The 72,089-nt window shown below is 47.6% G+C and overlaps 1 long non-coding RNA gene across 1 annotated transcript; it reads right to left on the bottom strand.

Annotated features, from left to right (window-relative positions):
* Positions 1-13,093: 13,093 nt before the first annotated feature.
* Positions 13,094-22,472, bottom strand: LOC121828573 (uncharacterized). Its single transcript, XR_006070984.2, has 3 exons — positions 22,343-22,472; positions 19,383-19,487; positions 13,094-13,561 (listed from the first exon to the last, which is right to left on the bottom strand). It is a non-coding gene; the product is annotated as an uncharacterized LOC121828573 (long non-coding RNA).
* Positions 22,473-72,089: the final 49,617 nt, after the last annotated feature.

The raw sequence follows: 72,089 nt of genomic DNA, 5'->3' as shown, positions 1-72,089 counted from the left end.
AGTTTCCTCCCCAAGGTCTCAAAGGCTGGTGCAGGTAAAGGTCTCCAATTTAAAAGAGTCACTCACGTCAAACTTGGCAAACCTAGATGAAAGGGGCCATGACAGAAGGACTGTCATGCAGGAGTCACAGGATGACAGCAACGACCACAAGCCAGCTTTCCAAACCTCAGCTTACTATACAAGCCACAGAAGGCCATCTGGGAATGTAGGGACAGCTAGATGCTTCTGCATGGACATTCACCTGATGCTGTCAAACACCCAAGCCAACACCATAGCCCACAGGCTTTCTTGGCAGCTGCTGTCACTCAGTTATCAGTTTACCAGTTCCCAGAATCAATACCAAAACAACTTATGTAACTTTCTCTTTCCCAATAAAACCCCAGCATCTCTGATTTATCTGTTTGCTTGCCTGCTTATTCTGAGACATAGCCTCATGTAGCCCAGGCTGGCCTCAGACTCACAATGTAGCCCAGGCTAGCCTTGAACTCCTGATCCCTCCACCTCTATCTCCCAAATGCTGAGATAATAGACCTGAGCCACCATGCCCTGCTTCAATCCCAGCCTGTCCCTTTGTTCTTTGGACACACCAGCAGTTACCCTGGTCTGATATGTATGTCCAAGATGCACTATATTTTTTGTATATTCTCAAATAAATTCTTTGTTTGGGGACTTATGTATGATTTCATGTTGAAACCAGTCTTATTCCCATTTGAATTGTCCTTTTAAGTATTTTCTGTGCATTTTATACATAAAAGTATTATTTATCTTTCTCTTTCTTGTCCCTATCTATAAAGTGTGTGGCTGTGTGTGCACATGCACATTCAGGTTCACATGCACATGTGTGCTGTGTATGGAGCCCAGAGGTTGGTATTTTTCTCTATTGCACTTCACTTTCTATTTTTGAGGCAAGGTCTCTCACTGAAGCTGGTATTCACTGACAGGCTAGATTAGCCAGCCTGTCTCCACCCCTCACCCACCACCGAGGCTACAGGTAATCCCAGCATTTCCTGGCTGATGGCGACCCAAACTCAGGGCCTCACGTTTGCAGAGCAGGCACTTTTGGCCTCTGTTTACTTCCTGCCTTAACTGCCCAGCAGCCTCTCTTCATGAGAAGCTACAGGCTTGCCTCATTCTTTTAAATGGCTGCACAGGCCTATGGTTTATTTCATGAATCCCTCATCAGTGAACATTTAGTGTTTCACTCTCTTCTTCTTATTAATTACAAAAGAAATGTAAGGATATTTTATTTTTTAAAATAATGAGTGTGTCTGTGTGTGTAACATGTGTGTCTGTGTGTGTAGGTGCCCACAGAGGCCAGAAGAGGGCATTGGAACCCCGGGAACTGGAGTCACAGGCAGTTGTGAGCCACCTTATGTGAATGCTGGGAACCAACCAGGTCCTCTGGAACGGCAGCAAGATCACATGCCGCTGAGCTGCCTCTCCAGGGCCAGGTTTTCACTCTCATAGACAACACTGGAGAAAACACCCTCACACAGGCCCCACCCCAAATGCCTTCTCTGGGAGAAAAACTAGCAGGCAGATTTTTATTTAGTTAGTTTTTACTTATCTTTTGTCCTTTAAAGTTGTTGTAACAATTAGCATTTGAGGGTCATTTCCAGGCACCCTCATTAACATTGAATATCAGACTTTAATTTTTTAAACCAATCTGATGAGGAAAATATGGTTCATGGTCACTTAATGGTTTAGTCCCTTGATTGCTTGTGAAAATGAGCATTCTTCAAGTTTATTGGCCATTCCAACTTCCTTTTCTATAAATCGACTTTTTTTTAATCATTTGCTGAGTGTTCTATTGGGCCATTTGTCTTTTTCTTATTGATTTGTTAGAATTCTTTATATATTCTGGATGCTTATCCCTTATCTGCAATATAAATTGCAAATATTTTCTCCCTGGAGATAGCTGCTCCTAGCTTGTTTATGGCGTCTGTTGTCGTTTTGAAGTTTTACATTTTAACGGAGCACATCTGTCAATCGCTTCTTTTGCACTGCTCGCCTTGGGCCATTCTGTTTTCAGCTCACTCTGTGGGTCAGAGTAAAGCAGTCAGGAACACAAGCCTGGGGCTAGTGGAGCTTTCCTCACGCCCTCGGGAGGCATCGGTGGCCTTGGCTGATGGTGGCTGGGGAGTTCAGATTCAGCTTGAGGTGCAGTAGGGGCCAGGGGGAGAGCTAAGAGGGAGTAGGAAGGCATCTCTTTTCCTATGGGGAGAAGGGAGTTGTACTTTAATGCTGGGGAAGCCCAGCATACGACTTCCGTTCCTTCTGGTCCCTCTTCACTTATTGTCAACTGCTTCCTCATAATCTTCATGTCAGTTCCATTGAATTCTTTAAAACAAGATTTTTTATTGCATTACTTATTTATTTGTGTGTGTATGTGTGTGAGCATATACACCATGACGCATGTGTGGAGGTCGGAGGACAACTTAAGGGGTCAGTTCTCTTCTATCTGAACCCAGCTCCTCAGACTTGGCAGCAAGCACTTTACCTGCTGAGCCCCAGTCTCACTGAGTTCTTCACCAAACCAAACCAAATGCTCCTGGGTTTCTCTGTTTAGTATGGTTCTGTGGCTTTCAGAAGAAAGGAATGAAATAATTGTGGCATTATTCAGAGCCCGGCTCTGTGCTCAGCTGTTTGCGCACCCTCTTACCAGTCAGGATCAGCCAGGCTGAGCTGTAGGAACAAAGAACTCCAAAGTCCCAGGGCCTCACAATGGCCAATGTCTGTTTTCCTCTGTGCTGTGTGTTCAGAGCTGGCTGTGTTTGGCAGCTTAAGCTTTGTTTTTCTTCCAGGATCCATAGCAAAGCTTTTTTTTTTTTTTAAATCTGGAACATGTCGTTTCAATAGGAAAGGGGACGTGGAAAGCACAGCCTGGCCCTGACAGTGCCCACTTAGTGTGACATGCCACTTCCACTCACATTCCATTGGCCAAAAGTAAGTGTGGGTTTAACACTGACTTGACGGGACTGGGGCATGAGTGACTGAAGGCATCACCTAGGGAACCCTGTTCCTCTGGCCACTTCTACCTCCTACTTCCTACATGCAGATCATGCTCCTCTTTAGACAAGTCGGTGTGCCATTCAACTACTAGGTCAGCTTAACATCCATCACTCTGCATGATGAATGGAATGCCTTTACTAGAGAAGAGAGAATTTGATCTCTCTCTCTCACTCTCACTCTCTCAGAGCACCTGCACGCGCGTGTGCGTGTGTGTGTGTGTGTGTGTGTGTGTGTGTGTGTGTGTGTACATACATGTGGAGGGCAGCGGTCAGCCTCGGGTATTGTTCTTCTGGAGTGGTCTACATTTTTCATTTGCTGAAGGAGATATTTGAATTGTTCAAGTCCAGGCTTGGGAAATGGGCTAGAGACTGAAGAGCATTCCTCATTTTTAAAACATCAACCATCTCTGGGTTTTCTGGGGGCCATGGATGGAAGATCCCCACCTTTGGAGAAGTGTCCCCCGTGAGGAAGTTCTTTGGAGGATTTATAGGGCAAAGGCTTGATTTAAACAAACAAACAAAAATAACCTTCTCCTTCAAGTGACCCTACATTAACACAAGGAATATGGGTAACCCCACAGTACCTGTACCAGTACCGCTCCATCACAGATGACCACCTCACAGAAGCTGTACCATGGAGTCTCCTCAGTTCATCTTCCACTTCCTATTTACCCTAGCACCAACTAAGGTGGGGTCTCTTGTTGGACTTGGGGCTCATTTGTTAGCCTAGGCTGGCTAGCCAGTGAGCTTGGGAATCTGTCCCTACCTCAGTTCAAAGTTCTATAGAGCAAAGTGACCCAGCTGTCACCCACAGCCTGGTCAACTGTGGTTAAGTTAGCATAGTTAGACAGGAGAGACCCTGCACATCCCAACAGCTCCCTCTCCTGGGTAAAAGCAGCTTTCCCTGATTCAGCCCTCTCTACACTCTCCCCCCCCACCACCCCAACCCCCCAACCCGCCCTGAGGAGTGCGAGCCTAATATTTCGTATTGCTTTGTGTAAGGCTGAACCACGCATACATTCATCTGGGGGCCAAAAAGAATTGAATACTGGCAATTAACCATTGGAAAATATAGCCAATTTGGAAACAGAGCAGATTTCTCAGCCTTTTTTCTATCTATGAAAGACAGGAGGTCCCAGTCTGGAGACATGTCTCAGCCTTGCAAAAGACCCTGGTTCTGTTCCCAGTACCCACAGGGAAGCTCACAACCACCTGTAACTTCAGCTCCAGGGATCTGATGTCCTGTTCTGGTCCTCATGGGTGCCGCACGCATGTGGTACTCATACATAAAGCCAGCTCCATGCAATGCACATTAAATAAAGAAGACAGAGGCCCAAGGGTAGCCTTAAGTCTTGAGAAATTACAATATCTGTTGTATTAGTAAGGAGGATGTTGTGAATAGTGAAAAAGTCTACCGCATAATATGTTCAGTTCACACTTTTTAAAAATAGGCTCTCTTTCAAGGGTGAGGGAATCACACAGAGGTTGAGTATGCGATCCCCAAATCACAGAGTCAGATGATTTCGAGAATACAAATGTAGCCACTTCTGCTTCCTCCTCAAACAGGGATGGGCGTGGGGGTTATCACAGGCTATGGGTGTGCAGGGGTGGCTCTTTTGACTCCTGGTGCACAGCACTTGAACCTCTTAACAAGTCTTCCCATAGCTCACCAGTCCCAGGAGAGGCCATCTGACCGGCCTGCCAGGGGTCACAGGCTACTAGCCCCACTGTGATTGGTTCCAGTGGGGTCATAGACTCTCCCCTGGTCAAATGACTCAGGCGGGGTTACACAATAACGAGATGTGGCTTCAGGGGCAGGAGAGTGTCTGGGAAATGGCCTCATCCCCCATAAATAACTTAGTGTAGACATATTGAGTTCTAGCTCTGTGCAGGCATAATGTAGCACCAGGAGCTCTGTTACACATACTGGGTGCACTTGACCCTCACCACCCCCTGACATCATCTCTAGCCCCTCTGTGAAGCAGAGGCTCAGAGAGACCAAGAAAGCTGTCCTGTCTCACACCTTAAGCCCCTGCCTGGGGCTCCTGTATGAAAACTGTCTGTGAGATCCGGGGGTACCTTCTCCCAAAAGCCTTCAGGGATTTCTCTCCAGTAACTTCTCTTTGCTGGTCTCTCAGCCTCCTCCTGCTCCTTCTGGGGGTCACCAGCCACTCACTCGCACACGCACAGTGCCCACCGTGAGCCGCTCACTCCCACACGCACAGTGCCCACTGTGAGCCACTCACTCACTCCCACACGACCAGTGCCCACCGTGAGCCACTCACTCACTCCCACACGCACAGTGCCCACCGTGAGCCACTCACTCGCACACGCACAGTGCCCACCGTGAGCCACTCACTCGCACACGCACAGTGCCCACCGTGAGCCGCTCACTCGCACACGCACAGTGCCCACCGTGAGCCGCTCACCCGCACATGCACAGTGCCCACCGTGAGCCACTCACTCGCACATGCACAGTGCCCACCGTGAGCCACTCACTCGCACATGCACAGTGCCCACCGTGAGCCGCTCACTCGCACACGCACAGTGCCCACCGTGAGCCACTCACTCACTCCCACACGACCAGTGCCCACCGTGAGCCACTCACTCACTCCCACACGACCAGTGCCCACCGTGAGCCGCTCCCCCGCACACATACACGTGCCCACCTTCTTTCGTTTGCTGCGTATTTCTCGAGTGTCAGGTTCGACACACCACGGAGACCCCACTTCTGTGCGCTTTATTGTCCAGCAGGGAAGACAGACATTAAGCAGATAATGACACTAATAATTATTTCATTGCAATTGTTAGAAATGTTATGAAGAAGTCCAGGGGGGCTCTGAGCATTTACGCCCCGAGAAGTGACTCAGGAGGACTGGGACAATGCCACCATGAAAGCAGTATTTAGATGGAGCTCGGGAAGGACAGTGAGAATAGAAACTGACTGAAGGAATAAAAGATGGGGAGGGGGCGGGGGCTAAGACAGTGCTTAGAGCAATAACAAGATTCCAAGGCTCAAAGAACTTGATACGGTGAGCCTGGGCCGGGAGGATGGGCTAGGAGGGGTTCCACACATCTGGTTCTGTCCTCTAGGCAACTCTGCCCGCACCCACGCTTCCGGCCCAGGCTAAGTCTTGTGGAGGCATGGCAGGGGCTGGAGCAAGGGGTGATGGGTATCTGTCTCTGCAGAGCCAGCAGCTGCAAGCGGCTGCTATCCTCTGGCCATTCTCCGGCTCCTGGGTCAGGAGGAGGGAGGGAGGGAGGGAGGCAGTGGAGGACGCGCCTAGCACGATTTTTATATATGTGTGGCCATAATATTTAAGTGTCTTGGCTGTAAGCCTGAGACTAGGTCCCCCGACAGCCAGGCCTTGCTCTGCGCGCTCTAACAGCTGTCTGTAAAACCCGTTTATGGAGCCGCCATAAATTTCCCAGATGCTGCAAACCACAGGGCCGGGGACAAAGAGGCGTGCGGAGGGAGGCGTGGGAGAAAATGGTGGCCTCAGCATCTCTCCCAGCTTGTCCTCTGGGCCCCCTAGTCTGCCCCCTGCCCACCTGGGGCCATCTTACCCTAAATTCTTTTATTGGAGCTGATCTGAACACTGACCCCGTGGGGCCTGGCTGAGCAATCCAGCTCAGCACGGATGCAGGCGCTCTCAAGATTGCGGCAAAAGGCGCCGTAAATCAGAACTAAGTGTCATGATAGTGATTTGAACTGACACTGTTTTCACCTTGTCCATTTACTGGGAAATATATAACAGGAATAGATTGAGCCTGTCATATTGTACCTGAAAAATACAGCTGTTAGGGGAGGAGAGGCAGGTGGCACCAAGTCAGGGTCCCAGCAGGCAGTGGGGTGCTTAGCGATGTGTGTGTGGGGGACCTCGTCAGCATTCCACTGGACTGAAAGCTTGCGGTGGCTACAGAGGGCCAGACTCTGCTCTGCAGGGTCCTTTTAAGGCAGAATTGCCTGACCAGCCTCTCTGGCAGCCATGTCCCACCTGCTACAGGGACCCCTCCCTCTACTGCTGTAGGGCCCCACTTCCCCAGGCCACAGAGCAGTGTGTATTGTTTGGGATGGAATCCAGGGCCTAGAATATAGTAGGCAGTGTTCTCCTACCACTGGGGCATACCCTCTGCCCCAAAACAAGAAATCAAATAACAAAAAGCCTTTTAATTCAGTATATACATACAGAAAAGCACACGGGTCATAAATACATTGTTTGGTTAATCTTTCCAACCAGACAAAAAAAAATACCTGCTCTCAGACAGAAGCCATACCTCCATCCCCAGAAACTCCCAACTGCCCTCTCCCACAGCGGAGGGGACACTAGTCTGATGGCTGAAATCGGTTCAGTTTTGTACATGGCATCCGAGTGAGGTCGTTTTGAAATTCCCACCTGTTTTTTGGGTCCCCAGAGTAAAAGAGGAGCCTTTTGTCTTGAACATAATTTACAGCCGGGGTGGGCTGCTGCTCAGCAATGGCCACAGCTGGGCTCTGGGCAACCCGGGAAAACAATGAAGAGGAGGGCCCGGGGAGATCTCACCATGAGAACCAGTCCCCTGCATCTGCGTGTGGGGCTATGGCTGCACACCCCCGTAACCCTAGCACAGGAGGTCAGGGTAGAGTGTGCTGGAGACAGGAGACTCTTTGGGGCTCCCTGGCAAGCCAGCTCAGCCAAACTGAAATGCTCCAGGTTCAGTGAGAGATGCTGTCTCAAAAAACTAAGGTGAAGGGAACTGCAGATGCATGTCGTAGACGTCAGGCCTTCGCATACACATACACATGTGTGCACACACACTTGTCCACACACATGAATACATTCACAAAGAGAGGGAGAGAGAGAGAGGGAGGCAGAAAGAGGGAGAAGGAGGGACGGAGAGAAGGGGAATAAGGAGCATAAACCACAGATGCTGTCTCTCCCTTCTCCTCCTTTGGAGGATTCCAATAGGACTCCAGAGGAGAGATGGGCGGGAAGGATTTGGAGCAGGGTGTAGGATGGCAGGGTGAGACTAGAGTCAGAAAGAGTTCACCAAAGGGGTCTTCACAGCAATAGAACACTGACTAAGACAGCTGAGGCTCTGGACTTAAAAGGGATTAGGGACAGGGTAGTAATGAAGTATGATCCAAGTGGAGCCCTGAGCTGGAGTGGCAGAGTGGGAATGGAGGAGAGGTGCAATGGGTCCAAACCTTACAGTACCAGAAGGTCGAGGGCCCAAAGCCCTGTCAGGATGAGGAGGGAGGGAGAATTCTTTGGAGCCGGGGCAAGGCTGCTTTCTTTCCCACGTGGGTTGTTATAGAATATCATTTTAACTGGGCAAAGATGAGTCACATTTGTTTTTGCTGCAGAATATTACTTTATGTAAAGGTTGTTACATTTGTTTATGCTGTGTTTGTTTACTTATGTAAAGATGTGTGTTAATCATGTAAAGATGTGTTGCATCTGTTTTACCTTGCCTGCCTTTGGCACCTGATTGGTCTAATAAAAAGCTCAACAGCCAATAGCGAGGCAGGAGAGGGACAGGTGGGGCTGGCGGGAAGGGAATAAATAGGAGGTAAAATCTAGCTGGAGAGAAAGAGAAGAACAAGAGAAAAAAGAGAGAGAAGAAGAGAAGAAGCCAGACAGCCATCAGCCATCAGCCAGCCAGACATAGAGACAGCAAGAAAATAAGAAAAGGAAAAAGCCCCAAGGCAAAAGGTATATAAAGAGAAACAGGTTAGTTTAAGTTAAAAGAACTAGCCAGAAACGAGCCTGAGCTAGGACGAGCATTCAAAACTAGTAATAAGTCTCTATGTCATGATTTGGGAGCTGGTTGGTGGCCCAAAAGAAAAAGCCTGGTCCAGTGGGCAGAGCTCTGCCTGCCCAGATCCTCCCAGAGCCACAGACCAAGTAGAAAACAGGTGGGTGGCCACAACGCCACCTGCAGGCAACCTTCCGTCTCACTCTTGGAACCAGCTCTGGGTGGACTCTTATTGGTTCGTACTCCTGTCCATCTTTTGTTGGCCTGGAGGTCTTCCTGAACCCATCCTGCTGGCTGGACTCAAAGCTACTGCCACTGAGGGACGCCCTCATGAGCAGCTGCCCTCTCAGAAACAGATGACTGGCCCCACCCGTTCCTCCCTTCCCGTCTACCCGCTCAGACTGTGCCTTCTGGTGGTACCCGCTCATTAGCGGGGTGGCCTTGGCTTTCAATGCTTCGAACTTTAGCCCCTCCCACCTGTTTCCCAGTTCTGACTTTGTGCTTGGACTGGTTTCTCCCCACAAAGCACTCTGCGAAAGCAGTTACCTCCTTTCCTTGGGAAGATGTCCTCATTCCCATGCAGATGTTCTGAGTGTCGCAGCAGGCACCACATCTGTCTTGTGCAGCTCCAGTACCCACCTCAGTGTCTGGCAAGGAAGTGCCACTTTACAAACACCCATTGAGAGGCTGGATGACAGGAAGCGCAAGGGCCAGCTTTGAGAAGAGGAAATGTAGGTAGAATCTTGTCTCACTGGGAACAGCATTTAACTGTTCCGGGCCTCACTTGCTGAGTGTGTGAAATGGGACAATACTGCCTTCCTCCACGGGGCTTCATGAGGACCAACACGATAATGACATCAATGCCAGCCTCATGAGGGTGGTGCCGATTGCTATCTCTACGGCCTCTTACTAGTGACCACACTGCCATTGGTCCTTCCCACCACCGACTTCCGGCACCTCTGTTCCTCCTCCCAGAACCTCTGAGGTCCTAGGATGCTTTGAGCAGCTCGGGGTTTTTTGTTGTTGTTGTTTTGTTTTGTTGTTTTCCAGATCCTCTGGGTATATGCTCATGCCCTCCACAGCTCACAGGAGCTTCAAAGTCAAGGCAGAATGTTACCCGTCCTGCCCCTGCCTTGTGTCTGCTGACTGTTGGCGGCTAGGCTGAAAAGGCCTGCTCCTCCTTTGTGGGGCTCTTACTTTACTGGGTGCCAAACCCCCTTCCCCGTGCTGGTTTGCAGCAGGAGTCAGCCCAAAGGGCCAGCATGCAGAAGGGACACCGCTCAATGGCTGACGGGAGACGCTGTGGTCCTGATGAAGGGCCTTTATCGACCTCTCTCTGCAGAACAGGCTGCATTGCTCACAGGCCCGGGGACGGGAGCCCATCTGTCTGGGGCACAGAATGCCAGGAGGCTGGGATTTCTCATCCAAAGGCGACAAGGACTTCACATTGGGAGACATTAGTCTGATGAGTTCCCTGCAAGTGGAGGGACCGTCAGGCATTCATCACAGCCAGGGGGAGGCAATGTCAGGCTCTGGGACCAATCCCCCAGGGGTCCATCCTTTCTGGGAACTTCAGAACCTCTCCAGGTCTGAAGACAAGGATGAAAATCATTCTTGGAGTTCAGGACATCTCCGTCATCCTCGGAAGCCTCTCTGCCAGGGTGGGAGCTCTTCATGAGAACTTGGGCAAGCAGCTCAACACTCTGAGCCTCAGTTTCTCTGTCTGTAAAATGGTGCAAGAAAGAGACCTCCCTACTGGAGACTACAGAGACAAATTGAGATCCCATGCCAGCTGCCTCACTCCAGGCCTAGTAACAGTAGACACTGGACAGGCGCGAACCTCTAGTGTTCCCCAGGCACTGGCCACCTCTTTTTTTTTTTTTTTTTTTTTTTTTGTCTCTCAGGGACCTGGGGCCTGACAAGTAGGTTCTTCTGGCTGACCATGAGCCCACGGATCCACATGTCTCTGTCTCCCCAGCTAGAGGATCACCAGTGCCTACACCATGCCTGGCTTTTTAAAGCTGTGTTCTTGGGATTAACCTCCGGTCCTCACTCTCATGCTTAAGACAAGCTGCCTCCCAGTCCAGAACACTGGCCACACACACTTCTCTTCGGGGGAAAAATGGAAGAGAAGGACTGTGTGGTCCTTGACATGTAACAAATGTTCTCCCCCTTTTCGGTCTCAGTCTACTTCCGTACTGAAGCGCTAACAGACATGCGGTAAGGACGGCAAGAAGATGGGGTCAAATTATGGTGTCATCTCACTCTTTCACTTAAGATCCTTCTATGGCACCCCAGTGCCCCTGGGGTGAAGCCCCAAATCCTTTCCTTGGGTCAGCTGAGTAGGAACCACCCCTCCTCTGTAGCCTCTTCCAGCCCCCACCCACTTCTCTGCCGCAGCCTGCCTAGTCTTCCTAAATCCCTCCAAGCCACAGTCTCTCATGACACAACCTTCCCACCCCATCCCACCCTCCATCACGCTGGCCCTTGTCTTCCAGCTCTGAGCTCAAGCTTTTTGAGCAGACAGTTTTCTCTCTTGTGTCTAGAATTTTGATGATCCAGTAGGACCCCTCCACTTCCTGTTACCCAAAGGGTCCATTTGAGCAGGATGGCTATGGGAGGAGAGTCCGTTGGGGCACTCCACCTGTGTTGGGATGATGACGCTGTCCAGTCCCATGAAGAATTCGTGGACTCACACTGTAGTCCTGTGTCCCCCAGAGAGAACTGGGGGCAGTGATGCTATGCTAGCATCTGGGGTTGGCTTCCTACCTAGGACCAGCCATCTAGTATGATTTGAGGGCATTGGGTACTAATGGGGCCAGTTTGGGAAACTTTAGCCCCTCCTCTGGTAGCCACAGCCATTTTTCTAGGCCCCCTATCCCTTTCTGGTCTAGCCTGGGCAAAGTGTGTCCCAGTTTCCCACCTTACTGACAGCCACTACCTCCTTCCATAGGGCACTTCCCTGTCCCCAGCTGAGGCGACAGTGCAGAAGCCCGGGCCTTGCCCCACTGCCCACTTCCTCAGTCTGTGCTGTGAGAGCTCTCTGCCTTTGGTATCTGCCCATGGCCCAGAGTCAGGGAGACTGCAGAAGCAAGCAGGCTGGGGGCAGGGCCTGCTGGAGCCAGACATGTTTTACGGCTCTGCCCAGACTGTTAATGGCCTCTGTGACATTGCTGCTCCAGCACCAGCCGCAGAGCGGTCATCCATCAGGGGGCGCCTCCCCAACAGCCCCCCTCCTCACAGGTCATCTGTCCTGAGAGGGAATGCCGCCAGGAGACTTGTCATTTCCTGGCCGGGGGCTAGAGAGTGGCTGGCATCATCCACTCCAGCCAGGCTCAGCAAGGACATGGAGACCCTAGCCAGGAAATGGCCAGGCGTGCATGCATGTGCACACACATGTGTAGGTGTTTGTTCATTCATGCCTGTGCACCCAAATGTCTATCCTTGGATATGTGTGTCCATGAGAACATGTTTGTGGGTGTCATGTACAAGCCTGTGAATATTAGTATGTGAGTTCATTTACCTTGCACAAGTGTTTGTTTAAATGTGCTCTATGGTTGTGTGCCTGTAGACATGTCCATGTGATTCTGTGGCCCTAACGTGTTCTTCGGTAAGCCTGTGTGTGTGCCTGGCCATGTGCCTGCCTGGAAGCGTCTCTCTCAGTGTGTGTGTCTGCATCCCTGAATGTTTGTCTCTTCATTTAACCAGTAACAACGGCACCCACTCGATGCTGGCCTTGTCCTTGCTGAGGTTACCGCACTGAATACTCTCTGCTTATGTTCATCAGGGGAACAGACAGGAAAAAAAAATGAAAACCTAAGTTGGAGGCTGGGGATATAGTTCGATTGGTAAAGCACTTGCCACGAAAGCATTGAGGCCATGTGTGGTCCCCAGAACCCACATTAAAAAGCCAGGTGTTGTAATCCCAGGACTAGAGAGGAGGTACATGTGGGTCCTGGTAAACAATCCTAGCCTACTTCGGCCCGCTTCAGGCAAGTGAGAGACCATGTCTCAAAAAAACATGGCTGCCATCTGAGAAATGACACCAGAGGTTGCCCTCTGGCCTCCACACACATGCAGGACTATGCACACCTGCACATATATGCACACCGTCATATAGATGAACACATGCAACAAATTAAGCTGGGTCAAGAGAGAGACTTCGGGTGGGAACGGGATACTATTTTAGCAGAGTGCTCAGAGAGGGCTTCTCAGTGCAGGTGACACTGAGCAGAAGTACACACACACACACACACACACACACACACACACACACACACAGAGGCATGCACACGCGCATGCATGCACACACGTACTCACATTAAGTTAGGTCAAGAAAAAGATGGTAGGAACGGAATGCTATTTTAATAAGCATAAGGAGATTTACCGGATTGGCTTTCAGAATGGATCTGAGTATCCCAACAGTGTCTGTCTCACACTGGAGAGGCCAAGCATCCAGTAGTTGCTTTGTCCTCAAGTCTCGACGATGTCTCAGCAGTCCTGATCTAGTGCCGAAGGCCTGGAGGATTCCCAGAGAGCTGCTGGTCCTCAGTCTGTTTCAGAATCCTGAAGAAGCCAAATCAACAGCAGAGATGGACTTGCCAGAAAGAGTGAGGGTGAGCGGCAGGCAAAGGCCATGTCCTTGTTTCTGGGCTGCCACCAGAAGGTGTCACCCAGACAGGGTGGGTTTTCTTGCTTCGAATAATCTGATGAAGAAAATCCCTCAGGGGAGTGCCCAGCGGCTTAGGTTTAGTTGATTCCAGATGCAGTGAAGTCAACAACCAAAATCAGCCATCACAAACATGGAGGACCTGCCAAAAAGTAATAGCCTGAAGGATTTGGCCAAATTCTAAACAGTTTGAACATTAGAAAGAATGGCCGTCATGGGTTATAGCACACAGAATAAAAAAGTAATCCGTAAATCTTCATCAATATTCCCAGAGAGCACAGAGAAAAGCTCTTCGCAGATAAAAATGTACTGTACTGATAGAAGAAATGGTAAAATTATGAAAATCACCATTTTGCAGTCATCAAAGCAGTATTTGATTCAAGTAAGGCTCCCTCATGGATGCTAACATCTTTGAGTGAAATCTTAAGGAATGCAATATGGCCACATAAGTTTCAAATATACTCAGAAAATTATTTTCCTATTTCAAGTAGGGCATCTTCTTTCCCAGGGCAGAATCTGGTAGCTGCCCATTAGCCAAGTGGCTGAGATATCAGAGTTGCTGACAGTGGACTACATGGAGTAGTTTGAACATGGACCCTGCAGGGTTGCCCTTGAATTGAACCAGACATTGAAGAGCTCAGAAGATATTGACTGGCTTCCACATTTGGGACTTGATCAATTTGATAAGAGGTGTTTATTGAGATGGGAAGATGGGAAGAAAAGCAAGCTCCTCATGCTGGCAGGCTATGTTCTAGGTACCATGCAGTAGAGTTGTTGAAGAGGCAGCTTGCTTTATGAACTTTATGAGTGGTAACTTGTGACTGGTTAGAGATGGAGAGGGGAATTCAGGAGTCTCTCCTACTGTGTGACTGGGGTGTGCACCGTTATCCCGTGATGTTGTTTAGGGAGAGAGTGCATATGGCATGTCCCAAGGCTCAGGCTGTGCCTGGTGCTCAGTATGAGTAGAAGCCTGAGAAGAGGAGCTAGAAATGAGGGAGGCACCAAAAGAAGACCCCAAAACTAGTCAACAAAGGCACTCAGAGCAGCGGAGTGGCCAGCTAGGATGAAGGCTGAGGAAGGTCAGGTCTGATGAGATGGAGGGAGGCCAGCTTCCCCTTCCTCTGGGCAAGGGAAGCTCCAGGGGCTGGGGTGTTTGCACACTGATGGCAGTGACCCAGGAGAGGGAGATGGTGGCCAGAGATGAGCACCAAGGAAGAGTTGCCAGAGCCATAGTCTCCAGCAGGTAACACAGATGCAAGCCAGGCTGCCAGGGTAGGATACTGGTGAGATGGAGCCTCTTCAGCCACTTCGGCGGGAGGGAGTCAAACGTGAGCATAGCTCTGTCTGTGTGCATGTGTGTCTGGAGTTCACTGAACAAAAGACAGGCTGTTCTGTGACTGTCTACGTCACAGAGTGGGTAGCATCTACATAGTGGATACACAGGCAGGATAGCATTATTGGAGTGAGATTTCGTTTCCCAGCATACAATCAAAACGTATGGATTTTTTATCCCTGGGATTGCCCATTTAGCAGTTTTATAGTTTGAGCTGCAGTTGACTGTGAACTACTGAAACGGTGTAAAACAAACCCACAGTCCAGGAGACAGGGACTGAGTTGTGTGTGGGGGGGTGTGTGAAAATACGTTTTAATGGATGCTAGCTAGCTTTCACTCTGTCCTATAGATATCAGGTGGCTTTGGGCATTTTAGAAAGATCACTGGGGAGAATGGAGGTTGCCAGTTTGTAGGCCATCATGCCAGACACTCCCTCTGTAATAACATGGCTTCCAGCTCACCAGGGCACCAGATAACCAAAGGGTCAAGTTTATCATCAGTCATTGCAAGTTGCCACACACTCACACCACCGCCGCCACCGCCGCCACCACCACCACCACCACCACCACCACCACCACAACAACAACAACAACACAGACTGGGTAAGAAACCACAAAAGCTAATTTTCTCAAAGCTGTGGGGGTGGATGTGTGGGGTAAGGTTAAGGTGCCACTTACTCTGTTTCTAGGGAGGGCCTCCCTGGGCTGTAGACAACTGCCTTCTGGCTGTGTCCTCAGGGCACACGGAGGATTCCAAGTGCCCCTTCTTAGACAAGCACTGGATCACTAACCCTGCGGCTGGCGAGATGGCTCAGCGGTTAGAAGCTTGTGTTGTTCTTGCAGAGGACCCAGACTTGGTTCCCAGCACCCACATGGCAGCCCAAACATCTGTAACTCTAGTTCTAGAGCATCTGAAGCCCTCTTCTGGAACCCATGGGCACTGCATGCATATGATGCACAGGCATGACACCCACCTGTTGTAGAATATTATTTTAAGGTGTGTTACTTTTGTTTATGTTGCATTTGTTTAACTCTGTGACGCTGTATTACTTGGCCTTTCTAAAACATCTGATGGTCTAATAAAGAACTGAACAGGCCAATAGCAAGGCAGGAGAAAGGATAGGCAGGGCTGGCAGGCAGAGAGAATATATAGAAGGAGAAATCTGGGAGGAAAGAAAAAAGAAGTAGCCAGAGAAGGAGGAAGACATCAGGGGCCAGCCATCCAGCCACACAGTAAGCCATGGAGTAAGAGTAAAATTTACAGAAGTAAGAGAATGGGAAAAGCCCAGAGGCAAAAGATAGATGGGATAATTTAAGTTAAGGAAAACTGGCTAGAAACAAGCCAAGCTAAGGTGGTACCTTTATAATTAAGAATAAGCCCTGATTTATTTGGGAGCTGGGTGGCAGGCCCCCAAAAACAGCAAAAGCAAACAACAATATACACCCAAAAACATAAAATAAAAATAAATAAATCTTTTTAGAAACTAAAAATTTTTAAAAGACACTAATTCCATCAGGAAGTCCCATCCTCATGATCTCACCTAACTCTAAAGGCTGCCTTCCAAATACATTGGGGGTCGGGGCTTCAGTATATGAGCAGGGCTATTAGTTGAAGGATTATGTGTGTGTGTGTGTGTGTGTGTGTGTGTGTGTGTGTGTGTGTGTTTAAAATAGATTTTTCCATATTGATTTCCAAAAACAGGCAGAATTAATTCTATTGTCATCAGTTATCCTTAAAAAAAATCTACTTTTTCTTCCATTCTCTCCAGGAGTAGGTGTGAACGTTCTTGAATCTTTGCCAATAGTATGGGTGAGAAGCAATACCACGTTGTTATTTTAATTTGCATTTCCCTGAGTGGAGAAGCCCCAGCCATATGTTTATTGGCCATTGGGGTTTACTCTTCTCTGAGCCTATTCATGTCCTGGGAACAGTTTTCTGTCTGATGCTTTGTCTTTTTCTTAACAATTTGCAGGAGCTGAAAATTAACCCTTTGTCTGTCACAGGCACCGTGAACACATTTGCCTCCAATTTAATGTGTGTCTTTTAATGCTGTTTATAGAAATCTACAAGTGTTTAAATTTTATCCAGTGATGGGGCTGGTAAGATGGCCAATGGGCAAAGGAGCTTGCTAGCTAGTCTGATGGCCTGAGTTAGGTCCCAGGAGACAACCAACCTCCAAAAATTCTTTCACCTCCATACATGCAGAGTGACCCTTGAATGAATGAATGAGTGAATGAATGGAAGAATTTTTAAATTAAGCTTTATGTAGTACATTCCCTTCCAATAACAACATAGAACCTGACAAAGGGCTGTTGTCCTAGATCATGATAATAAAACCTGAACAAAATGTGCAAAAGGCTCTGTGACCATGACCCAAAGCAGGCAGTAATCAGAGACTAGCCCTCGTAAGGAGTGAAATTCACGGTGTGAGGCTCTTATCTGCACATGTTTGTGTTTCGGGCAGGCCTCATGTGGGACCTCATGAGCTAAACTGGATGGGAATCAGGGCTGTGACTCCTCCAGGGCAGGATGGGAATCTTCCATAGAGGCTGGAGAGTTAGGGGTGTGGAGACCCCAGGAAGGAAGAATCCGTCACTGCGATGCCAGAATATGATTAGAAACTCCACCCAAGCCTCAGGCTGTTTTTGAACTATGCATCCACTTAAGAAACTTCTAGAATCCTAACAAGGACAAAACTATATGAACAGAGAATTTAGCTATTTGTCTACCACAGTTGAAGTTCAGCCAAATGAAATAAAAAAAATTTTAGCCAATATAATATTATTTTTAAATCATATATTTTTATACTAAAATGAAACATATGCTTCAGAAGAAGATTAAAAAATACAGAGTTCCTAAAGCTAACTGCCAACAGCGTCCTGGTCATGCTCCAAAATTATTGACTTGTGACAATATGAGATAATATAATCCATATTCAATAGGGAAGGTCATCAATGGAGGCCACCCTCAAGATGACCCACATCTTAGAATTAAGAGAAAAAATATTTTAAGGCTATTGTTATAACTCTGCTCAAGGACATGGAGGGAAGTATGCCAGCAATTAATGATTAGAAAGAAAACATAAGCAAATAAACACGTACAAAATGTCATAGTTGGCTTCATTGTCAACATGTTACAGACCTCAAGTCACCTGGAAAAGGGACCCTAAACTGAGGAAATAACTGCCCAGAGCAGACCAGTCTGTGGTCTGTTAGTTTGTTATGGAATATTACTTTAACTATGTAAAGAAGTGTGGCATTTGTTTATGCTGCATTTGTTTAACTATGTAAAGATGTGTTGCTGTTTTACCTTGCCTGCCTAAGGCACCTGATGGTCTAATAAAGAGCTGAATGTCTAATCGCTGGTCAGTAGAGGGATAGGCAGGGCTGGTGGGCAGAGAGAATAAATAGGAGGAGAAATCCAGACTTGAGAGAGAATGAGGGAGAAAGAGGAGACACCAGGTAGCCACCAGCTAGACATGGAGGAAGCAGGAAAATAGGACATACAGAATGAAAGAAAGGTAAAAAGCCCTGTGGCAAAATGTAGATGAATAGAAACAGATTAAGCCATAAGACCTTGTGGGACAAGCATAAGCTAAGGCTGAGCATTCACAATTAATAATAAGTCTCTGTGTCATGATCTGGGGGCTGGCAGTCTAAGAAAGTCGGCTACAGGTGGTACCATGCACAGGCAGGTAGGCCTGGGCTGCATAAAAAGGTAGCTGAGCAAGTCAGAGGGAGCAAGCCAGTAAGCAGCAGTCCTCCATGGTCTCTGCTTCAGCTCCTGCCTCAAATTCCTGCCTCGTGTCATTCCTACTCAAGTTTAAATGTGTGCTATGAGGTAAGGATCCAATCCCGTTTTCTTACAAAAACGTAGCTGCCCTTTTCACTTTTTATCAAATTTGTTTTTGACAATTTCATACGTGCATATCATGTATTGGATGATGCTCTCCCCCTGTTCTCATGCCTTTCTTCCATTCCCGTCACCGCCCCTGCCTTCCCCAGATTCATGACTTTGATTTTGTTTTGTGACCCACTTGGCTTAGTCAGGGCCACTTCCATGAGCACTGGATGAGAGTTATCTGTTGTAACCTGTGGGGTCCTCAGTGGGTAAGCAACTGAAAGCAGTGACTTCCCTCTCCCTGAATCTTTCCCCAGTCACCAGCTCAGCAGTGAGGGGCAGGGCGTCATGAGCACCTCTTCCATCCATGCTTGACCGCCAACAGGCAGACCTCCAGGCATCCACAGCCACTGGGTGTTCCCAGAGCTTGGCATTTCAGTCCTTCTTCCTATCATTGGACTCTTATGTTCTTTCCTCCCCGTCTTCCGAAATGTTCCTTGCGTCTTGGAGGGGATGGTAAAAATTGTCTTGTTGCGGGGTAGGTACTCATCTGCCATTTATTCTCAGAGACAGCAGCTTTTTGCTAGTGTAATTTGTTAGTTTATTTTTTTACAAAGTTGAAATACTGTGTATTGAATTGGTGTGTGTGTGTGTGTGTGTGTGTGTGTGTGTGTGTGTGTGTGTGTGTGTGTACATTTCTGGTGATCACTTACTTTTGTTTGGAGGTTTTTCTGAAATCCAATAGACCCTGAAAGTATATTGTAGAGGACAGAGAGATGGTTAAACGCACCTACTGCTTGTTCAGATGACTGGAGTTCACTTCCCAGCACATGGCGTCTCACAATGGTCTGTAATTCCAGTTCCAGGTGATGCTCTCTTCTGGCCTCCATGGGCACTGCACACACAGGGTGCACATACATACGGGAAAAACATTCATGTACCCAAAATAAAAGTAAATAAATCTTAAAAAAGAAATACTACTTTTGCATTTGGAAAAAAGGTGCATTTTAATATGTTAGGCAAAGCGAAACCATTAAAAGCACCTCTTTGTATGCACATTCCTTCAAATATAGATTCTTGGCCATTCTTATATATTTATTCACTTACAATAACTTTATGACCACTTGATCTAATTAAAAATGTTAGACATGCATGTAATTCGAGTGCTTGAGAGGCTGTGGTAGGAGGGTTGCCAGTTAAGGCCAGCCTGAACCACATAGAGACCCTGTCTTAAAGGAGAGGAGGAGGTACTGTAGCCGGAATTACATTAAATTTGTATGTTATGTTGGGAGAATTGACCTCTCTTTGTGAGGTGTGTGTGTGTGTGTGTGTGTGTGTGTGTGTGTGTGTGTGTGTGTGTACATGGAGACCAGAGAATGACTTCAAGTGTCATTCCTCAGGAGCCATCTCCCTGTCACTGTCCTGGAACTAAGCAGGGTAGGCTTGCACAACCTGGGGACCCACCTGTCTCTGCCTCCCTGGAGCTAAGATGTCAAGCTGGCACTACCACACCTCACTCTTCTGCGCAGCCTCCAGGGCTTGAACTGGCTGCACAGGGAGCGCTCTCCCGACTGTGCGGTCCCCCCAGCTCAGTCTCCCGACTGTGCGGTCTCCCCAGTTGAGAACTGATGTGCTTAAATCAAGGCTCCATCCAGATGTACAGTATATATTTCCAATTTCTTCACATTATGTATTTAAAAGCCTGAATACATTTTCACAATTCAATGAGAATCGAGGTGAAGTTGAGAATATTTTGTGCATTTTTGTATTCCAGCATTTGTTGAAATTATTTAGCACAATTCTTCTCTCAGTCAAAGTAACCTGTGTCTTATGCTCGATGACAGTTTCATGCTAGTTTATTTCATTGTCAATATGCTTGTCTGTTGAAACATCTTAAGCCGGCATGGTGGCGCATGCCTATGATCCAGCACTAGGGAGTAGAGGTAGGTGGATTTCTGTAAGTTTGAGGTCAGTTTGGGATACTTTTTTTTAAGTCAAAAAGGCTAATTTATACACATCTAAAGTTTTCCAGACAATTCATAAACCTATAAAGAATAAAGTAAACAATGCCTGGAATTCTCCACCACTTTTTGGTGTATTTAATACCAGAGTATTTTCCCATTTTCTGTACACAAACATGCGCTCATATCTGCACACATGCATACTTAGTACACAAATTCATGTGCACTTGCATCATCTAATGTACATATCTCAGATATTTACATGAATCTTACATATACATATACATACACACTCAGATGGGCTGACACTAATAAGAATGGGCTTTTAACTACATCATGATCATCTCTTAACACACATTACCATTTTTAGAAAAATGTGTAAAATAAGGGTGCAAAGAACTTCCTTAACAAATCCATTTTTTTTTGTTTTGAGACAGGGCATCTCTATGTAGCCCTGGCTGTACTGGAGCTTGCTATGTAGACCAGGCTGGCCTTGGTTTTGATGTGATTGGTTCTGCTTTATAAGAGCCAGGACTATAGGCATGTGCACCACAGCCAGCCTACGCTCGTTGTTGAATGTGCATGTACACATCTCTCCTGTTCCGCATCAGCTACTTACTCTCTTCCTGTAATCTTCTTGGAACACAAGTTCTTGATTTCAGTGTTTCATCGTCTGTACTTAGCCTGGTGTGATCTGTTTAAGACACGTTGGCCTGGTCCTTGGCTCTATGATGACCTCCTTCCTGTCTCTCTAATGCTTTTTCTTTTGTTGTTCACTTGCTGATCAGCTGGGATTGATGTGATGGGAGTTAGGAATCAGAAACTCTTGTTTTCCATGGACATCCAGTTAACCCAGCACCAATTTCAGGGGATCTGAGTTCGGTTCCCAGCGCCATGTCAGGAGGTTCACAACTACATATGACTCCAGATTCAGGGGATGTGACACCCTTTAATTGTCTCCACAGGTGCCCCCTTTACACATAGTACAAACACACACACACACACACACACACACACACACACACACACACACACAGACCCACAGACCCACAGACAGACAGACACACATGCACATAGACGCAGGCAGAAAGACAACAGAGACACAGACAGACAGAGACAGATAGATACATACACACACAGAAACCCTCAGACACATACACACACAGACAGATACACTCACATAGACACACAGAGAAACCCTCAGATAGACACATACACATACAGACACAGATGCACACAGACATACACAGAGAGATGACAGACACACAGACAGAGACAAACACACACACAGACAGATACACTCACATAGACACACAGAGAAACTCTCAGACAGAAACATACACACACAGATGCACACAGACATACACAGATAGATGACAGACACACAGAGACGACAGACAGACCCGGACACACACACACACACACACACACACACACACACACACACACACACTTTTTCATTGTGCTGCTCTTGTTACAGGTGAGAACATGCATGAACTAGGGAGGTAGAATGCTTGACTAGAATGCATGTACACAGCCTGGGTTCAATCCCCAGCATCACAAAGACAAGACAAAATGGAACTTCCCCCAAAGCATCAACACAACATAGGCAGTAGAAGAGTTCCACACACTAAGTCAGGTGCCATGGCACAGTCTCAATCCAGCATCAACAGGCAGATCCCTCGGGCTCCCAGCCAAGCAGTCGAGCCTTATCAGAGAGCCCTAGGTAATGGGATTAATCCACAGAGTCTATTTAATGAGCAAAAAATGTATTTGGGGGTTTACTCACAACCACAGGAGATTTATTGTAAGGTCCAGGAAAGTTGAGTTATGTCCCATGCTGATCTGCCTGGTCCAAGATCTCAGCATCCCAAACCATGAGGTAACCAAGAGAGATCGCGTACATGCATCCAGGTGTTAAGGGTCCCCCAGTGGCCACACCCAAGGGGCATGTACCTCAAGGTCATAGACAGATGTAACAGTTACCTGCTACCTCACTAGGGGCTGTGCTTCAGGGCATGGCTCAAACAACCATCCACTACATCTCCCCCTTTTGTTTAAATAAGAAAGTTCTAACCTAACACAAAACCATATACAATAGGAATGATTATTAAGTATTGTCCAGCAGAAATAATGGGTAATGACCTAAGCAAAATGGAACTACAGCCAACAAGAACACCAAACAAGAGACACATATTCAAATCCAGAGATGTCCAGAACATAGGTAAATGGTATGTTAGAGAGATTATTCCAAAAGCTGTCCTATCCTGAAGAAACTGAATCTAGTACTTAGTGTGTTTTTTTATGTGGAAAACTTGAACATTTTTAATATCAAAATGGAAAGTTTGTATTTATTCTGGATAGAGAAAGGATCCGCCGAAAGCAAGGACAAGCATGGAAAGAAATAGGATCTTGACAGCAATGGTCCCTTTTTGTCGGTTTTCTTCTGCCCCACACCAGGCAGCTCTTCTGATATGAGACAGAATCTCTTAACTTTTTCTTCTAGCAACATGCTTGCATTTAGAGAAGGAGAGAGCCATATTCCAACTCCAAAGCCAGCTTGATTTATAACTGAATTGGAACCATAACTTTTTTTTCTAGGGTTAAAGAGATATAGATGTTAGGCAGTGAGATATTACCCTGTGTATATTGGTACCAATAGATTCATTCCTTTTGCTATAGACATCTCGGTATCCAAGGCCTTATGATTTTTTGAAAATGGGTGTTTCTATTATCCTGTAAAGACAAAAAACAGAACCTTGCCCCAACCCTTGTTTGTTGAGTCTTTCTTACAACTTGTAGAGATGTCACATCGGTGGATGAGCTTTTACTTCTCTTCATCAAGGGGTTTCTGCTGTTCAAGTTGAATTTTTTATTGATTTTGTTGGTATCCATAGCGTTTCTTCTCCTGCAGAAACAAAAGCAAAACCCCTTCCCCAACGTAGAACATATCCTGGTTTCCATTCTGGGGTCAACACATCTTTGAAGTAAGCAGGTTAGTTTAGCTCAGGAGTTTTTTCAGTTGTCCAGTGTCTCTCTGCAGCTGTTGTCCCTTTCCCATCAGCATTGAGAAAATTCAAGGTTAATAAAGCATTGTGTAATCTATTTCTAGCGGTCATTGTTACCTCTTTCTGTTTATTTAGCATATATCCTTTAAAGTTTAGTTGGATATTTCTATGACTGCTTGGCCTGTAGGATTGTGTGATATACCTGTAATATGCTTTATATTGTAATAAGCAAAAAATTGTCTCATTTTATTTGAGACGTATGCTGGAGCATTGTCAGTCTTAATTTGTACAGGTATTCCCATGATGTGCATAACTTCCAATAGGTGTGTAATCACAAAATCAGCTTTTTCAGCACTCATAGGAGTTGCCCATTGAAATCCTGAATTGGTGTCAATGGTATGGCATACATATTTTAATCTTCCAAATTCTGTGAAATGAAACACATCCATCTGTCAAATTTCATTTCTTTGTATACCTTTTGGATTGCTTCCTGCAGGTAATGGAGTTTGGTTATAGAAGGAACAAGTAGGACTTTTATTTTTAAAACAGTTTCCTTGGCTTGTTGCCAAGTGATGGAGAGAGAAATCCTTCTTCAAACCCTTGCCATTTACATGGTGTTTCTTATGAAATTCTGAGGCTTCTAGCATATTACCTATTATTAACTGATTATTGCCTTGTTCCACAGAACCTGGGTTTAATTCCCAGCACCCACTAGGTGCCAGTGAGAGATCCTCTCAAAACAATGATGTGGATAGCTCCTGAGGAACACACCAGAGGTTGGACTCTGTCCCCTGACCCCCTGCCCTACCACACTGAGTGGGTCTGCTCCAGACTCTTCCTCTGTCCTCCTGGGTAGTTTGTCCTTGTGACCAAACCACTCTCATTATTATAGTACTTTAAAAAATCTTGCTGTTCAAGTTTTATTCCTCTTCTTCAAATTCTTCTCCTCCATTCTTGGTCCTGTTAGACTCCTGTGTTTGGTGTGCACTTTCCAACCCCAGGCCTTTGCATGTATCCCCTCTGCTGAGACTCCCTGACTTTCTAGGTTCTTATATTTCATCTCCAGGGTCACTTCCTCAGAGATGCCTCCTGTGACCTGGCTAATTGCCCCAGGGAAGCACACCACACTAACCCACTTTCCATTTGTAATATCGCTTACCACTGATTTTACATTTACTCCTGTGAGTATTTGATCATAACTCATCTACTGGGTTCCCCCGGGGAGAGGGCCATGGTGATTTTCTTTATTGATGTAATAAGGGTTCAACACAACCAGACATACCATCAAAAGTTTTTACATAAGTGAAGAAAAGGGTCCCTTGTTTATGGTGATCCATGTGTACCTGTCCACGTGTGCCCTTGCTTGTGTCTGAGCAAAACTTTCAGTGTGCTATTCTGGTGGGAACAGTGACACACCACCCTCACGGCAGGAGACTGGTGCAAATCGGACTCCTCCACTCCCCACCCCCCTCCGCTGTCCATATCTGCCCTGCATGACGAGGAAGATGCTGCCTCTCTGCTGTCCATACCTGCCACCCTCTCCTCTCTGCGTGACGAGGAAGATGCAGGTCTCCAGCTGCCTCTCCGCTGCCCTTGTGCAGTTCTCTGCCAGTTGTGCACGCCGATTGCTATGAATGCCACCATCTGGTATGCCACGTGGACATCATAATCTTTTCTTAATTACATTAGCAGCACAATCAGTTACTGCATTACAAGGCCGGCGATGAGCTTTTAAATCTTGGTGGAAATCATAAATAATTGCACTAAGTACCAGGCGCCAGATGTGTGTGCCAACTTTGGTTGCACTAGATAAATAGTAACCTTACCAGAGTGTTAGACAGCAGGCGGTCCGGCCGGCCACAGGGCCACACCACACCTGGGCCTCCTCTGCAGGAAGGCATCGTCAGCGCTCACCCTAAGGCAGCCTGTGGAAGGAGGCAGGGGCTCTGGGAGGTGTGGGTGCTAGCGAGAGAAGCTGATGCTTAGGGCCAGAGCCAGACTGCGTGAGGACAAAATGTTGAGAAAGACAAAGAGAAAATGAAGTGGGTGGATTGGGAGGGAGGAAGAGGGGAAGAGAGGGAGGGAGGGAGGGAGGGAGGGAGGGAGGGAGGGAGGGAGGGAGAAACAGACAGAGAAACAGGGACAGAGAAACACACACAGAGGGGTGGAGAATATGAAGAATGGGAGGGAAGGGACGGCCACAAGCCGCACTGAAGACAGCTTGAATGTGGCAGGGACACAAAGACACGGAGCCTCAGAAATCCCAGGAGCCGGAGGCTGGGGAGACACAGGGAAGCCTTGTTTCAGCTGAACTGGCTGGCAGCTGGCAGGGACCCCAGCACCAGCTCAACTGCTGGGGCAAGAGCCATGTGACCAGAGAGTGGGTGGGTGAAGCTGTGGCCAGGCCTAGTGGGCTTCCGATAGAAGGGTTCTTTTCTTTCCTCTCCTTGAGTCTAAGAGGGAGGGAGGTGTCATGGCAGGCCCAGAAGTGACAGTTTCCTTTTGCAAAGGTCATGGCAGAAGCTTCCAATAGATGGGAGGAGGCTCAGGGCTAGGGAAGTCTTTTGGTGGGAGTGTGTGTGTGTGTGTGTGTGTGTGTGTGTGTGTGTGTGTGTGTGTGTGTATTTGAGCAATCTGATAAGTTAGCCAGGTCAAGTGCAGGCCAGAGGATAACAATGGTGTGTGGGAAAGCATAGAGACAGAGAGAGACAGAGACAGAGACAGAGACAGAGACAGAGAAACAGAGATAGAGACAAAGAGAGAGGGAGATAGGTAGGTAGATAGATAGATAGATAGATAGATGATAGATAGATAGATAGATAGATAGATAGATAGATAGATAGATAGATAGATAGATAGATAGATGATAGATAGATAGATGACAGACAGACAGACACAGCTATGGCTCAGGTGACAAAAGCAAAGGGAAATGCCGAACCTTAGGCAAGCAGCTGGTTGAAGGTGTCTCTTCTCACTTGTGACATGTCACCCAGATGGACTTAAAATGCGTAAGTCCCCGGATAAAAGAACAGGAGGAAGGCCCAGTGGACCAGATGTGAACCCGACGCTGGAAGCAGGTGCATGATGGCACCTGGCTGGCAGGACAGACAAAGCTGGGTCCTCAGCCTGTGCAGGGAACATAGCCAGCCCCATGCAGCTGGCTGGGCATGGTCACAGGGGTGGAGAGACTGACAGGGGAGACAGGGGACATCTTTCCACAACCAGGCGCCATCCACACTTTCTACCAAGGCAATGCCTCTGAGGGGGGCTGGCAGAGCCTCTGGACTTGGGACTCTGGGGAAAGGGAGAGACCCGGACTGACCCTGGGAGATAATGCTGTAAGAGCTACAGTGTGAAAGGCTTGTCCTTCTCCCCCACACGGCTCACAGCACTGGCTCCTAGACTGAGTGCAGCGCCCACATCCCTTCTTACCCCAAGCCAGTGTGCAGGGAACTGTGTTCTGAAAAAGCCACTTGAGGGGATGATCATGATACCCTCTGGTGACAGGGCTCTCTTGCTGATTCCTTGTGGGTGCACCCAGAGCATCCTGTATCCATGGCATCATGCCACACCCTTGAATATGAACAGCAGCATGGCACTGAGAGCCATGTGTGAGAAATTCTAGGAGAAAGACGGAGATCAAACATTGAAGTAAATCGAAAAAGGCAACTAGGAGGGAAAAGTCATGAGGCTCACACAAGCACCCTTTACTAACATCCTGAGAAGATGAGACAAAGCAAGGTGACGTAAAATAAGGTTAAAGTGACAGAATTAGAAGGAGATGTCTAGAGAACACAGAGGGGTTGAAAGGCAAAAAGAACCTGGAAGGGTTGAGTGCGGTGGCTCAGGGAGACTGAGACAGGAGGATTGCTATGAGTTCCAGGACAGCTTGGGCTAGAGTAAGACCTTGTCTCAAAAACAAAAACAAAGAAAACAGGAGAGAATTGGTGACGGCAATGGATGCTGTAGGAAAGACAGAATGAACAGGGAAGGCGTCCTCAAATAAACGATGCAAGAAAATTTCCCCACATTGAGAACAACTTGAATTTCTTGAGTGAGAATGAAAATACTGGTCTACTGAAAGCAGACCCACACCTCGGCATGTCATTGTGAAATTTCACAACTCCAGAGTACCAGCAATCAGGAGAATAGCCTCAAGACTTCTACAGAGGTAAATGCTGCTGCCGCTGAGTGACTGGGAGCTACAGTCTACCATAGACTGACAAGACAAGGGGCTGGAAGACGCGAAGGAATGAGAAAAATTCCTGAGGGAAAGTGGTTGCCAGCCCAGAATTTTGAGTCTGCCCTCTTCACTGACTGAGCGAGAATAAGCACATTTTAAGCCATGCAGTTTTCAAATAGACTTGGAGGGCTGGGGAGTGGCTTGGGCTTAGCAATGTGTACTGCTCTTGCAGACGGTGCATGCCAGGAGGTCGGGAGGTCATGTCACCGGTCACGCCAGCTCCAGGGCATCAAATGCCCTCTCTGGCTTCTGTGGGCATCTGCACAAATGGAGCATGCATATACGCACACACAAATTCAAAAAAATGTAACAGAGTTCTATGTTTTCCTTTGAATACGCTGCTAGAAACAGCCTATAGGTAAGTGAGGGGGAAACCAGGAAGAAAAAGTGAAGAATCGGATCTAGAAAATAAGATTCAATGGAAAAGCAAAGGGAAAAACGGGAATAGAAAGAGCAAGCAATGATTAACTATGAAAAAAACAAAAGCTGTGAAGAAAAGAATACACTCATGCCTGGCGTGGTGGCGCACGCCTTTAATTCCAGTACTGGGGAGGCAGAGGCAGGAGGAGCTCTGTGAGTTCAAGGTTGGCCTGGTCTACAAGCGAGTTCCAGGACAGTCAGAGCTGTTACACAGAGAAACCCTGTCTCAAAACTATATATATACACTCATAGTACACTTCATGGCTCAGCTATAGCCAATATTTTTACAGCCTTATCTACGTAAATATTGAATATTCAATTAACAAAAATCATGAAAGAGCTGTTGTTAAGAGGGAGGAGGGATGTGTGTGGTTGGAGAGCTGGATTCTCATCTGCCTCACTAGAAAGGCACTGGAGAGATACTTCTTGCTACAATATGGAGCTGGCAGTGTAAACAGCTATTCTGAAATATGAAAATAAATGGAAGAAGAGACATGAAAAGTTGAAATTGGCTGTATTTGTTAGCTTTCCATCACTATAATGAAATACCTGAGCTAACACATTTATTTAACACATGGTTCTGATGGTTCAAGCTTAAGCTCAAACAAATCTACTTCCCTTTGGGGCTGGAGGGTTGGATCCTGTGGTGTGTGTGTGTAAATCCTGTGGTGTGTGTGTGTAAATCCTGTGGTGTGTGTGTGTAAATCCTGTGGTGTGTGTGTGTAAATCCTGTGGTGTGTGTGTGTAAATCCTGTGGTGTGTGTGTGTAAATCCTGTGGTGTGTGTGTGTGTAAATCCTGTGGTGTGTGTGTAAATCCTGTGGTGTGTGTGTGTAAATCCTGTGGTGTGTGTGTGAAAATCCACCCACAGCAGGCACAAGGGAGGAGAAAGAGAAGGATCTGTGAGCATTGCCACAACCCCTCTCAAGGGCATGCCCACAAAAACTGAGGTCCTACCCCATGAAGGCCCACTTACCTTCCACCCTGAGGATCAAGACCTGTGGAGGGCACTCATCACACCACAGTTCTCATGGGACAGACATTGGGAGTGTGGCAGGGGAGATGCCTTCTGTCGTCGACATTGGCCGTTTGACTTCTAAACAACATGTGCATTCTTTGGTAGAAGTTTAATGCTTCAAGCTGGTGGTATGGCTCAGTGGTAGAACACTTGCCTGATGTGCAGGAGACTCTGGCTTTGAGCTTTAGCACTGGTGATGTGGGGGTGGGGAAGAAAAAAAGCCCAGAACGGTGGCTGGTTGTACCCAAGAGCAGAAGGAGCAGTTTTTGTGTGGGTCCTTCCCACCTCCCCTCTCTGGCAGTGCCGTCAGGAGAGGCGGGGTCAGTCTGACAGGTTCCCAGGTCTTCCCTCTGCCACTGTCAGTCTGTTTCTCAACAAAGAGCATGCGGGGTGGTTTCCTCTCTACCTTTTAATCCTATTGACTTTAAAGTTGATCAGGCCCAGGCCTCTGCCACATCTACAGGTGAGCATGACTGTGTGGTCTCAGCGGGGAGCAGAGGCCTGTGTGTCCATTCATCTGTAGTTGGACCAAAGCTGACTGAAGGCATTTTCAAATGAGCTGCTGCTGCTGCTGCTGCTGCTGCTGCTGCTGTTGTTGTTGTTGTTATTATTATTATTATTATTATTATTATTATTATTTTGTTTCTCACAGTCTGTGACAAACATACAGAACTTGGAGGGCTCTCCAGGTCCAAACCATTGCAGATAGTACAGCAGAGAGCCCAGGGCTTGGTTTTTTGTTTATATGTACAATGAATTCATTCTGTTTCCCTTCCTCTTTTCCTCCCTGCCTCCATCCCTCCCTCCCCTCCCCCTCCATTTGAGGGATTGTTAGGATTATGCTGATGGTAGGATTATTCTTTAACATTTTCTATATTAAAAAATCTAATAAATGGTATCTTTAAAAAAGCAATATATAACCAAAAGCTATTAGAAATACCAAGATGAATCTGGCAAAATCACTGTCTTAATGAGATACCTTAACATTATTACATTGTTTAGTCTTTGTCAAATCAAGTAGGCAAAAGAGAAATAAAACCATGGAAGAGATGAGTAATTTCATTAATAGTGTTGTTTACTAGGTGTTTCACGTGCTGTAGCCTGCATGGAACACACCGTTTTAACCTGTTCCCTTTAGCACTTAAGAACGTTAATCCTTTTTCTAACTCACATGAGCCATTTTTCTCCCTTTTAAAGTCAGAAAGTTTAAGCCATAGGAGGGTAGAATGGTTCTGCCTCAGCTCCACTGTGTGAGCATCTGGGACCATGTTTATTCCCATCCAAAAGATACACTATCTTATTTGAATGCAATGGAATAAAGCATCGTGATTGATGACTTGATGGGGTTTAAAATCACCATGGAAACAAATCTCTGGGCCTGTCTGTGAAGACTTACCCAGATTAGGTTGAGGCTGGGATCCTTGACTGAATGCCAGGGAAAAAGTGAGCTGAGCACCAGCATCCATTGCTCTCTGCCTCCTGACTGCAGACACATGTGGCTGGCTGCTTCACACTCCTCCTGACTGCAGACACATGTGGTCAGCTGCTTCACACTCCTGCTGACAGCAGACACATGTGGTCGGCTGCTTCACATTCCTGCTGACTGCAGACACATGTGGCCGGCTGCTTCACACTCCTGCTGACTGCAGACACATGTGGCTGGCTGCTTCACACTCCTCCTGACTGCAGACACATGTGGTCAGCTGCTTCACACTCCTCCTGACTGCAGACACATGTGGCCGGCTGCTTCACACTCCTGCTGACTGCAGACACATGTGGCCGGCTGCTTCACACTTCTCCTGAATGCAGACACATGTGGTCAGCTGCTTCACACTCCTGCTGACTGCAGACACATGTGGCCGGCTGCTTCACACTTCTCCTGACTGCAGACACATGTGGTTGGCTGCTTCACACTTCTCCTGACTGTAGACACATGTGGTCAGCTGCTTCACACTTCTCCTGACTGCAGACACATGTGGTCAGCTGCTTCACACTCCTCCTGACTGCAGACACATGTGGCCGGCTGCTTCACACTTCTCCTGACTGCAGACACATGTGGCCGGCTGCTTCACACTCCTGCTGACTGCAGACACACGTGGCAGGCGGCTTCACAAGCCTGCTGCATGCTTTTTCAGTCATGGCAGCTCTTACTCTCCAGCTCCAAGCCAACATAAACCCTTCTCTTCTTAAATTGCTTAGGTAACTTGGTGCAGCAGTGAGAAACTGAACCAACACAACATCCAATTACGGAGTTTAAGCGAAGGGTATGAAAGTGTTCAGGAGCTGCGGCAAGTTCACCCCCACATATTTAAAAGCAATGTAACATCTCTTACAACTTTGTGGAGTTTTTCATAGAATTTTACTAGTTGTTCCAAAATTAACATAGGAACAAATGTACGTGGATGGATGAAATGAGGAAAAGAAGCCATCTGAATTTCTTCTTTAACGTTTTTTTTTGGGGGGGGGTTAGAGAGATGGATAAACAGCTAAGAACATGGGACCTAGGTTCAATTCCCAGCATGCACATGGTAGCTTACCACCACCCTTCACTCCAGTTCCAGGGGATCCAATGCCCTTTTCTGGCCTTCAAGGGCACCATACACATGCGGTACACAGACATGCAAGTTGGCAAAACACCCACACACATAAAATAATAGAATAAACTTTTTAATTAAAATTTGCATTGTGTGTATTTATTTTCTGTGTGGGTATGAGCATATATATGTGTTGACATATGGAGACATGTGGAGTTAGGGGACAGCCTTGAGCCCAGGGCCCCAGTCCTGGCAGTGAGTTCTTTACCGTCTCCATCTCACTGGTCCCATCTGTAGTTCTTCTAAGATTTACAATTTCATAAAATTAGAGAACGTATTCTTTATTACTGTGTATGTGCGTGAATGGTGGGCATGCCATGCACCTGTGTGGAGGTCAGAGGACAATTTTGTAGAGTTGATTCTCTCCATCCATCATGTGGATCTTAGATGAACTCAGGTCCTCAAGCTTTTTGGGTAACTGCCTTTACCCACCGAACCATCTCGCTGGCTCAGGAGATATTTTTAAATGGTGGGATAATAGTGCCCCAAACGACAACTAAGTTAACATAACTAAGTAGAACTCAGAGATTCGTGACCACTGAGTTACTGGCCTAAATAAGATACGATGTGAACTGTTTGAAGAAAGAAGCATTATTGGACTGACAGCCATGGTGACTGTCTGGATCGGGAAGAAAAATGGAATTACAGCCTCATCTCACCTCCCATGGGTAGAAGTCTCAAGCAAAAATCCTGGAAATCATGTGGTAGAAGAGAGAACCAACTCCTGCTAGTTGTAGTGCTCTGACCTCCACGTGTGTGCCACGATACACACATGCACAGGTACACACACACACATGTATCGACATGGACACACACACACATGAACACACATGGACACAGATGCACATACATGGGCACACAACACGTACAGACACATCCACAGACACACATGGATACAGACACACATGTCTCGACATGGACATACACACACATGAACACACATGGACACAGATGCACATACATGGACACACAACACATACACACAAACATCCACAGACACACATGGATACAAACACACATGGACACACAACACACAGGGACACACATGGACACAGACTAAATAAATGCAATAAAAGTAATTTTTGAAACAGCGCAACTGTATGGGAAGAAGTCAAGGAGACTGTGGTCACTCTGGGGTCAGAGGGCATGAAGCTGCAGTGCCAGGCTGAATGAACTTGACCCCCATCTATGACAGTGTGCTGAGCATTGACAACCCACTTAAGGGCTGAAGAGTTGGGACCAGGAAACCGCCCTGTGAACAGAGCTCAGTGGAGCTGGAGAGATGGCTCAGCGGTTAAGAGCACTGGCTGCTCTCCCAGAGGTCCTGAGTTCAAATCCCAGCACCCACATGGCAGCTCACAGCTGTCTCTGACTCCGAGATCTGACACCCTCACACAGACGTACGTGCAGGCAAAATGCCAATGCACATAAAATAAAAATAAATTAATAAATTAAAAAAATCTGTAAGAAGAGCCAGTGAGTTGGAACAGCAGGTAAAGGTGCTTGCCACCAAAGAACAAGGAAGAGGGGGTAAGGGGGGCAGGGAAGAGAGAGAGGGGAGAGGGAAAGATGGGGAAAGACTATGGGCAGGCAACCACAGAGAAGGAAATGGGGTGCTTGGCAATCCGATTAAAGATGCTGATTCATTTCATTGGGGGACTAATTGTAAAATAAACAGAGGTAATTGTTGCTCTCTAGAATTTTTTTCTAAATTATTTGTGTGTGTGTGTGCATGTATATGTGTGTGTGTGTGTGTGTGTGTGTGTGTGTGTACCTCTCTTTGTGTGTATATATGTCCCAGCCATCGCACACAGATTAGAGTATGACACCATGTGGGTCCCAGGGATTGAACTCAGGTCATCAGGCTTGGCAGCAAGCACCTTTGCCCACTAAACTGTCTCTCCTGCCCTCATTAGCAATTGTTTTCAAGAGCAAATGCATCCATAGCCAGAGGACAGGAGCAGTAGATTCATTCATGAACAGAGAAATATAAAATGCAACTAAAAATGTGCATGAGCTGGCACTCCTGCTCTGAGGGCCTTTGGACAAGAGCAGGGTGATCAAACGCACGCTCTGCAGCATGCCAGCTGCCCGCCCTTGCTTCTGTCTCAGAGAAAGAAACACTGGCATGCGTTCCCATCCACCCTTTTTGTCTCTGTATGGTGTTGAGTACAGCATTTTCTATCCCAGCAAAACCTGGAAGCCCTCAGTGCCCATCAAACAGAATATGGTCCAGGAAAGCACATCGGACCCATATGCAAGACACTGCAATAGTTGAAGTGAGTGCATTGGCTACATAGCTATTATCAGGAAAAGATGGTCACACCCAGAAAAGAGAGAGAGAAGCAGAAGTGTGTGTAGGATAGCTTCAGTGGTGAACGACAACAAAACAGGCTGCTTTCTCCAAGCTCCCACGTTTATAACGGGCAGGAGGGCTAGAGAAAGATAATAAAGCAAGCTGGACGATGTGGTGCTCTTTCTTCTCCCACCCAGCGTCCTCCTCAAACACTGCATAAAATAGTCTGTGAGGCTTTCAAGCTACAGTCTTTTACACACGTGCTTGTATGTGTGTGTACACACTCCACATAAATGAAAATACCCAGAACTAAGAATCAAATAGGGATGTTTTTAAGATTTATTTTTATTTTTAATTATGTGTGCTTGCGTGTGTCTGTGTGGCTATGTGTATGTGAGTGCAGGTGCCTGTGAGGGCAGAAGATGGTGTATTACACCCCTAAGTTCCTGGTGTATGTGAGGCGCCGGATGTAGGTGCTGGGAACCAAACTCAGGTCTTCTGCAAGAGCAGTACATGCTCTTCTCCATTAAGCCAACTCTCCAGCCCTGAGAGGGATAACTTCTTTGTTTGTTTGCTTGTTTTCTCTCTCTGTAGACTGGGCTGGCCTGGAACTCACAGAGATCCTCCTGTTCCTGCCTTCCAAGTGCTGGGATTAATGGTGTGCGCCACCATGCCAGCCTTACTCTGTGTGTGTGTTTGTTTTTAACTAGGTCTGTAGGCTAGACTGGAATTCAGTGGCCTTGGAATGAGGAGGCCAGACATTAAATGCATAATTAATATGGAGAAGTTTTAAAATAAATGTTGTATTACATTTCTTTCCAAGAGTGAGATGGACAACACTGGGGGAGTGGCTCTCAGAGTCCTCAACGTCTGGGGACCAGGGTGTGCTTATTAACTTCAGACTTTGTTACTCGAGCATGCAACATATGAATTTAATCATGCCCTCTGAAAGCAGAGAATTAATTGTTGAAAGTTCAAGGGGCTGGGGAGATGGCTCAGCTATTAAGATCACTGGCTGCTCTTCTAGAGGACCCAAGTTCGATTCCCAGACGCCATCTTGTGGCTCATAATTGTCTGTAACTCCAGTCTCAGGGGATAGGACACCCTTTTCTGGCCTCCACACCCACTACACATATGTGATACACACACGCACCGGTAAAACATCTGTATCCATAAGATAAAAATAAAAGTTAAATAAAAAAAAAAAGTCAGGTGGTGGTAGCTCACACCTTTAGTCCCAGAGGCAGGCAGATCTCTATGAGTTCGAGGCCAGCCTGGTCTACAGAGTGAGTTTCAGGACAGCCAGGGCTACATAGTGAAACCCTGTCTCGAAAAACAAAACAAACAACAACAATAAAGTTTGAGCCATCTGGAAAGAAGAAGAAAGACAGAAATAAACGAACCTGATTGGCTAGAGAGATTACGGGAAATAAAGTAAAAGAACTTGAGCAAAGAACAAAGTCATAGCAAACAAGAAGCCCAAAGGAGACAGTAGCAGTGAAACTCGGCACTAAAATATCTATGAGTGGACGAGACCTCTCACTGGAAAGACAGAGATGCCCAGACTGGGGCAAGAAAGACTGAGAACCAAGATAACAAAACAAAAAAGTGTCAAGTTAGAGAAATTCAGTCCAAAAGCTGGGGTGTCGCTGTATTAGGATCTGGAAAACCAGACTTCGGAGGCAAAAGCAAGAACACAGATAGAATGGTGTTCAGTGATAATCACAGCTGACAAGACGTGAGAACCCCGAATTTGTGTGCACCCCCGACGAGCTCAAATACGTAAGGCCAACCTTCACTGGAACTGTAAGGAGAAATGGGGAAAAACAAAGCCACTGAGGGAGGTTTGTGAAGTTCCCTCTCCTTTGTGTGTCAAGCAGGCAGGATGTAAACCAGAGGGATAATGAAGAGCCAAGTAGCATCATTAGCAGGTGGGGAGTTACAGCTTCTAAGTGTTGCATGGATTTTTTTTTTTTTTTGAGACAGGGTTTCTCTGTGTAGTTTTGGTGCCTTTCCTGGATCTCACTCTGTAGACCAGGCTGGCCTCGAACTCACAGAGATCTGCCTGGTTCTGCCTCCCAAGTGCTGGGATTAAAGGTGTGTGCCACCACCGCCTGGCTATATTGCACAAAATTTAAAAGGTCTTTTAATAAAAAACCTAGAGCCAAATATTGGGGTAAATACTGAAAGACAAAAGGACAAGCCACTGCCACGTCTCAGCTCTGAAAAGTCCTCAGTCTGAAAAGGCTTCAGCAGAAAAGTCTTCAGTTCCTGTCTCCGCACACCTTATACACCTTTCTCCACCCAGCCATCACTTCCTCCCTAGTGCTGGGATTAATGGCATGTGTGCTTTCCAAATACTGGGATTAAAGGCATGAGATCTCAAGTGCTGGCATTAAAGGTGTGGCCACCACTGCCTGGCTCTGGTTCTCTCCTAGACTGAGTCAATCTCATTTAATCCAAGGTGGCTTTGAACTCACAGAAATCCAGAAGGATCTCTGCCTTCCCAGTACTGGGACTAAAGGTGTGTGTGCTACCACTGCCTGGCATCTATGTTTAATCTAGTGGCTTGTTCTGTTCTCTGATCTTCAGGCAAATTTTATTAGGGTACACAATATATCACTACATTTCCCCCTTTTTGTCTAAAATAATAAAAGAAGGTTATAACTAATATAAGAAAAACTATATACAATAAGTACAATAAGTATATACAATATATACAGTCAAGAATTACATTAACAATGTCCAGTCCATGAACATTTGACAAATTCAGAGAATATACTCCATTATTTATCCTATTTTGGTGATTCCAAAATGTTGTATCCAGTTCACTTTCTGTCCTAACTTGTATTACCAACCCAAAACTATCTTTTGATCTAAGAATGTTATTATCAAAGTTAGTGAATCATCAGCCTTTTACTAATGAGTGGTTATAAAAATCAACCATGAAGCAGGAAACCAGACCAGTTATGTGCTCCAGAAACAATACAGCAAAGCCAAATGTCAATCATCCGTAGACTGCCAAACACCCTAGTCATTTGTAAATAAAGCTAAAGTGAAAACGCCGTATCTCAAAAGCCTATGGGAAGCAATAGCAAGAGAAAGAAGTAAACAGAAAATCAAGCTAAGTATCCAATTCAATAAAAACAGAATAAACTTAAAAGGTAATATCAAAGAAACAATAGAAATCAATTCTATAAAAAACGAAGAGAGGCCGGGCGGTAGTGGCGCATGCCTTTAATCCCAGCACTTGGGAGACAGAGTCAGGTGGATCTCTGTGAGTTCGAGACCAGCCTGGTCTACAGAGTGAGTTCCAGAAAAGGCACAAAACTACACAGAGAAACTCTGTCTCGAAAAACCACAAAAACAAAAACAAAACAGAGAGAGGATAGATAGGTAAGCAAGTTGCTCTTTGCAAATGTCTTAGCTATTTTGTTGCTTTGAAGGGACACAATAATGAAGGCAACCTGTAAAGACAGCACTTAATTGGGGTCTTACTTACATGTCAGAGAGTTAGTCCATACTATCACCACCACCACCATCATCACCACCACCACCACCACCATCATCACCACCACCACCATCACCATCATCACCACCACAATCATTATCATCTCACCACTATCAACATTATCACCATCACCATCATCACCATTATCACCATCACCATTATCACCATCACCATCATCACCATCACCATCATCACCACCACAATCATCATCATCTCACCACTATCACCATTATCACTACCACCACCATCATCACCCTCACCATCACCATCATTATCACCACCACCACCATCATCACCTTCACCATCACCACCATCACCACCACCACCACCACCACCACCACCACCATCACTGTCATCATCAAAAATACAGTCATTTTTATAAAGATAGAAAACATTATCATCCCTAATAAATTGTGGAAGAAAGTATGTGATAAAAGTGAATGCTGACTTTTGAAAAACAATCAAGAGACTAGAATCAAGAGAATAGAGGGACCTATTTTACAGTCACATTTCTCAAGAAGTTACATTACACATGCTATTTACTGGATAAATCCTTCTACTAAGTAAAAAAATTAAAGATTGCTATAACCACTTATTTTTAATTATATTAGACAAAATTGCAATAAAAAGAAGAATCTATGAGCAGGAAGTGGAAGAATTACCTTATTACCCACCCCCAAATACTACTGTCTACATTTGAAGAAAGTTTTAAGGAGATCTAACAAACTATGAGATTAAAGGAATCTAACAAGCCTGGTCAATACAATCTCATATATAAGTTTCCATGTTCCTAGACACTAGCAACAAATGGACTATGTGATAGTTATAAAAACAACACAGTGACAGAATCTAGGATGTTACACCTTAGTAAAGGAAATGAAAGACCTAAGCAAAGCGGCAGACAGTCAAGCGTATGAACTCTTGAGGTCTAGGACTGAGCGTTTTCTTTAGGTAAGCATACAAAGTTAATGAACGACCATTTTAAAACACCAAGAGAATTTCCCTTGAACCTGATAGTCTTAGCTCAAGAAAATGCAACTATAGTGAAGAACATTTTAAATGTGTGTGCAAGCTTACAGATGAAGCGATGTCCTTCCAGATATGGAGACATCTGATGAGCCAGAGAGGTGAAATGGCTGTTTCAGAGCCAGGAGAGTAAGGACAGAAGAACAGACAAGAGAGGGGCAATGTTCCCACCCAGCAGTCACACATGAGGGCCGAGGGACGGACTACTGTGTCACATGCTGTAAAGGTGAGGATGGAGAGAGGGTGCTGGGTTGCTGCTGTCTCTAAGCCTTAATGGAGTAATGGATTTAGACAGTGATGACGCTTGGTGTTCCCAGACTGCATTGGTTGACAGGATACACTCACCAATGGGAACACACAGCTTCTGGGAGGATCATCCTGGCCCACATCAACCCCAAATCTCATCAAATTGACATGTTGAAGGACGCTAAGGGGAAGCAATTGGGGAACCTTGATATGTGTGTGTGTGGGTCTATGTAAGACAAGAAGTCCAATTCTATAATAGACACATTTCAAGGGGGGCGGAGGAGAGAGGTGCTTGTGTGTTGAAATAGACTCGGGTACCGCACAGTCGCTATTTGGATCCTAATGAAAACAAACTGCAAAAAGTAGTGCTGGTCCCAGGGCGCTTGCCCAGCACGCGTGAGGCCCTGGGTTCTATTCCCAGCATTGAAAACAATGCAAAAATAAAATTATGGTCATTTTTGAAAGAATTTCAAGTGTTATGTATTTATTTGTTTATTATCACGCAGGTGCGTGTGTGGGTTTGCACAGGACAGTGTGCTCATGGAAGTGAGGGGAACCTTGTGGAGTTGCTTCTCTCTACCTTTATGTGGGTTCTCGAGCCTGAACTCAGGTTGCCAGGGTTACATAACAATCACCTTCACCTGCTCAACCATCTCACCTGTGCAGAAATGTTTTTATTGATCAGAGGGCTTGTTGTTATTTTGAAGACTAATGATGTTCTTATGGTTTAAAAGAGTCCTGATCTTTTCAAGACTCATGCCAAAATATTTATGGGTGGAAATTAGATGATGTCAAGATTCATGAAGACTTGATACTATCATCTGTCAATCAAAATATGTAAAGATATCATTCTACTTAGGGAGTGTTTGGAGGTAGAAATGAATCAAGATTGTTCATAATTGGATAATTGCCGAAGCTGAGCCGTGACTGTGAGAGGCTGGCGAGTCCCACAGTCTGCCCCTTTGTATGTTTGACATTTTCTCAAATAAAAAGTTGAAAGGGGAGTAAACAATGGTGGAACTATCTGGTACTCATGTGAGGAAAATATAAAATTAGATCTCTGTTGTGATGTCCAAAAAGATGGGTGTGGATAAAGGCAGATTGAAGACAGAGCATAAATGGCAAAATCTTGAAACTTTTGGAAATAAACCAGGCACTTGTGTTTATGAGATTGGAGTGGGAGGTCGGCTAAGCAAGACAGTCGAAGTGCTCACCATAAAGCAAATGCCGATACTTTACATAAAAATCAAATATTTACACACAATTAACTGTGCCTTTAAAAGAGGTGAAAGACAAACTGTGGTTCAGAGAAACTCACTTGCACTAAAAATATTAATGTCCACAATATATAATGATCTTTTACAAATCAATAAGAAGGAACATGGAAAAATGGGAGAGGCTCTAGACAGGGAATTAAGAAACACTTGAGTAGTGAATAAATATTGAGAAATTGGTCATCAGCAGTGTTTTTTTGATGACATGACCACGTTATGTAGCAGGTATACATCATCTAACTGTCCATGGCCATACGTCTACCCCAGATGAATTCTCTTCTCTGTGCTCAAGACAACATAAGAAGGAATTGTTATCATGAGTCGGATGTAATAGTGTAAATGTGATTAGTACAGAGGGGAAGTAGGAAAACACACAACTTAAAGTCTCAGCATCAGGTGACCCTGTGAGTGGAATCTATGTGCAGCTTCATAGACGTGCTTAGAATCAGGTTTTCTGAAGGACCACACTGTGCTCATTCACAAAAGTGCTTGCTGTGAGGATCTGAGTTTGATCCTCAGAGTTGGCATGTACAAGCTTGGTGTTGTGGCACACACTTGTAGCCCCAGTTCTAGGGAGGTAAAGACAGGTGGATCCCTAGGCTTCCCTGGCCAGCCTGCTTAGCTGACTTGGCAGTTCCGGGTCAGTGAGAGACCCTACCTCAGAAAGCACAGTGGGGCTGAGGACGGTTCGGTGGGGGAGTGCCTGCCGCACAGGATTCAGATGCCCAGAACCCATGCAGGTGCCAGGTGGGTGTGGCAGCCCAGAAAGTGGAGAGTGGACACCCCGACCAAGCTGCCTCGCCAGACTAGCAGATGCGGCAGCAAGCTCTGAGTTCACTTGAGAGACCTGGCTTAGTGAACAAGGCAGAAAGCAATGGAGGAAGACCCCTGGCTTCAGTCTCCAGCCTCTGAACGCACGCACACACAGACGGATAAGCACCAGCACACATATCCACACACACAAACACACACACACATGAAAAAGCCACAGGTGGGCAGCTGAAGAACACACCCAAGGCTGACCTCTGGACCCCATGTGCATGCACACACAGACCCACACACACGTGCCCCCATGTGCATACTGAAGGCTTGTGTACATTGCCCAAACTGTGCTTTGCTGTAAGCCTCAAGGCAGATGACCTTCAGGGTGTGGTGCCCTCAGAGGAGCGAGGTAGCAAACGGATGGGAGGGGAATTGATCCTGGCACAATGTGGTAGTTGCTAGTCTAGTGAAACTATTAAGTATTACACCATTTTCTATGGTTTTTCATACATTTGAAATATTTCATAATTAGAATTCTATCTTTTTTAAAGAAAATGCATTAGTTTAATATCCTCGAAACATTACCTTGTCACACATTAACTAACCACTGCATGGTTTTTCTATCTGGGAAACCCTGGATAATTAACTGAAAAATTCTTAGAACTAATAAGAAACAGTGAATGTCCCCTGAGGTAGGACTACAGAGGAACTCTCACTTCCTACTCTTTGGAGTTGTTTGTATTTTCAAAATGATGAACACCTATTCCTGTTATACTCAGGAAGCAACAATGATAGTTCCATTCTAAAAATTAAATCAAATAGAAGAGTGAATAAAACACCCAATAAAGTTTAGTATGGAGACAGAAATAAATTAATAAAATTAATGAGAACTGATGATGCTGGAATAAAGCCACAATTCAGCCCAAATTAATAATCATGAGTGGACAGAATTACATACGAGTGGAGCCTCATAGCTGGACACAAAGAAGACTTGAATAAGTGAAGAATGACCAAGCAAGGTCCTGGGGGTGGACTGCATCTTCTGGGGCTGTTCATGCTCCTCAGAGGGAGTGGTCAAAATCCCAAATAAGGAGCCAGGGAATGGCTCAGCAGGTAACGGTACTGCCACCACCAAACCTAGTGATCTGAGTTAGATTACCAGAGTAAACACACACACACACACTCACACACACACACACACACACTCACACACACACACACACACACACTCACACACACACTCACTCATACACACACACACATGCACTCATACACATACATGCACTCTCACACACATACATGCACTCTCACACACACGTGCATGCACACACACAAATAATAATGATGATAATTAATAATTTAAACCCCAGATAACATACGAAGGATTGGGTTGGAGGAGAATCACTTCACAGGAGGTTTCTAAAGTTCACCTGGAAGAAATAAAAATGATTAAAACAATAGAGAATTTACCCAGAAGGGTGATTAATAACAGACTTGTCCTACATGGATAGGATTTTTGAAGTTCATTATATTTTGTATTATATTATAAAACCAAAGCACATTAATTATACAAAATACAAAGAACAAATTGTGGAGAGTATAAAACTTGTACAATTTCACCCACCAGAAACTGTCACTGTTAATGTTTTGGAGTTTAACCAGATTTCTGATAACCCTGTAGGGGTGTGTGTGTGTGTGTGTGTGTGTGTGTGTGTGTGTGTGTGCCCACAGTGCACATATAACAAGAATGAATTCATCCTGATCATTCTCTCTCTATCTCTCTCTCTTCATGTGTGTGTAGCATGTGTGAACATGTGTCGGGGACTAGGGGTCAATGTTGGGTATTGTCCTCAATCTCTCTCCTTGTTATTTTTTGAGACAGGGTTTCTCTCTAAATCTGGAACTTATTGATTTGGATGGGCTGGCAAGCCAATGAGCTCCAAGGACCCTCTTGCCTCCTCTCCCAACACCAGCCTTGGGACACAGACTTGTGCCTGGCTTGTTTTCTGTGGGTCCTGAGATTTGAGGCTCAGGATTGCACAGTGGATACTTCACCCACTGGTCATCTCCCCAGACCTATTCCATCTTTATAAAGAAACCCTTGGTGGTCCTGCTGCAGCTGGAGTCTGTGCTGATGTCCATGGCCTGTGTTACTACAGGGGTCATAGGAACCATGTGTGATAAAATCTGAGGGCCATGCTGAGCCGGCCCTTCCCTCCACTGGCCCTGGGATAGCTGGCCTCACCCCTCACTGGAAATGCAGCAGGAGAGCTGTTTCTGCCACTCACAGGAGAGATGACTTCAACTCAAACCATCGGCCCTGATGGCTTGGACCTAGGAGAGCTGGCTCCACACCTTACCTGAGGGGGGCAGTCCCAGCAGCCCAGACTGACCAGCTCAGCTGCCACTCAGACCCACATCCTGGGCCTTGGGTTGGCCCACCCTAACATCCACCCCATCTATAACCTGCTGGAGCATGTGAAGGGACTGTCTTGTGGAACATTAGCCACAAGATCTCCAGGACTCAGGGCAGCAGGAGGATGTCCAAGAGGAGTTTTGATGAGGGTTCAGTGATGATGGTGTGCCAGAGGCCTAGAATCAGACAAACGACTCATTGCAAGGGACATTTGCCGGTGGGCTTGATTGGACGGAAGGGGACAGCGTGTGACACAGAGCTGCTCCCAGGGCCACTAGGATGAATGAAGGGGTGTCAGAGAGACAGGAAAGACAGAGTAGCAAGGAGGAATTTTTTGTTGTGTTGTGTTTTGTTTTTGTTTTTATTAATCAAAAAAAAATTTGAGGGGGTCCTCTTTTGGGAGGGACACTGTAGTAGTGAAGGATGGACATAGAGGGGCAGGGAGGTGAGCAAGATTGGGGTGTGTGATGTGAAATCCCCAAAGAACCAATAAAGAATATGTTATATATAAAAAAGAAACCCTTTATACTTTGTGGGGTTTAATGAAGACATTTTCATATCCTAGATATTTTCTGACAGAAATTCTAGTTCCAAGTCACATGGATTCTGGTACATCCTTAAATATTCTGAAATCAAATGCAACTCTGTTGCATGGGTGGATTTTTCTAGAAAGGACCCAGAATTTTTTCTTTTTAAATTTATATGTGTGTATCTATGTAGAGTTACATGCATGTGAGTGCAGGTGCCATCAGTGACCAAAAGAGGGCGCTGGATCTCCTGGAGCTGGAGTTACAGGCAATTGAGAGGCACCTGATGTAGGTACTGGAAACTGGTGGTGTAGAGGACAGCAAATGCTCTTCGCACCATCTGTCCAGCCCATAGACCCCAGAGTGGCCCATCCCAAAGTAAGATAAGAACCACTATTGGAAAGAATTACAGTTTCACAAAGACTTCATTGAATCTAACTCACACACCACACGACTCACCCAGTTCAAATGTATAATCAATCTGCCCCTTAGCACAGAAGGCCGTTCGCAGTCTCATTAAGAGTATTCTCAAGGGCCGGGGAAATGGATCAATTGCTGCATCAGCTTTAGGATCTCTCTCTCTCTCTCTGTGCATGTGTTCACATGTGTGGGTACAGGCACATGCGGAGGTCAGGGGGCAACCTTGGATACCCATCCTCTCCTTCCACTGTGTTTGAAACAGGCTCTCTTGCTTTGTTACTATGCACTCTAGGCTAGTCTGCCTGCAATCTTCCAGGGATTCTCCTGTTCCTGCCTCCTGTGTGACTACATGGGAGTGGAGTCACAGACACTCGATACCTCATGTGGCCTTTACACGAGTTGTGGGGATTTGAACTCGGGCCTTTATGCTTGTGCGGCACATGCTCTACCCACTGGGCCATCATCTCTCAGCTCTGCTTTAGGGTTTAGACAGAGCTGTTACATGCTGCCCCCTGCTGGTTGTTGTTATTATTCTTTTCCTTCTTCAAGGCCGCTTTGGCTACCAGAGCCAGTCTCTGTAACATGAGTTACACAGCCGCTTTCCCGATTTCGTGGTTTCTTAGGATATGGTTTGTTGTTTTTAGTGTAATTGTGGAGACGACTCAGTGGGCGAAGTCCACAAACGCGCAGATCTGAGTTTTACCCCCTCCCCCGTATAAAGCCAGCTGTGGTGTGTGTGCTGAGAATCCCAGCCCTGGTGGTGGACACCGGGAGATCTCTGGGGCTTGCTGGCCAGACAGTCTTGTTTAACTGGGGTCCAGGCCAGTGAGCAACGACTTGCTCAAAACACAGGCTGAGAGGTTGGAGCAAATGGCTCCGTGGTTAAGAGCACTGGCTGCTCTTCCAGGGGACCCAGGTTCAATTCCCAGCACCCACATGGCAGCTCACTACTGCTTGTGACTGTGATGTCAGGGGACCCAACACCTTCTTCTCACCTCCAAAGGTTCTGCATGCACATACTACACAGAAATACATGCAAGCAAAATTAATAAATTAAAAAAGACACAAGGTGAATGGCATCTGAAGAATTACATCAAAGCTGACCTCTGGCTTCCATAGTCATCCGTACACATGCACATATAGACATATGCACACATGCACACATGCACCCCCCCACATATATATATATATATATACACACACACACATACATACATACATGTAAACACACACAAAAATACACACATATGCACACGAATGTGCGCACATAGGCTTTTGCTGTCCCAAGATTGTGAAAACATTGACCTGTAGTTATAGCTTCATTTCCATGATCCCTACATGGGATTTGTGTTGATGTAACATGTAGGGTAGGTGGGATCCACCCCCTCCATGTTGTCCCAGTAATCCACAGCCCAATGATTGCACACCGCCTCTGTCACACCAGACTGCTCTGACCCTTCTGCGCATACACACATACTTCTGCACCGTTCTCTTAGAACCACATCATGTGTCTTGCTATCTGGTGAAATATTCTCTCAGATTAGATTCCTCAGTATTCAAAAGCGTTAGGCTGATGAGAGGCTCAGCAGGTGAGAGGCTTCCTGTGCAAGCCTGGTGACCCGAGTTTGAACCCCAGAACACATGTAAAGGTGGAAGGAGAGAACCGACTCCTGCAAGCTGTGCTCCGACTCACACACACTCTGCACACACACATACACACACTGCACACACTGTACACACTGCACATACATTGCAATACACTGCACGCACTGCATGTACACACTACACACACTCTGCACACACACTGCACATGCACACACTGCACACACACTGCGCACACTGCACACACACTGCACACACTGCATGCACACAGTGCACACACACTGCAATACACTGCACACTCTGTGCACACACTGCACACACACTGCACACACACTGCACATGCACACACTGCACACACACTGCGCACACTGCACACACACTGCACACACTGCATGCACACAGTGCACACACACTGCAATACACTGCACACTCTGTGCACACACTGCACACACACACTGCACACACACTGCACACACACACTGCACACACACTGCAATACACTGCACACACTGCACACACATTCTGCACACACACACTGCACACACACTCTGCACACACACACACACACACACACACTAAATACATAGATGTTAACTGTGTACTGGCTTCCTAGTTCAGTTTGTCCATTTTATTAAATGGAATCTTGGACTCTGATGATTTTTATTTAACAATACTGTGGCGATTTTGGTGAGATCTCATTACAGTGTAAATTAATTTAAGAATTTATGCATATGTATAGTGAGTCTCTCTACCCAAGATTACAAAGTAACTTTTGACTGTCATCTTCTATGCTCAGCTATTATTACACAGTTATTCTTACCATAAAATACTCGGTATTTGTGTGTGTGTGTGCATGTGTGTGTGTGTGCATGTGTGTGTGTAGCTGATTCATTTAATTTAGTAGTTTATCATGCTCTTGGACAATTTTATAGTTTATAATAGTTTTTCAGTTGGGCCCTTCTGTATCACAGCTAGACAGTTGTATCGTCTGCAGATAAAGATAATTTAACACCCCCACCTTTTTATTTTTATTCCTGTAATGTCTTTCTTTAATTACACTGGTGATTTCTTCAAGAACAATGCTAAATAATAGTCCAATGGACTGATATTGGACCTTTTTGTTTTATTCTGACTTTAATGGAAATGCTTTTAGTGTTTTTCCCATTAAGCACTAAGCATAAATTATTTTTTACTAATAAAAATATCAACTAAACATCAACCAGCTTGTAGAAAGAGACAAATCTATTTCATATGCTAAAGAAATAACTATCCCTTCCTGTTTTATTAAATGCTTTAAAAATTAAGACTAGTTATTGAATTGTGTCAAATGCTTTCTCAGGGTTTGTGGAAATGTCCTCGGATCATTCTCTTTAGACCTATTAATGTGATGAATTATATTAATAGATATTTCCCCAGCTTTTTATCGTGAAAATTTTCAGATAAGCATCAATGGTGAAGGAAGGCAGATTGAGCAAGGGTCTACCTCCTGGCTGTGTCCTACCGGACACAGGGCTGTGTTGGTTAACACTGTGATTCATCCTTGAGTCTCAAAATTCATGTGAATAACCTGATCGTGATATGATATGTGATATGCATGACACTCTCCCCACACAGTGGCTTTTCCTTATTTGGACTGTAAAGGCTGCACTATTGTATATGTGTCTGCTTGTCTGTCTGTATACCGACTGCATGCAGTACCCTGAGGCCGGTAGAGATGGCAGTGGATCCCCTAGAATTATAAGTGGGTTGTGAGCCCCCATGTGGGTGATGGAAAGAGCCTTGGTCCTCTGCCAGAGTGGGAAGCACTGTTAGCCACACAGCCAGCTCTCCAGGCCCTTGCTTGCTGTTTAAATTTGGGCATCTATTATATTCGTGAATATATGTGGTATGAATTTGTATGTGCAATCAGTCTTGGTCAAGACACAGGATCAAATAGCTTTGTGTAAGTAAACTAATCTGAACTGTTATTTAAATGTGGACACTGGTACAATTTATGTAGTGCTGGGATTATTCGTCCCTTAGAAATGGGTAGAATTCCCCTGGAAGACTGTCTAGAATGAGTTATGTTTTGAGACTGTGGTGAAATCTGCATCACACTGTTTTCTCTGTGGTAACATGTCTGTTTATCATTTCTTTCTCTTCTGAACTCAGTTTTGATAATTTTCTCTTGTAATTAAAGTCTCAATTTCTTCTAGTTTTTTACTTTGAAGTTAAGCCAAGCTTCACTTGCAATTGTTATAATTGTTCCTCTACTAATGTTATTTTCTAATTGGCATTTTCATTTAGTGAATTTTCCCTCTATTTTGGGGAAGAAATCACCAAACCTTTGATATTTTCCCTTCAAATGAAATTAAAAACCAGGGAGAGCTGCCCTGATCATTTTGAAAAGGTTAATCTAATCTTGATTTCAAAGTCAGATAGGAGCTATGCAAAATAGGAAAATTGTAGACCAACTTTACTTATAGATGTAGAATCAAAAATCTTAAACAAAATTTTTGCTAAAAAAATCTGGTAATGTACTAATATATTTTACAAAGTAATGCAAGGATAGTTCAACATCAGAAAGACTCCACTTATATCAGCACATTAACAGAGCAGGGGAAAGAAGTACCTGATAGCCTCGGTAATCAGAAGTTGAAGAAAAAACATTTGACAATGTTCCGTACCTCTTTTTTTTGGGGGGCGGTTGGTTTGGTTTTTTTGAGACAAGGTTTCTCTGTTTAGCTCTGGCTGTCCTGGAACTTACTTTGTAGACCAGGTTGGCCTTGAACTCAGAGATCCACCTTCCGAGTGCTGGAATTAAAGGTATGTGCCATCACCACCTGGCCAGTTCAGTACCTATTTATGATTAAAAAAAAAAAAATCAGAACTGACAAGGTGGCTGAGTGAGTAAATGGCCTGCTGTCAAGCCCAAGCTTTTGAGTTTAGTTCCTGGGACCCTCATGGTGGAAGGAGAGAACTGACTCCCAAAGATTATCTGACCTAAATACACACACACACACACACACACACACACACACACACACACACACACACACACTAAATAAATGCAAAAAATTAAAACTAAAAGGTTGGAGTAGAAAAACATACTTAATTTGACAAAGTTTATACATATATACAAGTGATACATATAACAGATACACTTGAGATAGTTTTAAGACCTCAGCATCCCTTAATAATAATTGATTGATACATGCGGTAGTTTGAATGTCATTGGCCCCATAATCTCATAGGGAGTGGCACTATTGGGCCATGTGGCTTTGTTGGAGTGGGTTTGGCCTTGTTGGAGGAAGTGTGTCACTGTCGGGGCAGGCTTTGAGGTTTCCTATGATCAGGATACTGCCCAGTGCTTCAGTTGACTTCCTGTTGCCTGCAAGATGTAGGACTCTCAACTACTTCTCCAGTACCACGTCAGCCTGCACACCATCATGCTCCCAGACTGAATCTCTGAAACTGTAAGCAAGCCGGTAAGCAGCGCCCTCCATGGCCTCTGCATCAGCTCCTGACTCCAGATTCCTGCTGTGTTTGAGTTCCTGTCCTGACTTCCTTCGGTGATGAACAGCAATGTGGAAGTGTAAGCCAAATCAACCCTTTCCTCCCCAACTTGCTTTTTGGTCATGGTATTTTGTCTCAACAGTAGAAATCCTAACTAAGACAATAGGGCATTAGAGAGATCACTAATACTGTGAGGAATGTAGGAAGAGTATAAGGTCTGGAAGGGATGGCCTAAAACTATACATATGATTTTAATCTCTATGGGTGTGGGTGAGATATGGATGAGCTGCTAAAGTAGGTGTGAGGATACGGTGAGGTCTCCAGATACAAGATCACCTTACAAAGTCAACAGCATTTTCTATAGCAGCAACCAAAAAGGAAGTCTAAAAAATGATTGATATAATATGCAATGTAAAGAAATCATGATAAGAGAAATAATAAGTAAATGTAATGAAAAATAAACACCACCATGCTAGCAAAAAAGTCACCAAGTATTTGAGAATTAAGCTAAGGACATATAAGATCTCTAGGACCTGACCTTTCAAGTGAATAAATTGACAGCCCTGGTTAAGTAGGTGATGGTCATGACCAGGTCAGTCTCCCAAGACTCGTTCATAAATTTAGTGAATCAATCTCATAGTGACAGCTGTGAAAGCATGTACATGTGTACACAGATTTAAACACACGCGTATGTAACTTATTGGATCTACTCCAAAAGTAAAATAAAGTCCATGAAAAAGTAAGTTTAAAAGACGAGGGAGGGAACATGGAGCTACAGTAATGAAAACTGTGGATCGATAGGGGGAACCCAGCCAGCAAAATGTCGACTTCACAAATCCAACCCCCAGAACTCACATGAGGGTAATAGCACAGGCCTATAATCCCAGGGCGGGGGGGGGGGGGGGGGCGGGGCGGGGACCCCTAGGCTTGCTGGCTGGCCAGAGAGTCTAATCTGTGAAACCTAGGCCAAGAGACACCGTGTCTCGAGGAGTGGATGGCATTCCTGGGGGTGATAGTTGAGGCCGTCCTCTGGCTACCCCCTCTCTCCCCTTCATCAAAACAAACAAACAACATTGGTACATGAGTAAGCAAATCCAGCAAATGAAACTAAACAGCCAGTTGGAGATACGTCCATGAACACACAGTGTGGAATATGGATAAAGGAAATCCATAGGAGAGGACAGGTTCTTTTTCACAGAGTTTAATCTACTGAGAAAATTATAACCAGATCATCGTTTAGCCTTGTGGGTAATGAAACCCTTGACCAGATTAAAGACTTAAATGTAAATGTTAAAAATCCTGAGGTTAGTAGGAAAAAGAAGGGCTACATTTTCAGACTGAGGGAAAAGAAATTGCTTATTTCCCCAAACTTTAAAAGCACACACCGTGATCCTGAATTTGATTACATCAAAATGAAGAAATCCTGCTTAACAAAGAAATAACACAGGCCAATTAAGAGTCAGACGATAGGAACAGGATTTTTTTCAAAGTCTAAAACTGACAAGGGATTCACACCTAGAACACAAAAGGAACTCTGCAAAGGGACGCGGAGAGGACATCAGGGTCCAGCAGAAAAATGGGCAAGCGACGTGACAGGCAATTTACAGAAAAGGAAACCCCAAAAGCTAATGAGCACTCAAAGCGATGCTCAAACTCATTAACAGTCCAAGAAATGCAAATTAAAACCAGACATCACTTTGCACCTTCAGACTGGCAAAAAAAAAAAAAAAAAAAAAAAAAAAAAAACCTCCACAACCGGGAAATACCAATTAATGCAAAATCGAGGAAACTAGGATTCCTCACATGGGCTGATGGGAGCGTAAATTGGTAAGGACATTTTTGTGTGTATGGTCCCACACTACTTATGCAAATTATGCACATAGGGACCCAGAGGACCCAAAGGTAAATCTACAAGGACGGTGTTGGTTTGTTGGAGGGCAGATGGCTGCAACCTGGAGTGATCCCACTATCATGAAGTTCCTGTGACCACAGAACCACACAGATAGATCTTGCCAGCAGAAAGACAACTGAAGTTAAGAAAATGTCAGTGTGGCAGTATGCTGTTAAGATGAATTATAAGCACACATGCACATCCTTGGCTATGTGTGTGCCTGTGTCTTCACTGATCCCTAATGAACTGGCAGGATCCAGGTTATTCAAACCAGCATGATGTCATCAACTGGTGTGGGGGTGGGGTGTTCTGTGCAGTGTGGAGTTATTCTAGACCTCTTTGGGCTATTTCATGGACCAGCGTGGAAGAATTAGTACGTCCAAGGGCGAAATCTCAGATGACTGTTTTCTCTTTCGGGTCCCCTTCTGCTCTACTGTGATGGAACAGAATGTGTGACTGAGGACATAGTTGCAGAGTGCTTGCCAAGCATGAAGGCCTGGGTTTGATCCTCAGCACCACATGAACTGGGTGAGGTGACACACAATGCCTATAAGGAGGTAGAAGCAGGAGGACCAGGAGATCGATGTCATCTTCAGCAAGTTCAAGGCCAGCTGGGATGCTCGCCACCCTCTCTCTCAAACAAACAAACAAAACAAAAAGAATCCATTCACTGAGTTCATGGCAATGTACCCTGTACTCAAGGCTTGTCTACTGTAGCAAAGGTGGCATGTCACACATGGAAGCAGGAACCAGGCCACTGTGACTGTGGATGAGCATCCTGTGGAGACAAAGAGGTCCCCAGAGAGTATCAGAGTAAGTTCTGTCCTACCCCTGGTGGGAAGGAAGGGAATCTCCTGAACCACAGATCCTAGGGCCACGTGTGAGCTGGAGAGTGCATCTGATGGCTTCTCTGATCTCCACAAAGGGCATCTCTGTTAGTCCTTACTAGAATTGAGCATTAGTGGGAGGTTTTTCCAAATAACTATCTCTTGGAGATGCTGTTTTTGAAGGCAAGCCAGTATCACACCTGTGGACATGTGCTATCACTTGACTAATCCCCTGATGCAGCTGGCACTCAGCCCCCATTTGTGGGGTGCCCATCACTTCCAGCGACCCCTTCTCCATGAGAGCCCGGAAGGCCAGGGTTTCTCTACCCTCAGATGAGGATTCTAAGAACTCTTGGGAACAGCAGTTTCTATGCCAACCACTTCACCTCACTCACTAGATAAGCCATTTTGCAGGAGACTAACTGTCCTTTAATGTCCCTTCACAAGCACACACACACACCCACACACACACACACACACACACACACACACACAGAGAGAGAGAGAGACAGACAGAGAGAGGAGAAGGAAGAGGAGGAGGAGAAAGAGGAGGAGGAGGAGGAGGAGAAGAATCTAACTCTTAAAAACCAAAAGGTGGGCTGTAGAGATGACTCAGTGGTTAAGAGCACTGGCTGCTCTTGCAGAGGACCTGGGTTCAATTCCCAGCACCCACATGGCAGCTCATACCTGTATGTAACCAGTTCCAAAGCTTGACATCCTCACACAGACATACACGCAGGCAAAACATTAATGAACATAAAATAAAAAACCAAAATGCTTACCCTCAGACACACGTGAAAGCCACAGACCCATACAAGCCCCATGGCACATCCAAATATCCATGCAGACCTCTTGCTCACAGGACTGCCTGCAGGTGCACACAATAACCTGCAGGCGGCACACACACCCGCTGTCTCCCACCCTTGACCTAACCCTCCCATCACCCTTTCCACGTTCTGGGACAATGACTCCCTCCTTCCCGATTCCCAGTCTTGGTGTTATCCTGGACCCCTCCCTCACATTCTAATCTATCAGGAAAACCTGCTTCAAAGAGCTGTAGTCTCAGGGCATGGTGGCACACACCTTTAATTACAGCACTCTGAAGGCAGAGGCAGGCGGATCTCTAAGTTCGAGACCCAGAGAAACCTTGTCTTGACCCCTCCCAAGCCCCCTCAAACCCAACAGCTGTGGTCATCCTCTCCTCACCCTTTCCACACAGTCGTGAATGACAAGATTATTTCAGGAATCTTATTTTTTGTTTTGCTTTTTGGAGACAGAGGCTCATGTAATCCGGAATATACCTGGCCTTGAACTCAAGCCAGGATTACAGACATGTGCCCCCACATCCAGTTCTAATTTCTCCCCATACTCTCTCCACCTTCATGGTCTGTTCTCAGGGCACAGGTTGGGTGGGGTCTGCAGGGGGGCCTCCCTTGCCTCTTTCCGGCTGCTGGTGTCCTGTGGTTTGTAGATCTGTCACTGATCTCTGTCATTATCTTCATGTGGCCTTTTCCTCTGTGTCTCTCTGGCTATTTCCATATAGGGACACCAGTCACAGTCAAGTGAGGGCCACCAGACTCTGTTAACCAGTTACATATGTAATGACCCTATTCCCAAATACGATGTTGGACCTTAACATAATGGGGCGGGGGGAGGCTGGAAGAGTCCATAACAGTCTCTGTGGCGTTAGTGCGGTCTCCAAGGTCGGTCGCTTTTCTCCTTGCTGTGATGGAATACCGGGCAAAGGCACCTTAGGGATGGAGGAGCGTCCACTTTGGCTCCTGGCTTCAGGGTGCAGTCTGCCATGGTGGAGAGACCGTGGTGGCAGGGATGTGAGGTCATATTTCATGTTCAGTCAGAAGGCAGAGATGGGTGCTGAGGTGCAGCTGGCTTTTCTATTCCATAGGGACCTTGCCCACGGGGTGGCACCGCCCCTTTTCAGGATGAGTCTTCCCCCTTTGGTCAAACCTCTCTAGAGCACCCTCACAGAGGCACCCAGAGGTGTGTCCCCTAGGCGATTCAAGATTCAGTCAGATTGGCAATGAAGGTGGACAGTCAGTCATCTCAGGACGGCTGAAGTGACAGTTATCTCAAAGGCCAGCACTGGCTGACACACAGACAACTGGGACCCAGCCCAGCCCCCAACCCAGCCCCCAACCCAGCACCCAGCCTGGCCCCCAGCCTGGCCCCCAGCCCCCAGCCCCCAACCCAGCCCTCAGTCTCCAGCCCCCAGCCCCCAGTCCTCAGCCTCCAGCCCCCAGCCTCCAGTCCTCAGCCTCCAGCCCCCAGCCTCCAACCCAGCCCTCAGCCCCAGCCCAGCCCCAGCCCAGCCCCCAGCCCCCAGCCCCAGCCCCAGGCCCCAGCCCCAGGCCCCAGCCCCCAGCCCTCAGCCTCCAGCCCCCAGCCCCAGCCCCCAGTCCTCAGCCCCCAGCCCCCAGCCCCAGCCCAGCCCCAGCCCCCAGCCTCAGCCTCCAGCCCCAGCCCAGCCCCCAGCCCCCAGCCCCCTGCCCCCAGCCCCCAACCTCCAGCCCTCAGCCCCCAGCCCCCAGCCCCAGCCCAGCCGCAGCCCCCAGCCTCAGCCTCCAGCCTCCTCGTCAGAGTTGGTTTTGCTTTTGCTGTAGTAGACACCTCCGCACCACATAGTAGTTACACTTTCCCTTAAGTCTGTCATTGCTTGTCTGTCTGTCTGTCTGTCTGTCTTTTGGAATGCAAGTCCCATGAGGAACTGGTTTTGGCTTTGTTCTCTGACTGATTGGCATGCTCCATGAGGTTCTGAGTGGAAGAATGAAGGAATGCCTTAGAAACACAAATGTGCAAGTGTTCATGTTCACACCACTGCACGCATGTGTACAAGCCACATGGCTACATACAAGTTTGTGCTACATGGAAGTACACATGCAAATGAACATTCACACATGCATGAGCACAAAGACACACATGCACAGATGTACACGTGCACACACAGGCACATGTGTGCATGCATATGCATCTACATGCACGGATTTTTCAGTCCCTGTTAGTTATCTTGAGTTGTTGCTTAGAAAGTCACTCTGGTCTTGGTGATATGAAACAAGGCCACCCTGCATGCTCACGAGCCCCGTGGGCTCAGAATGCGTCAGGGCCTCAGCTGAGAGCATCATGTTAAAGGCTCTTCCCTTGCCTATCTAGCAGCTAAACAGGGCTGGCTTGAAGAAGGGATGCTCATCAGGTCCTCCCTCCCTCCCTCCCTCCCTCCCTCCCTCCCTCCCTCCCTCCCTCCCTCCCTCCCTCCCTCCTTTCCTCTTTTCTTAGGTATTGGAATGCTGTCTCTAGGACCTCTCTCATATGGTGGTCTCTGAGCTTACTCTAAGAATGGCTGCTGCATGAATAAGTCGGGAACCGCATGGCCTCTGTGAGTTACCTGAAATACCACGATGACATTTTGGTCACACTCACAAGTGAGCCTCAGCCCACCTGCACTCAAGGAGAAGAGGACATAGATTTTATCTCTTGATCAGGGGACTGTGGAAGCATTTGCAACCATAATTTAAAACAACCACATGTGCACACCCAGGAATGCTCCCCTCCCCACTGATAGACACACTGAGCACACTGAATGCATATATGTAAACATACACCTCTATTCTGAGAGCAGACATACACAAACACATATGTACATGAATCCTATGTAGAACAATCATATGAGCATGCCCAGACACACACACACACACACACACACACACACACACACACACACACACACACACACACACACACACGCAGAGCTGCTGCAGACCATACCCTAGAGGATACACAGATGGTGCCCAAGCCACACATGTTTTCCTTCCCACCCCGGGGTTCCTCCCTGGCTGAGCTGGCCAGGAGGACAGGTGGAGCAGTAGCTAGTGTCTGTTGTACCTCCTCTCCAACCCCTCTCCCTGGCTGGCAGCAGGGGCCTGGCAAGAAAGAAAACAAATAACCTTGCGGAGTTTAAATAAGCAAAGTTTTGTGCAAAGCAGAGGTTAATGTACTTTATTGTTCAATGTCATGTTCCTAGTGGATTGGTGGAGGGAAAAATGTGATTAATTGCCCCGAAGCCCACGGATCTACAATTATTTGGTTGTTGTGAACAAATAAAGGACTTCAGTATCCATCATATTCAAATGAGGCGGCAGAATAAATGATGGCGGGCCGGGGAGGAACAAAACCGAGGCGTGTTCCTCCAGGATGGAAGGGACTGGCTCCTTGTCAACCAGACGCTGGATGGTGGCGGGAGCCGAACCCGAACCCGTCAGTCTCTGTACCGCCAGCGAGGGCCAGGCTGACCCCGCAGGGGCCGCCGTTAATTCATGTCACCCTTGGCACCTCCAGCCTGCGTGGGAGGAAGAGCAGGCGCCAATTCCCTAATAAAGACTTGTTTTGCAACGAGGCCGGATTGGGGCGGGGGCACAGATCTTCATTAGCGCCCCTTTCCTGGGCCACGCTCGTTACAGAGCACAGGTACTGGCTAAATGTGTCCGATCATTCATCATGATTTTGCCCTCCACTTTGTCACAGCGTGGGGATTTAAGGAAGATAGATGGTACGAGATGTTGTCTCCTCCGCAGACGCTTTCTGCTCTGGTAAGTGTGTCCGAGGCAGAATTATTTCGCCACTTTATTATTTCCTAGTGAGTGTTTGTCAGAGCGTCGCCTCTTGGAAGGAGCGAGTTGTTTCCTGTCACTCAGGGATGTCGCAGGAGCTGTGATGCTTGGCTGGGTTCACCAGCCAGCTGGAACCCGGGCTGGGTCCCCAGGCAGGGCTGTGGGGGGTCCTAGGAGGCCGGGCTACAGGGTGAATGTCAAATACAACAGAACTGCCAGCGGCGGGCTTTGGGAAAAGGAGGGGCTGGCGGAGGGTAGACAAACTGGATTGGGTCAGGGGGAGTCCTGGGGATGTTTGTGGGCCTGGTCTGGCTAAAGGCCAGAGTGCCGGGTGGGGAGCTGTTCAAATCAGTGTCCAAAGAGCTGTGTGAGCTTGGCCTTGCACGGAGCCAGCTGGAGAGGGTGTGGGTAAGGCTGAGGCTTCTGGGCCGCGGATAGCCAGAGGGGAGAACAGCTCATCTTGCTGGCACCAGAGGAGCTTTCTGCCCCGGCCCACGGCTGCAGGGCAACGACAGGAAGTTAATGACGAAGGCTGGCAGGCTGGGGAGATGGCTAAGTCGGAAAAGTGTTTGCCATGCAAGCACAAGGCCCTGAGTTCAGATCTTCAGCGCCCATGCAAAAAGCCAGGTAGTCTCAGTAGGGAAGAGGTAGAGATAGGAGCCTCCCCAGGGCCTTGCTGGCCAGGGAAGTCTGGCTGGTAGGTGAGCTCTGAGTTCAGTGAGAGACCTGTCTCAAAGCGACAGTGAAGAGCTATTGAGGAAGGTACCTGATGTCAACCTCTGGCTGTCGTGTGTGCACACGCACTTGTACACACACACCTGTACACGAGAGCTGAGCACAACCAGAAGCCGGAAGCTCGAGTCCTGCACTTAAATCTTGGAAGACTGGAAAGTGACTTCCTTCGCTACTGTTGGGGGACTCTGGCCCCAGGCAGAAGGTGGGACATCTGGGGGTCGATGGCAGCTCTTTTACTTCTCTTCCTCAGCTGTCCCCATCTAACTGGGGGGCCCGTGACCCTCAGCCACACCAGCATCTGGGGCACAAGGCTGTGGGGGTGGGGACTGCCTTTTCTTTGCTCTCCTGCAGGACAGGTTGCTCTGGGCAGTGAGTCCAGAATGAACAGTCCTTGGAGGCCTGGAGGAAACCAGGCAAGCTGAGAGGGAGTGAGGCCAGGGACCTGGGAAGGCATGGCGCTTGCCTTTCCATTTCCAACACGTCAATGCCAGAGTTTGTCCCTGCTACCTGCTCAGTATCCCTTCTTTCTCCTCCTCAAAGCATCTCCAGAGATGGACCAAGCATGTGATTTGAGGGTCAGGGAGGCCTGGGCTCAAACCTTCGCTTGGTATAATGTTTTCGAGCTTTGGTTTCCCCAATTGTTAGAAGGGTACATATTGTAGGTGTTCTTTCAACTCAGGCACTCCATGCCAGACCCCTTTCTCTTGGGTTCCTGTGGGCCTGGCTGGCTCTGTCCAGTCTCTGAAACCTCACTTTCTGGCTGGTAGCTAGACACCTCAGCCACTCCTTGGTGTGGACAGCCCGATAGCAAACCAATTTCCCACAATGCACCTGATTGCCCAGACCTCCAGTTCTCCAAACTGACCTGGCTGACTCGGAACACAAACTTTGCCCATTAGGAGCTCACAAGCTCATGGGGGAGAAGAAGCCATTCCTCACCCAAACACAGGCTACCACCAGGGGCCTCTGAGGTCCTGCTCCAACACTAGAGGTTCGGTGGCTGGTTCTGGGCACCCAACACCGTAGGGTCCCACCACACTCCTTGCAGTCTTACCCCCACTTTGCAGCTGAGACACCTAGACCTCCGCAGATGAAGTAGGGCATAGAAGGTGATACAGCTGTCATTCATGGCTCCTGGATTCTAACCTGGGCACATTTGAGGGCCAAACTTGCTTTCTGGGCTTGGCAGAGTTGCTATTTGGCTCATTGGTGGAGAGCCATGATGGACACTCATCTCTTCCAATCAGGGTTCAGCTCATTTGCCTTTCTTTTTCTTTGCTGGTCACTTGTGGAGGTATCTCAAACTCACAGCTCCCCATCTTCTGGTAACCACTCAGGTAGAACCCCAAACCTGTGATTCCTTGTAGTTTGGTGTTAAGTTCCATTTGCTTTTGCTCTCTGAGTTTGTTCATATGATTTTCTTTTATGCCTTGCCTACCATTAATTCACTCATCCATTCATTAATTCATGTACCCATTTGTTAATTCACTCATTCATCCATTTGCTCACTCATTAATTCACTCACTCATCTATCAGGTCTCTCACTCACTAATTCATCCAGCCATGTATTTGTTTATTTGGTAATCACTAAGGACTCATGTCTTTGGTGGAAGCTTTGCACAGCCAAATCAAACTCAGCATGAGATGAGAGCTGGTAACAGCCCAAAACACCCCAGCCACATAGCCTGAAGACAGAGCATCTGGCTAGGCCATTGCGAGACTGCAGACCTTAGGGTTGTGGACTTCAGTTGGTCAGTAGAGGGGTGGGGCCAGCACTGGTCACCATGCAGAAGCCCACATGTACTGCCGTGGAGTGGGCTGACTCACCACCACCGGCCCTGTGGTTCCAGCTGCTCCCTGCCTCTCCTTTCCTTTCTGTTCTGCACCCAGGGTGACTGTCCCTTGGGCACAGTCTGATGACATCACTTTGCCTCAAACAGTCCAGTGGCTGAGCTAAATAAGCATGGCTCCCTGAGTTCTGATTGCCAAAATCCATGAAGAAAATCAAAGCTAGGCATGGCAGCATGCACTTGTCATGATGCTGGAGAGAAGCAGACAGAAGATTCCTGGGGCTCACTGGCCAGCTAACATAGCCTACTGCGGCGGTTTGAATAAGAGTGGCCCCCACTGGCTCACGTGTTTGAATGCTTTGTCCCCAGGGAGTGGCAACGCTTGAAGGATTAGAAGTGTGGCCTTGTTGGAGGAAGTGTGTCACTGAGAGTGGGCTTTGAGGTTTCAAACGTCCACACCAGACCCAGTGTCTGTCTGTCTGTTTCTACCTGAAGATTGGAACGTAGTTCTCAACTGCTCCTCTGCCTTGCATATTACCATGCTCCCTATCATAATGATCATGGACTAAACCTCTGAAACGATAAGTCCCCAACTAAATGCTTTCTCTTATAGGAGTTTCCTTGACCAGAGTGTTTCTTCACAGCAACAGAACAATGACCAAGACACCTAATTAGTGAGCTCTAGACCAATGAAAGGCCTTGTTTCAAAAAACAGGGTGGTGAGCCAGCAAGATGGCTCAGCAGATAGAGGTGCCCGCTTGCAAGCTTGCTGACCTGAGTTCGATCCCCAGGACCCACACGGTGGAAGGAGAGAACGGACTCCTGCAAGCTGTCCTCTGACCACAAGACACAAGCCATGGCACTTGAGCACCCCCCCACAATAACTAAATAAAGAGATAGATGCAATATTGTTTAAGAAAAGATTTTAATAAGCCAGGATGGACAGTTTCTGAGCAAAGACACATCCAAGGCTGAGCCCTAGCCTAAACACACAGACACAGACACACACACAGACACACACACAGACACAGACACACACACACACACGTGGGTGCTCACTCATGCACACACATGCACACACAGTGTCTTCCTAATACCTGCCCACTTCAAGCCTAAACCTTGAACTTGCCATTCCAGGCCTTTCCTGGCCCAGCACCACCACACTCACCACCATCACTGACACTACAGCATCTGAGCCTGCCATTTAACGCTCTCCCTACCTTCATCTCCTCATCCTTGCAGCAGGGATGGCAGAGGTGGCACTCGCTGTTACAGATGGGCCTTTCTCAGTCTCAATGCTGACCCCATGTTCTCTCCCTGTGGGATAATGGCAGCATTCCCTCCTAAACTCTGCACTTTGGTTACTGCCTGAACTATAAATGCTCACAGCTAGATCATAAAACGCCACACACTTTTGTTCGACTCCTTAAGGGCCCCTCTCTGGAATCCATGACCAAACCCAAAGAAAGCCCATCACAGATGTCCTGTGCAGTCGGTGCCAACCTGCCCACCATGGGAACGCACCATGTTGACAAAGGTCTCCAGGGGATACCCCACGGAGCTGAATGGAACCTGCCAAGGCCTTGAGCATAGTCAATTCTCAGGCCCATCTTCAGATGTGACAGTTGGGAGGCTTGCCACTCAGCCAAAGATAGTTGAGATGCCAGTCCCATAGAGTGAAGAAATGAAGTGAGCCAGTTTGTCATGACAATGGACCACACAGTGGCTTCAACCAGACATTTGTGTCCCAGTATCCTGGAGGCTGCGGGTCTGAGATGAGAGGGTCAGTGTAGACAGTTCCTTCCGAGACCTCTCCCCATGGCTGGGACTATGTCCTTCTCCCAGCTCTCCCACAGTCCCCTTCTGGATGTGTCCTTACCTCCTTTTCATATTAAGACAGTGATATTGGATCAGGCACCACCCCAATGGCCTTATTTTAAAGTCACTCCTACTTTAAAGATACGAGTGCGGTTACAGTCCCATCCTGAGAAATTGGAGTCCAGATGTCCGCACACAAGTTGCAGCAGGGGATAGTTTAGCTGGTAACACAGACAGCTTACGGAACACTGAACAGTCCCTGCTTATGGAAAGTCCTCAGTCAATGTCGGCCAACGTCCCCATGCTCACTGCCACCCCCACTGACCTCATGTTCCCCACTGCAGCTCTGGGGGACTGTCTGAGGCCCCCAGGCCGCCTTTCAGCCTGTGCCTTCTGCCTGAGGTGCCGCTCTTGGTCTCCATTCACCCCAGTCCTTCCCGTCTTGGGAGGCCAGCCCTCCTCCTCCCTGGGCTAAAGGGCTCCGGCCTGTGTCTGCGCCCCTGTCTGCGCCCCTGTCTGCACCCCTGTCTGAGAGCCCTCCAGCCTAATGGGGATGGGAAGATTTGGCACTGTAGCTTTCAATCTCAGTTTTTGTTTTGTTTTACAATATAGACATCGGGTGCATTTTCCTTTCTGGTTATAAAAATGCTGTGTTCTCAGTTTGTAAAACCTGTACAGCACACTTTCTTTTAAAAAGAAAGCCAAAAATCATCTTAAACTAATATACTGAGTTTTGTTTTGTTTTTGAGACAGGTTTCATGTAGCTCAGGCTGGTCTGGATGAACTTGAATCCTGCCCCCACTTTTCAGGTATTGGGATTTCAGGCAGGCAGCTTCACTCCTTGTTTTAGGGGTGCCTGGGATCAAACCCAGGACTTCATGTCCCTTAGGTAGGCAGTTTACCAACTGAGCTATATCCCCAGCCATGGTGGATGAGTTTTAATGTCATAGCTTATGTCTCTCCGGAATCGTTCATAGGTGTGAAATGCAGTATGTGTATGATGCTCTTTCCCTTGATCCCAGGGTAACAGACTGTAGTTCACACCCCAGACTTAACTGCCCAGCTCCAAGTAGAGAGGAACTGTATTAAACATATATGTTCACTTACAGTGTGCATCCTGAAAGCACACGCATTTTAGAAGCAAAAAACTATGACATGGTCGAGGAGGCGGCACAGGAAGTAAAAGCACTTGTTGGGGAATGTGTGCACTGTGTGAAGATGTGTCACTGTGACTGGTGTAATAAAGAGCTGAATGGCCAATGGCTAGGCAGGCGGTGTAGGCGGAACTTCGGGGCAGAGAGAGAGGCAGTAGGAGATAAATCTAGTGCGTGTCAGACGCCAATGAGAGGTGGCGGGAGTCAGACATACAAAGTGAAAGAAAAGTGAAAATCCACAAACAAAACATAGATTAATATAAATGGGTTAATTTAATTTATAAGAGCTAGTGAGACAAGTCTAAGCTAAGGCCAAGCTTTCATGATTAATAAGTCTCTGTGTAGTTATTTGGGAGCTGGCTAGTGAGACAGAAAAAGACTCGTTACAAGCACTGGCTACCTGAACCTGAGCCCCAAGTTCAACCCCAGAACTCATGGGAAAATCCAGATGCTGCAGCAGGCATCTGTAATCCCAGAGCTCCTATGTGGGATAGACAGCAGAGACAACAGAATCAGCTGGAATCGCTAAGGTCAGCCAAGCCTCGAGTACTCGGTACAGCAGCAGAAGTGAGAGACCCTGCCTCAACCGGGTGGGGGCACCAACTTCTAAACACTGCCATCTGACTTCCACACATGTGTGTGCACACCCACACTCACACAGATAGCACCCACAAAAGCAAGGAGGAGAGGAGAGAAGGAAAGAGCAGGCCACATACTACACAATAGAGTCTATGGGTTCTATGCTGGGATGGGGTTGCTTTATTTTAGGACCTGGAATCGTGCTGTGTTGTGCCAGACAATCTTGAGCTCCCATGCTCAAAAGACCTCCTGCTGCAGCCTCCCAAATATCCAAGATGGTAAGCGCCTGTCTCATGAATACTGTCGTTTAACCACGCTTGACCATCATTCCACATCAACAAGTGAATGGTGCTGCTGTGGATTTTAGTGGCTGCGGAGTATTGCATCACACTGAAGCCCCCGCATCCCCTGAGACTTTGCCACCATGCAGTTAGACTGAGCTTCTCTGAGCTCCCAACCCCTGGATGGCCCAGGCCCCCACTCTCTCATCCCCACCGTACCCTCTGCTTCTTGGTTCTTGGCTGGAATTTGGTCTTCATGTGCAGGCTCTCTCTCACCTCAGGGCCTTTGCACAGCCCCTCCACTGCCTTCACCCCACTCCCTGCTCACACACCCTCTCCAGGAAGGCTTCTGTGACTTAGTCCTCCGCAGGTGGGCTCCTCTGATCTTTCTGGGGACACTTAGGCTTACCATTAGGGTAAACCAGGAAATTACCAGTAGTTGACCACTCTGAAATTACACAGTAGGCCATTTCTGATGGTTAACCTAATATAGACCCATCACACCACCCCTTCAGAGTTGAGTGATGACATTTGAGACAGGGACCTGTCAGCAATGCTCACTGTGGCACTATCCCAGCCCTGTACCCAAACTCAGACTGCCTCATCTGTCGATATCAATGAATAAAGAAGCTTCAAGTCAGATTGAACTTGATGTGGTAAGTGCCTTAGCACAGTCTATGCCAGTGTGGGGGAGGGTCACCTGCTTTCCACTTGGCACTAGTCAAGGAGAACAGAGACATGAACAGAGCGGGGGTGGAGGCTGGGTGCACATCACTGGCCACAGTGGCTGGCTCCAGCTGCTGTAATTTCCAACCTAGTTTCTCTAGGACTGTGCCCAGTCTCACTTTGAAGTGGCCAATAGCAGCTGGGCTCCTCTAGATGGAGAGACCCACATGGTGAGATGTCTGGGTGCTGCCTCTCACCAGTCTCTTTCTCTGGCCTGGTGGTCCAGGCTTATAGCTGGTGCACTGTGTACCCATGGCCACATGGTGGCAGTGTTGGCACCGACTGGGCTCTGGGAGGCACAGGAAGCCTCAGCCAGCTCCTGCAAGATGCCTTCAGAGGCCGCTGGGTAGTGTGCATGCTGCGTGCACAAAGGGTACGTGTGCTGGGTGGTATTCGAGGGTGCCCCCGTGTCTGTAATTATAGATGGAGAAGTCTGGAGGGGTCTGTGTACATAGGCACACATGCACGCTCAGCTGTCTGAATGTGGTGTTTGTGCCTCCGTGGGTGTTCTCAACAGTGTGTCTTTGTGTCTTTTTGCATCTGTGTAACTATATGAGATAAGGATGCTCACAGGGGGGAGAGTGTTTGGTGTGCAAAAACATCATGGTGCTGATGTGCACATGTGGGGTAAGTGTGTTTCTGGGAGAGAGGAGCTGCCAGCTTGAGGTTGTGTATATCTGGCTGTTGGTCTACACCAGTACCAGGGACTCCTGGAGCTCTGCCTCCCCCTGCCTGGGACCCTGTCCTCCATAGACAGCTGTTCTGATTCTGACTCTCAGGGCCTCAAACTGGGGCCTCACTGGCTGCAAATGACCTAAGATGCTCTGTCCCCACCCTCCCTGCCCACATCTCTCCCTGCCCCCTCCCCCCGCTTCCAGCCACTGACACCCGCAATAGCAGAGCTTCACCCCCCACAGCTTCACGACGCATAGTACACATAGTGGGGTGACAACCTCCAGTTGGCATGCAACAGGCCTACTCCAGTTCTCCAACCTGCAGAAGAGATTCCATACCCTGTCACTAGGGTCCGGGGTGGTCCCACAGAGCTATCTCAGTGGGTGGCCATGTGCCTTATCCTTACCTGGTGGTGCCTGAGACAGAGCTCTGCCTCCTACCTCAAGGTGGGACTGGCTCTCAGAATCTGTGGCCCAAACCTTGGGAGGATGTGGGGACGCCACCAGCTCCTTCTCCTGGTCCCATCTCTTTCCCTGTGCAGTCAGATCACAGCTCCCTCCCAGCCTGCTCCCTCCCCCTGCCAGGCTAAGGCCAACAGTGGCTCCTCTGGCCACGTCTGGCCACCCTTCCCCCCGTGGTTATTAATAATTGGGTATTAGGCAAGAGGCACTATTGATTGTGGCGCGGGCAGCTCCAGGTCGAGGTAATTTATGGAAACACCGGTGTCCCTGGTGATAAATAATGAGGTGATCGTGAGGATGGGTCACTAGTGAGTGGCCTCCACCCTCTACCCTGTCCACTGACACACTAGCTCATAAATGGAGGAGGGAGCGAGCAACCCAGCAAGTGGACAGACAAAGGACGCTTTGGTGATGTGAGCCTCCAGAAGACAAGGGGAAGCAGAGACATGGCTCCGTGGGTCCAGGTGGCAAAGGGCAGAATGGCAGGCAGGGCATGGGAGGGAAACCGTGGGGACAAGGAGACATGGGGAGAGATGGGGTGGGAGAGGGATGAAAGAAGGCGGGGAGGCTGAGAAGAGAAGCTCTGAGCCGGGCGGGTGGGGACAGCAAGGACAGACAAAGAAAGAGGACTTGAGCAGTGGAGGCCAGCCGCTCCCAGAGAGGACCGTGCACGGGACCATGAATTCGCTTGATCGTCACTCCATCCCCGGGATTGCTGCCAGGACTGTGTGCTCTGGAGACAGACTCTGAATCTCCTGGGCCCTGCTGTGTAACCTTAAACAGGTCACTTCCTCTTGACGAGGGGACCCTCATCTGCCCAGCTGGGAGAGGGAACCATCAATGTCCACGCGCTTGGGACCGAGTGCCAGGCCTCAGGGTGTGCAGGTCAGATCGTAACGGTGGCCCGTGGTGCTGATGGAGTCATACATGTGACTCTGACTCTCCTCAGTGGACGGAATGCCCAGTCAGTCACAAACAAAGCCAGGGCAATAGACAGGCAGCAGGCTGGGTGGCTTCAGGAGGCTCCCACGGAGGGAGCTGTGATTTGAGCCCGGACTTCAGCAGGTGGGAGGGGCATTCCTAGGGATGGAAACATGATGCCATGATGATGTTTTCAAGGCAGAAGGAAGGCCACCTGGGACCTCCCCTCCCACTCAGACACAGAGCCACAGCTTTAACTTGGTTACCTCTAAGGCTAAAGAACTCACTGCCGCTCTTGAGGAAACCTAATTCTGAGAATGTCCTTCCTCACAGTTACCCTTCAGCCTCTCCCTCCTTTGCCCACTCCCACCCCCGCATTCTGATCATCAGGTAGCCACGTGTGGCTGCTGTAGACAATGCTTCTGCTATGGCTGGTCATCCTGTCTTAGGCAGAGGAAAGAATGGGGACTGTTTCTTTCTTCCAAACCACAGTGCTCACTTTTGGCAACCCAGAGCCTGGGACTTCTTAGACAGGTGCCAGATGCTGCCTCTCTTCCCATGCCGGCCATCTTCTCTGGGTAGAAAAGAAAAGTCTGTAGGCTGACCTGAGGAGGACACCCATTCTGTGTCCCCTGGGCAGTGTCATGACCCTGCTGCCTACTGATGAGGTGACTGTGCACAGGGTCCCAGTGTCCTCTAGGATCCCAGAGTCGTGTGCAAGGTGTCTAGAACCGGAGGAAACTGCATATGGTTCTACTCCCAGGACCCCTCCCCCACTGCCCTGTCCTACACTCCCTGGGGAGCCTAGCTTTCTCCTTCGTGTCTGGGACTCATGCTTAAGAGCCCACAGTGATCTTGACATGGCTCTGTGCCCTGGTTCTGAGCCACACTGCTCAGCATCCCACTCACGCCCAACCCTATCCTGACCCTGTGGGATTCTCCCACACTCACACCAGGGAGTAAGTAAGCGCTCAGGGCCATCATGTCGGTACCGCCCGGCGTCCATGCATCTCTCGTGTCCCTTTTGGGTGGAGATTTGCTTCCAGTGACTTCTCATCCCCTCTCAGCTTTGCATCTTGACCTTCACCCTGGAGGTCAAGGCTCAGTCCCATCTGTTAGAGGCTCTTCTTGGCAACTGCTCTCCTAGGATTATGGCTTCCTATTAGGGGCTTCTAGACCATTCCTTGCTGTCCCATTCTAGAATCTTCATCGAGCTATTAAACTCAACCAGTTCTACTACCATTCCTGAACTCAGCAGTTAATTAACATTTTGCTTTGTCTCCCATTTTATAGCTACCCAAGGGGGTGGAGCTGAGAGGATGATGTCCTGGCCACATACCCTGGGTACCATCTTATAAAGGATGAGCCCAGGCAATTGTTAGAAAGCACTGAATCTCTTACTCACGGGACTGGGGCTATCCTGTAGGGAGCGGATGGGCTCAGAGGCCTTTGACCCTCTACCTGTGTGGCTCGGAGGAGCACTTGAGAGCAGTATGAGACAGACACCAGCTTGATTCGTTAAGGACAAGTGAGGAAGGTCTACACACCCTGCAGGGAGGTGGGTAAGTGGATGAATCTACGCAGCTGGAGGCCCTGCCCCCATGGACTCAGGGCAGCCATCAGGGCTGGAAACAGTCTGTGGGGTCAGCAGGGCAGGCCCCTGAAAGGAAGCTGTTCAGGGTGCTGGAGAAGATGCCCTCCTGGGTATTTGTTGCATCCAAGTGCCCAGCCCAGAGCCACCAGGCTTGGCAGAGTCTGACACCAGCAGACACAGGGAGGAGATGAGCTGGGGCCGAGGAGGATGAGGGCTGGAAGGTGCGAGGAGGTAAACTGAGGCCATATGCAAAGGCTGGAGACTTGTGGAGCTGGGAGGAGGGACATCCATCAGAGCCTCCAGGTGAGCCAAAGAGACCTGTCAGCAGGCTGTGGCTGGGGAAGGGGAAGCGTGGACGTAGATATCAATTAGGGGATCTGTGTGTGCCTTCCTCTCCAAATATTCCCCTAATGCTACAAAGGCTGAGATTGCCTGCTTCTGACAAGGGCAGGCAGGGGTAAGCCACACCCCGGTGATCTGCCATTGAGCTAAACACCGCTCTCCCACAGATCTTTTAGACGCTCCCCTGGCCTGTACTCGTGAGCCAAAGTGGGGCTCCCGAGGGTCCCCCAGAGCCCTTTCTGGTTCCCCATAAATCAGAGTCATCCCAGGGACTTGCCCCCTTGTCTTCCCAAGGCCGCCTGGCTGATGGCAGAGGCAGGGAGGCTTCGCAGCAGGTGTACGGGACTCTGCTCTGGGTCCTGCAGCCCAGCTTGGTGGTCCCTGGCACACAGGGGATTCACTCCTTCTCCTCAGTTTGCTGGGCCTCCCTTCCTCGAAGCCTGTGCAGCCAGCTCCCCAGCCCCCCCCCAAGTCTCCCAGGCCCCCCGCCCCAGCCCTCTGCTGTGTCCCTGTAGCAGCTGCTCCCCAGAACACCTGTCTGTCCCTCTCCTGCAGAGGAGCTGTGGCCCGCTGTGTCCTATGCAGGGTCTGGCTCCAAGGAGGCCCTTGGTCACTGGTCACCCCGGTCACCTCGGTCACCCCGGTCACCCCAGTCACCCCGGTCACCCTGGGCTGAATGCTGAAAGAACAAACAGGATGCCTAAGGCCCTCCAGGCCAGGTTGGACTTGGGGGAAGTGGCTGAGCTGCTGCTGCTGCTCGTGGGTCCCAACGCCCCTCCCAGGCCCTCAGCACCGCTCCCCCCCCCCCCAACGGCTTTGTTCCCGACCTCAAACCACAGGGAGAATAAAGTTTGTGAAATATTAGTTTAATAAGACATGCGACTACTATTAAGGATCCAAGGGTTCTTATTTATTATTCATGGGGCCGTGTGATTTAGGGGCGAGTGGGTCCGCAGAGGCTCTGCCTGGCCGCCTCTCCCGCAGCCAGCCCTCCCCGCTGCACCCGGTTTCCATCATCTTCTCCTCCTACACTTGCTCACACTGCAGTGCTCACAGGGACCCCCCCCCCACCTCACCAGGTGGAGTGGAGGACAAGGTGGTCACAGCTCTTCCCTGGCTGCCTGCCCTGGGCCCTGATCTGCGGGAGTCTCTGAAAGGAGAAGGTCGTGGCTGCCCAAGTCCTGCCTGCGGAGGAGATCCTCAGCGTTGTAGCAGGCCGAGGGTCCCTTTTCTGTCTCCTCTTTAGGGTCCTGGGACCTCTCAGAGTTAGGTAGGCGAGGCAGGCCTAGAGCAGACTGGGAGAGTGAGGAGGGACTAGGTTATACCTGCGCTAAGTTGCTGTGTGACCTTGACAGGTGTCTTGCCTTCTCTGTCTCAGGCTCCCTCTAAAATCAGAGCCCGGTGGATCATCTAAAAGTTTCTCAGCAGGAAGGAAATGGGCAGGTGTCTTGTGTGTCGTGTACAATATCTTCCTAGATGCACAAAATCCGTCATGGCATCTCAGTGCCGCCAAATTTCCTCTTCTGTGATGTCATAGTCTGCTTCTTCTCTTCCCCCAAACGCAGAGGCTCTGTCCTGGCTTCTTTGGTCATACATTAGAGTTGCTCGCTCTTGAACTTTATGGTAGTAAAGTCACGTGACCTTACAAAACATGTGATTGTCAACAGTTTCCTCCTTTTTCATTGTTGAGCAATACTCCACAAGTGTGATTGGCAAGCTGTGAATCTATCCACCACCCGTGATCACGCAGGCTTCCGGTGTTTGGTGCTCACAAACGATAGCTTCCGGGAGTGTCTACAGCCTCTTGGATTCTATTTCCCTTGGGTAAATATTTATGCATGAACTTGCTAAGTCAAAGGGTAAGTACTTTTTGTTGTTTAATGTTTGATTTTTATATTTCTCTGCATTACTAAGGTTCCAGTCCACAACCCTGACTATCACTCTACCATGGAGCTACCCACTGGTACCCATGCTTGTTATTTTTAAAGTGTCCTTTTTATTTTTATTTGTGTGTATGTTTGTCTACATGTTTATGCCTCATGTGTGCGGTTCCCTAAGAAACCCAGAAAAGGGCATCTGATCCCCAGGAGCCGGAGTTAAAGGCGGGTGACCCGGCATGGATGCTGGGAAATGAACTGTTCTGTGGAAGAGCAACATGCACTCCTTACCGATGACCCACCTTCGGCCCCTGTGCTGGACTCCCCAGCCCTTGTAAGTTGCAAGGGCTGCGGAGGTGGCCTAGTGGTTAAGAACACTGACCGCTCTTGCAGAGGACCCAGGTTCAGTTCCTAGCTCCCATGTGGTGGTTCACAATCATCTGTAACTCCAGTTCCAGAGGATCTGGTGCCCTCTTCTGACCTCTATGAGCATCTGCAGTCATGTACATTTAACCACATACAGGCATACACAATTTTAAAACAATAAAAATAAATCTCTACATATATATGTATACGTATGTATGTATATGTGTGTATGTATTGAAACATTACACAAATCATTGTATTTACAGTCTCATCAGCAAAGCTTAGAGCTCTGTGAATGCTCCACATCCTTGCCAACACTTGATAATGTTGGACTTTTTTAATTTTATCCATTCTGTTGGGTGCATTGGTACTTCGTGTGATTTTAATTTGTGGTTTGCTAAAGCTACTGGTCACTCTTGTGATTTGAGGGAATTTCTGAATTTTCTTTTGTGACCTGTTATTTCCTGTTTTGGTTGTCTTCTTGGTTTTGCTTTTATTCACAGGACATATTTACACACAAAGACTGAAAGCCGGAGCTGGGAGACGGCTGAGTGGGTAAACAGCTGACCATGAGAACCTTGTGAGCTGAGTTTGGATCCACAGAACTTCGGAAAGCTGGGCGCAGGTGCGCATGCGCTCCTCCAGTGCCTCGGGAGCAGAGACGGCAACGCCCTGGAAGCTAGCAGGCCCGCTACCCTGCTCACACACCCGAGACTGCTCCAGCCCCGCTGAGGACGGCATCCCAGGCAGCCTTCTCATGTGCAGGCTGAACTGTACCCATCATACACACAGGGCACACGGGAGTGGGAGCCCTGATAGACATGTAAATGGTGAAGTTTAAAAACTGTAGCATGCCTAAGTCTGGTTTTTGATAAATAAGTTCTAACTGAAGTCCCAGTTTCCGTTTACAGACCCTGTGTCTTGTGGGCTCTCAGTTGATCTTCGCTCCGTGTTGTGAGTCCATTTTCTTGTAGAAGCGTATAGTTCAAGTGTTATGATCCATCATAGACTGACCTTGGTGTGTGGTGTGAGGCAGGGGGTGAGCTTTTCTGTTCGCTTTTGATTCTGTTTCTTCGTTCGTTCATCCAGTTGTCCGGTGTGATTGAAGATTTTGCTTTTTACAGTGAGTACGCAAGAAAGAAAGACAGGAAGGAAGGAAGGAAGGAAGGAAGGAAGGAAGGAAGGAAGGAAGGAAGGAAGGAAGGAAGGAAGGAAGGGAGAGAGGGAGGGAGGGAGGGAGGAAGGAAGGAAGGGAGGAAGGGAGGGAGGGAGGACAGTTGGGAGAGGGAAGGGGTGAGAGAGACAGACAGACAGGGTGAGGGAGGAAGAACAGGTGAGAGAACAGGCCCTCTGGGTACTGGTCTGCCTTGGACTTTCCTTTCTTTTCCCAAGCGTCTGCCTTCATGCCAGGTCCCACGATCCTGATTACATCACCTGTACAGTGGGTTTTAAAACCAGGCAGAATAAATTCAATGTTTCCTTTTAATATTGACTGGGTTATTGTTGGTCCTCTGCTTTCTCATATCAGTTTGAGAATCAACTTGCCAATGACTCATAGAAAGTCTATTTGATATCTTGGTTGGGACCCAAGTTTTCCATAACTCACACTGGGTGGGCCTTGGGAGGCTCTCTGTCCCCCATGTCCGGCCACCCCAACTACCTTTTCTGCCAGTATTCCTCTGAAGATGAAGTCCTTCCCCGCAGCCCAGAGGGTGAAGCGGAGGGTCTAAAAGCCAAACTCATCCCCGAGCCCGGTGTGGTCATTGCCACACCTGGGAGGCAGCTGTGGAGGACCCCACATGTCACTAAAATATTGGTGATTGAATGTTGTGATGCCTGAGGTTCAGCTCAAAATAACAGAGAGTGAGCGGTATATACAAGCAAAATTGGTCATGAGCTAAGCACGGGAATTGGGCGTGGGCACAGAGGACTCATAATACCACTCACCCCATCCTGAACACTCGTGGCATTTTATGACGACATTTACACCATCCGTTCTTTATTTCTCCCTGAGCCTCGC

This window comes from Peromyscus maniculatus, chromosome 4, assembly GCF_049852395.1.
Source record: "Peromyscus maniculatus bairdii isolate BWxNUB_F1_BW_parent chromosome 4, HU_Pman_BW_mat_3.1, whole genome shotgun sequence".
In the NCBI taxonomy this organism is placed as follows: domain Eukaryota; kingdom Metazoa; phylum Chordata; class Mammalia; order Rodentia; family Cricetidae; genus Peromyscus; species Peromyscus maniculatus.
Note: the sequence above shows the minus strand (reverse complement) of the source record. Positions and strands in the feature narration are given on the sequence as shown.